The sequence below is a fragment of the Lissotriton helveticus genome, chromosome 12 (assembly GCF_964261635.1).
Source record: "Lissotriton helveticus chromosome 12, aLisHel1.1, whole genome shotgun sequence".
In the NCBI taxonomy this organism is placed as follows: Eukaryota; Metazoa; Chordata; class Amphibia; order Caudata; family Salamandridae; genus Lissotriton; species Lissotriton helveticus.
In genome coordinates, this window is record NC_136073.1 from 506,031,843 (window position 1) to 506,103,931 (window position 72,089).

The following is a 72,089-nucleotide window of genomic DNA, read 5'->3' on the forward strand; positions in this document are numbered from 1 at the left end:
GCGCTTCCCAGAGAGCGACCCGGTACGCGAACCGTTGAGCGCCCCGGTTCGCGAACCTTAAGCGTTCCGGGAGTCCACCATTTTGTGTTTCGGTCGAATTAAGATACAAGATGGAGGGCAAATAATGTTCAGAATGGGTAGAAGGGGGCACGGTAGAGTTATCTTGACCCCCTAGGTTTTCTGAGGGTGGCTGAGGAGGCTTATATGTGCGAAAAAAAAACATTTTAAAAAAAAAATTTGCGAGGTTAGCTCCCGGTTCGCGTACCGGGTAGCGCCCCAGGGAGCGTACTTTGTTGGAAATTAGTGAAAAATGTTAGAGTAAAATAATAATTGTGAGTGATCAGATGTAGGGTAGCTCCGAGAAGAGCTTTTGGGTTTATGGTACATTTAGGTACTTATAAGTAGGTACCAATGCACATTCTTAAATTCAGAGTGAAAACTCTGTTGCCCTCATCTGAGAAGTGAACTCCATCTCCTCTGTAGATATCTTGCATGTAGTAACGCAAGTTATTGTTGTACAGGGAGCCCATTCCATGGTCTCTCATGTAAGCTGAAACAGATTTGTTTACATGCTTCCTCGACTTCTCAATTTGTGGACAAAATTGGTTTGACCACCTCCATTTCTGTCTTTGGCATATATTTGAATATACCAAGGCAGTCTGAGGAAAAAGTGCCATTAATTGCTCAAAGGTGTCCTTTAAAAGCATTTCCAGACCTACACCAGTCAAAGTGCCCAAGTCATTACCTCCACAGTGCACAATTAACAGGTCAGGTTTGGGCAAATGCATAAAGGTTTTCACCAATGGTATCAATTGGTGACATTTTAATCCTCTGTGGCCAAACCACTTAATTTCCACATCTTGTAAATTGAGGTTAGGTAATTTCCTGTTTTCAACGTACCTTTGAGCCCAGTGAATATAACTATGTCCAACAATCCAGACAGAAAACATGGTGAGAGAAGGTTCTCCTGCAGTCAGATGAAGTGTGGCAATGAAATGGCAGTTGAAAAAATGAGAGTTTAAAATGAAAAAAACTGTGGAGTTTCTGTGTTCATGAAGCAGTAACAGTGATTGGTGGATTTTGATTGCTGAAAACAGAAAGTTAGGGTGCACGGATGTGTTCTTTGAAAGATGTATTTTGAATGGTCAATAAAAAATCATTAAATGAAAGAATGCACTGGATATGCAGGTGCACTGAGAGTTCAGAGTTCAATTGCAACAAAGTTGTGTGAACTTGCAAACACCAGAAGTCTTCCAAGAGGTGGTTGCCATGCAGAAAAGACAGAAAGGGCAGAGGGGGGAAGGGTTTTCATTTGAAAAAAAGTGAGGGAAGAGTTTTGATTGGGTGACATGAGAAATATGTGTGAAGAATTACAGCATTTCTGTGCTTTTGATAGCTGCAGACTCTGGAGTGCATACCTTTTGCTCTGCTGAAGACAAATTGGTGTGTTTCTGAGACTGTTTTCAAACTCAAAGTATTTGCTAAGGTGAGAAAATATTTCTTTAATTTAGATAGAGAATAGTGTGCTTTAAGGAGAAAATTATGAATTATGTGGCGCAAATTGCTTGTAAATATGCTCCCACCTGTGCATGGAAAATTTAGATTTTGAATGTTTGTGTTACATAGCCATGTTAAAAGTGACCCAACCATGCAGGAAAGGCAATCAAAAAACGCTTTTATGTGTCTTAAGGACATTTTAAGTAATTTTCCCATGTGCAGTGTTTTGAAATTATGATTTGAAAATCGTTTTTGAGGTAAAGGAATTGTTTTTAAATTTATGACAAGGACATAATGGTGTATGCTTCTTTATAAGGCAATTGACTGTCCCTGATGTTATTTTTCCCATTTTAATGTAAGACTTTTCTCTGTGGCGCAAATTGCTTGTAAATATGCTCCCACCTGTGCATGGTAAATTTAGATTTTAAATGTTTGTGTTACATAGCCATGTTAAAAGTGACCCAACCATGCTGGAAAGGCAATCAAAAAACGCTTTCATGTGTCTTAAGGACATTTTAAGTCATTTTCCCATGTGCAGTGTTTTGAAATTATGATTTGAAAATCGTTTTTGGGGAAAAGGAATTGTTTTTAAATTTATGACAAGGACATAATGGTGTATGCTTCTTTATAAGGCAATTGACTGTCCCTGATGTTATTTTTCCCATTTTAGTGTAAGACCTTTGTCTGTGGCGCAAATTGCTTGTAAATATGCTCCCACCTGTGCATGGCAAATTTAGATTTTGAATGTTTGTGTTACATAGCCATGTTAAAAGTGATACAAACATGCTGCAAAGGCAATCAAAAAACGCTTTTATGTGTCTTAAGGACATTTTAAGTAATTTTCCCATGTGCAGTGTTTTGAAATTATGATTTGAAAATCGTTTTTGAGGTAAAGGAATGTTGTTAAAATTTATGTGCGCCATATGCCCCCAAATTTCTTTTTCAGGGGTGCAGCAGGGTGTTATTGAGACACCCCTGCAGCTTTGGAAAAATTCCTAATTTGCGATGAGCAAATTGTTAATCGCAAATTGCACCTTCATTTATATGAGCCTCCTAGCCCATGGAAATGAATGGGTAATTTGCAATTAGCAATTTGCTCATCGCAAATTTGGAATGGTAAAGAATCGCTATTTATTCCTTAAAATTCGCTATTTTGGAAATGCAAAATAGTTATATGATACATATGGCGGTTGATGTCTAAGAAGATAAGAAGCTTAGGGATACATTTATGATGACTGGCGCAATGAAGTTGACATCACTTACTTCATTGGTAGAGCTTTACATGTATTATGTCCTCTGTATTCTTCATGAAGCGTAACTTTAATCTGCAATCCTGAGTAGGCCTCACCTTAAACAAACCTCTGGATAGGCCACATCTTATTGTCATCCTGAATTAATCATTTAAAATGCTAGGGACAGATTTATGATAGGTGTATGCCTCTTTTGCGCCACTTAGAAAACACTGTCCATGGGGAAATGACTTAAAATGTCCTTAAGACACATGAATGTGTTTTTTTAAAACGTTTGCAATTTTTTTGGGTCACTTTTAACATGGTTATGTGACTCAAACAGTCAAAATCTAAATTCGCCATGCTCAGGTGGGAGCATATTTACAAGGAATGTGCTCCATGGGGAAAGGTCTTATAATGTAATATGGGAAAAATGACATCAGAGACACTGAAATGCCTTATAGAGAAGCATACACCATTATGTCCTTGTCATAAATTTGCAAACCATTACTTTTCCCCAAAAACGATTTTCAAATCATAATTTCAAAACACTGCACATATGGAAATGACTTAAAATGTCCTTAATTCAAAATTTGCTATTCCTTATTTTGCGATTGCACTGAAGGATTTGCAAATTTTACGATTCCTTAAATGCAATGTATCAAACAAAAAATATGTAAAAAATGATATTAAGGATTTGGAAACTACCACCAACTTCTAGTTTGTGGTAATTTGCGAATTCTTTTCAAAAAGCATTTTTTTCTAAAAAACAAAAGGTCCCATATGACGCCCATACATGTCCTTAGGGCATGTATGTGTGCCATATGCCCCCAAATTTCTTTTTCAGGGGTGCAGCAGGGTGTTCTTGAGATACCCCTGCACGCTTGAAAAAATTCCTATTTTGTGATGAGCTAATTGCTAATCGCAAATTGCAACCTTCATTCCTATGAGCCTCCTAGCCCATGGAAATGAATGGGTAATTTGCAATTAGCAATTTGCTCATTGCAAATTAGGAATGGTAAAGAATTGCTATTTATTCCTTAAAATTTGCTATTTAGGAAATGCAAAATAGTTTGATGGTACATATGGTGGTTCATCTGTAACAAGATAAGAAGCTTAGGGATACATTTATGATGACTGGCGCAATAAAGTGGACATTACTTACTTCATTGGTACGCCTTTACATGTATTATCTCCTCTGTATTCTTCATCAAGCGTAACTTTAATCTGCAATCCTGAGTAGGCCTCAACTTAAACAAACCTTTGGATAGGCCACACCTTATTGTCATCCTGGATTAATCATTTAAAATGCTAGGGACAGATTTATGATAGGTGTATGCCTCTTTTCTGCCACTGTGCGTCACTTTTATGATGCAGCAGCGGTGGAAAAGATTTGCTATGAGGCGACAACATTACAAATTGATGCATTTAGGCAGATATGTCATGGTGTAAAAAAAACGTACCACATGAAACCGATGCAGCAGTGATGCAAAAGATGCACCATGTCGCAAGACAGGCCTCACTTGGGGCCATATGTATCAAGCTAATTAGCATTCGCAAAGATCAAAATTCTACGAATTTCGGCCTTTGCGAATGTTAATTAGACAAATGGTATGTATCAAACAAGTTTGATGCAAAATAAGGAGTAGCAAAATTTGCTATTCCTTATTTTGCAATTGCACTGAAGGATTTGCACATTTTTTTGAGACTACTTAAATGCAATGTATCAAACAAAAAATATGTAAAAAATGACATTAAGGATTTGTAAACTATTGTGGTAAATTGGTGGTAATTTGTGAATTCTTTTCAAAAAGCTTTTTTTTTAAAAAACAAAAGGTCACATATGACGCCAACACATGCCCTTAGGGCATGTATGTGTGCCATATTCCCCCAAATTTCTTTTTCAGGGGTGCAGCAGGGTGTTCTTGAGACACCCCTGCACCCTTGGAAAAATTCCTAATTTGTGATGAGCAAATTGCTAATCGCAAATTAAACCTTCATTCCTATGAGCCTCCTAGCCCCTGGAAATGAATGGGTAACTTGCAATTAGCAATTTGCTCATCGCAAATTAGGAATGGTAAAGAATCGCTATTTATTCCTTAAAATTCGCTATTTAGGAAATGCAAAATATTTTGATGATACATATGGCAGTTCATCTCTAACAAGATAAGAAGCTTAGAGATAGATTTATGATGACTGGCGCATCACCAGGGATGTGCCAGTCATCCTGCGCCGCTGTTCCGCCACCCATGGTGTGCTGCATTTACAATGCGGCGCACCATGGGGCAAAAACGGCACAGATGCGTGACGCATCTGTGCCGTTAAGGTGGCGCATTGCTGGAGTTGTATCGCAAGTGCGATGCAGCTCCAGCAACGCTCAAGGGTGCACCATCTCCACAATGTTGCGTCAAGACCTATGCCTGCTTAAAGCAGGCGCAGGGTTTTGACGCAGGTTTCTCCTATCTGATTGTAAATGCGGCACACCATGGGTGGCAGAGCAGTGGTGCACGTTAACTGGTGCATGCCTGGGGATGTGCCATTTAACATAAATCTGCCCCTTTACATTTAAGTATGTGCAGGGGACACAGAGTCGGTGAGGCTTATCCAAGGTTAAGAAGAGATGAGTCCTGTTCAGTGAAAAATTAGACATAGGCTTCACCTGCTCAGCATCGCTGGACATGGCTAAATAATAGCTGCAAAATTTTACTCTTGTTAAACAATTTTACTATTATAATCTCTGAGATTTGTCTCTTACTCTGCAACATCTCATTGTTGTTATCTTTCTTTAAAGATAAAGACAACCTCAACATGAGCGACAATCTGCAATCAGTTGATTTTGACCTCATCATTGAACTTGTAATTGAAACATCAGTGGATGTTGATCCCTTGGATGATTTAAATCCTGAGGATGAAGAAGAGCGTGATGAGGATGCAGATTTGTCGGAATTATATGAAATAGGATGGGAAGCTGACCTGCTTGAGCCTATGGAAATATAAACATTTATTTTTAAAATTTATAATTAATAAAAAGTAAAAAGGTAAACCGTTTAATTTAAAAATAAAGACACCTTCAAAAGCAGGTTATGTGTAGTGTCTTCAATAAAATATTAAAATATGCTCATAAAATTAGATCAGATTCACATATAAAATAGCATAGGTAACATAAATATAAATGTCATTTCTTTTCTGGTATTTCTGTATTGTAAATTTGCAAGGACTAAAAAATCTTCTATTTAAAATGTCAAGTAGTGTGTTAAGTTTTTGATCACTGTTATTGTTTTACTGTTTGGTAATAATGGTTAATAACATTTTTTATTATATTTTACCACAGATTCAACTGCAGATCATTTCAAGATTTCACCATGCCTACAATAGAAAGACAGAGAAAGGCTGCAAAACGTCAAAGACAGCAGGTGAAAAAAAATGAGCAGCAGTCCTCTAACAAAAAGATTTGTCAAGTCACGAAGAAAGCACCGGGTAAGAGCACAAAACAATTCATAAGAAATATGTGTAGTAAAAAAAATATTACTACAGAAAATGTTTCAGTCCATAAAACGAGAAGGAATTCAAATGGAAAGGAAAGGCCAATGAAAAATGTTACTGCTAGAGCAAGAGATAACTCTGTGCATGATAGTAGAAGGAAACAACAGTTTAGGGAGATTCGTAAACGAATGTTCCGCAACAGGATAATTGGCAATTTGTTAAAAAATATTAAGAAACGTCAACATAAACTGGTTTTTTATAAGAGAAAAAAAAAAGTTGAGAAAGTTATTGATCAGGCATTTGAAATTAAACGTAAGTTATTTATTTTGATAATCAATAGAATTAGGAAGCTAAACAAGGCAATTTATGATTTCAAAAGAAATAGTAGATGGAAGAGAATAGTTAATCGTAGTAATTTTTGTGAAGTTTTTTCTGGAGAATGGATGCATAGTTCAAGCTGTGAGGCATTTTTTAATGAGGAGAGTTATTTCCAGGATAATGATTTGGTGCATGCAGTTGACACCAGTGGTCGTGCTTATGAAGTGAAAGATGGTTGTCCAGTTGAAAAAGAAAAACTTGTGACAACAGAGGCAGAAGAGGTGTTAGGTAATGAGGTTTTAGGAAGACGTGCTAAGGGTCCTGTGTACACCTGGAAGTGTAGTAGTATTTGCAGTGTGCGACAGGATTCCATCAATTTGCTTTGTGATTTTGTACGGTCATTTAATAAGAAAAGTTTGAAGCAGAAAATAAGGTTGTTGCAAGAATTAGATCCTTGCAGAGTGAGAGAAGTGACAGGTTTGCATGGTCATTCACAGGCTTGTCTTTCCAGGAGAGTATGCCAGAGTGTTTTTCATCATTTCAGGATGCTAGCAGTGCATCATAATAAAGTGAGGAAATTAGTTAGAATGTTGTATTATGCTAAGAGTCCAGCAATTATGCTTAAAAAATTATGCGCTGCTCTTTTGCATGGTTCTGAAATAGATGTGAAGAATATATGTGAAGAAATTGAGTTTTGTTACTTTGGAAGTAAAGAGGAGAATGTTGAAATTGAGCAAGAAGAAGAGGGTCATGTGGAAGATAGTGTACAGGTTTCCAGTACAGATAATTTTCAGAGGGAAATTGCCACGTTTCAGGTGAAATCAAGTGAGAGGCCTAATTTCACTTGTGTGTGTTGTCGACGCACTTATTATAAGAATCAGACTAAGTTAGTGGATTTATATGCAAAAAGTGAAAGGGAAAATAATAGTGAATGGAAGGATTTTGCAACATACTTGATGGTAGAAAATTGTTTTGATTTGGGATTGGATCAACGTGTGTGTACTTATTGTTGTTGCAAATTAAATCAAAACCAGATGCCTGCTAGAGCAGTTCATATTAATCTGGAATTGGTTGAGACTCCTTCTGAATTGAAGGATTTAAATACTTATGAATCTATTTTGATTCAAAGTATCCATCCCTTTCAGGCTATTGTAAGAATGGAGCCAAAGACAGGGAAATTGCCTCCATCAGATTTACAGAGAGGATTAAAGGGAAGAGTTGTTTATTTGCCTCTAGATTTGAAGAAAAACATTAACACAATTGGAGTAGAAAAAGTGGAAGAGGAACCTCTGGTTATCTTAGTTAATGGGGTTCCGACAAAGAATAAGAAAATATGGCAAGATTTAGTAGATGTTAGGAAAGTTAAAAAGGCAACATTGTATTTGAAAAAAAATAATAAATACTATAAGAATGTATATGTTGCAGAAGAGGAAGTAAGTGAGGAAGAGGATAGCGATTTGTGTGCTGGTCAAATTGAGAAAGTAGAACCCTCTACTAGTGAAGAAATATATGAACATTATAGTGTTCATCCTTTGCATTCCAAGGAAGTCATGGGGAATGCTATTGAGTTGTTTCAAATGAAACAAGCCAAAGGGAGTCCCATTAGTGTTTGGGAGGAAAGTTTGGAAGCTCGGTGTTTCCCACAGCTTTTTCCAACAGGTCAGGGAGGAAGATATGATGAGCGACCTCATCAAATTCCTGCTTCTGAATACCGGACTTTGCGATTGTATGCAGGAGATGCTAGGTTTCGACAATGCATTCCTTATTTGTTTCATCTCCTGTTTGAAAGCGATCTGTCTGGACTGTCATATGCAGTGAACCACATCTTGAAAAGTGGTATACACATGCAAAACATCTCGGCAAGTGACTTTATGGATAAAGTCAATGTCCAAGACAGTATTTTGGATTCTCACCTGATTAATCTCATGGCGTGTCAGCGTGGTACTAATGAGTACTGGTACCGTCGTCATGGTGATTTAAAATGTATGCTGAGGAACTTAGGTACTCCCACATGGTTCCTCACTCTGAGCTGTGCCGAGTATGGCTGGGAAGACTTACTTGAATTTCTACGAGAGGCAAATGCTAACGTAGATAACATCGAATTCAAGACACCTGGAGAACTGTGCTCTTTGGATCCAGTCAATGTATGTAGGTACTTCAATCATAGATTTGAAGCTATGATGTCTTTCATCATGAATAAGAAGAATCCACCTCTTGGAGAGGTGTTGGATTTCTTCTGGAGAAAGGAGTACCAAGCAAGAGGTGCTCCTCATATACATATGTTGCTGTGGATCAAGGATGCACCTAAATTTGGAACGGATCCAGAAGACTCAGTGATGAGTTTCATCCAACAGTATTCTACGTGTGCTGTTCCAAACGCAAAGGAGAAGAAAAGCCTAAGAGAAAAAGTTCTGCGTTTCCAAAGCCATCGATGTGGAAAGTACTGCCGTCGTAAATTCCGAAACAAGGACAAGTTCTACACTAAATGTCGTTTCGGCTTTCCACGACCGGTGATTTCTAAAGGAAGAGTAAACAGTTTGATGTCTTCGCTGCGACACAATGTCATGAAGAAATCACCTAAAAACACTTACAATTTGAAGAGGAACCAAGAGTCCAAGTACATCAACGACTACAACCCGGTGATTTTGTCCATGTGTAATGCTAACATGGATATACAGTTTGTGGCTGATAACTGTATGGCTGTGGCTCGGTATGTGACGTCTTACATAACCAAAAAAGAGAAGACAGAATTGAAGGATATGTGGGAGGACATTTCCCATGAAAAGAGCCTCAGCAAGAAGTTGTACAGTTTCAGTCTGAAGATGTTGTCGCATCGAGAAATCGGAGCGTACGAATGTTCTGACCGGTTGTCTTCAGCAAGTCTCTATGCCAAGTCCAGGAGTATCGTTTGGGCGAGTCTTGGTCTTGCAGCAACGCGTAATCGAGTTCTCAAACCTGTGCGGGAAATTGAGTATTTGGCGGAAAAGGAGCCAAACAGTACCGACATTTTGAAGACAAACATGTTGGATACATATTATCCAAATCGAAGCAGTCACCTCGAGAATGTTTGTCTGTATGAGGTTCTGCAAAATTACATATTCAAGAGGAACATCAAAGAAGATACTGAGAAAGGAGTGTATGCTGTAATAGGAAGTGAGGGATGTCTGGTCAAGCAAAGAAAATGCCACTTGGTAAACCATCGAAAATTGAGTGGCGAATCTCCTGAAAAAAAGGAGTTTTTCTATTTAGCACTTTTGCAACTTTTCAAGCCTTGGCGTGCAGAAGAGGAACTGCTTGGAGATTTCCCTGTTACGAAGACTCTTTCAATGCCGCCAAGGAGACCATAGAATGTCCTGCTTTTCCCAAATATGTAGAAATGTTGAATGCGGAAATTGAGCAGGAAGCAACGATTGTAGCCGAGATTGCCAGAGACAGTTCTCAGGACAGTCAGAGTTCTGCTTCATTGAGTCAGGATCCACTAGGAGGACCTGTTATCGAAAATGAAGCTGCCACTGCTATGAATGAAGTGGAAAGAGCCATGGCACATGCTCAAGAGGATGCGGTTAACTTAGAAGAGTTGGAAAGACAACTCAACGTTGAGCAGAGGAAAATATATGACGAAGTTACCATGCAAATTGATCATGGATTAAGTCATGATAAGAAAGAGTGCTCATGTACGTCGTTGAAGCCTGTCCGACTGTACGTGAGTGGAGAAGCGGGAACTGGAAAAAGTTTCCTCATTAAAGCAATTTCATGCTATTTGCAGGAAAGGACAGAGTCATCGCTGTCTTGTGTTGTCACTGCTCCAACTGGACTGGCAGCACATAATATTAAAGGGATTACTTTACATCGTTTACTGATGCTGCCAGTGGAGCATGACAACAAATTACAATATCACAAGCTATCTGGAGATGCTTGTTTTGAAGTTTCAAGAATCTTGAGGAAAATGAAACTTCTTATCATTGACGAAGTAAGCATGGTTTCCAATGTCATGCTTGCCTTTGTGCATTTGAGGATGCAAGAAGTTCTCAAAACAGAGTATGATGTGTTATTTGGTGGCAAACACATCATTGTTTTCGGAGATCTTCTGCAGCTGACACCAGTGAAAGGGCAACCTGTGTTCAAAATGCTCACGCATGAAGATACCAGGAAGTGCCTAGGCAGCATTGGCCACGTCAATATATGGTTAAACTTCAATTATGCTGAACTGCATGAAAATATGCGTCAGGCGAAGGATGAAGTTTACAAGACTATTCTACAAGATGTTAGAATTGGAAAAGTGACCGAGCATGGGAAAGAAGCTTTACATGCACGATTACTGTCAAATTTATATCCAGAACAAGATGTTGTGCCTGAGAATATTTTTCAGAAAATTACTGAGAAGAAATCTGGAATATGTTTGATGCCAACTCTTGCAGAATGTGCCAAATTTAACAACAAAATGTTGCATTTAGAAAAGCAAGAGATTGTGAAACTGGAAGCTATTGATAGAGTAGAGCATATGGGATCAACAATTATTTTGTCTGAGAATCTGAAAACTAAATTGGATTCATTAGAGAAGAGTATATCTAAAACTGCAGGTTTTGAAAAGACTCTGAATGTGTGCTTGAACTGCCGTATAATTTTAAGAAGGAATTTACATGTTGAAAGAGGTCTGGTAAATGGATCAATGGGTAATGTTGTTGATTTTGTGAAATACAGAAATAGAGATGGAATTGAATTTTTAAAAATTAAATTTGATGGCATTGAGGAAGTACAGCTAATTGCTCGTTGTTCTGCTAGATTTTTGCTTGTAAAAGACTTATATGTTCGCCGTAAGCAGTTTCCTGTTTGCTTGGCATATGCGGTGACAATCCATAAATCGCAAGGTTTAAGTGTAGACAGTGCATTGGTGAATATTGGCAGTTCTGTGTTCAAGGAGGGTATGGCATATGTGGCATTGTCACGAGTTAGAACTTTATCGGGATTGTACTTGATTGAGTGTGATGTCACAAACATTTGTGCGGATCTAGATTGTGTTAAGGAATACAATAGGTTAAGAAGAGAGTATGCGCCACATTTGCCTCAGTATCCTTTGTTTGAGAAACGTGTGGTAGGCCGGAAACGAAGAAATGAGAACAATACTGGGGAGGTTGTAGCAAAAAGACAAAAAGTCAATGAACCTAAAATTACAAGCAGAAACAAAAAGGATTCTGTTGAAGATGTTGTTGGTTTTCAGTTTGAAAACAGTTCTGGTGTCAACTGCTATGCTAATGTAGTGGTTAATGTTTTGTTTTCTCTAAAAAATTTAAAAGAAGAGATTGTGGTCAATTCTGATCAAAGATTTTGCAGTTTGTTAAATTCTGTGTTAGAGAAATGTAGCACTGATAGAAGAAACATAGAAAGTGTGTCCGAAATTCGAAATCTGTTAGACAGATGTTCAGGCCAAACACAATTCTCTCAAAATATTCAGCAAGATTGTCAGGAGTTTTTAATGTATATGCTTGATGTATTGCATGCTGAAGGTGTAGATGTAGATCACCTGTTTGGGCTTTCTTATCAATGGCAGCATGACTGCGAGAACTGTATGGTATCAAGTACTACTAGTGTAGACTCAGAAAGATTTATATATTTAACTTTGCCAGACAGTAAATCAGTCTCCTTTAATAAGCTAGTAAAAGCAGCTGATCACAACATGGAGTGTAGCCAATGTAAATCTGAAATGATGTCCACATTATTTATACGAACATATGGCCAGTATGTCATTTTAATGTTCCAACGATGTAGGCCTGATGGAACAAAATTAACAACTTTAATAAAAAAATTTGTAGCTTCGCAGTTGTCAATATCAGGAAGGACTTTTGTAACTGCAGCAATTATATATCATGACGGCCCTTCAATAACATCAGGACATTACACAGCTTATTTAAAGTCTAGAAATGGCTGGTCATTCTGCAATGATTCTGTTTTAATTTTCAAAAAAAAATTGCCGTTTGACCTTAAAAACTCTTACCTGGTGTTTTTAAAACCAAAATTTTAGGGAAAGAATCTCGGGATGTGCTCTGTGGAATTTCAAGAAGTTCTAATGGCTCCTACACAATTTGGCCTTGAGGATAAGTGTAGTTCAGAGACATAACTTCTAACCATAGGACTGGACGTCATGAAGAAATATGTGCACTTTCAATGAGTTCAGAAAATCTGTTTCTTTTTATAAGCTAATTGAAGCAGCCAATCAAAACATGGAGTAGAGGGAATGTAAGTCTGCAATGCTGTCTACTGTTTTACATTGCTTTGTGATTAAAAGTGATGTAGAGAATTAAATAATTGTAGTAGTCATAGAGGTAGTGTAAGTCTGCTTCATAGTAAGCAGTATCAGTGTCATAGGAAATGTAGAACATGACTGAGCAAAAAGGGGAAGATATTACTATTCCAGGATTGTGAAAATTATCTTCAACATTTTAATTCTGAAAGTTGCGGAAATGCCAAATGACGGGATTGGCTTACAAGAAATCCAAGAGTTATAAATGACTCTGACCAGATTTGGCCTTGTGGAAAATTGTGGTAGAGAGCAAGAAGTCATTTATTGCATGTAACGTGTTTTTAAAAACGATGGAGATTTTCTTTCAGAAAGTGGCGGGCTGAAAGTAATAACAGCACAAAAGAGTGTAAGCTGTTCATAGGACATCCTTGGACGTCATGGAAAGTAAGTTAACTTTAAGGAGTTCTGAATTTTGATTTCTGATGTTGTATGGGTTTTTTAAACACAATCATTTTGATTGTGTTTTTTTTCCCCCGCTGTTACATGATGAATACCTTCAAGTCACTGTTTTTAGTGAAATTTGATACATTCTGAGAACAGCAAAAATAAACCATTTAACATGTATAATTAATGTTCTATTTTTTGTACTTATGATATACATTTAGAAATGTGAGGTAGATATGGAGAAACTGAGGCTTCTGTAAGTGTCAAAGTTAATGCTTACAGTGCTGCACTTCTGGGTACTGTTTTTTTTTTGAAAACTGAATAGGCCTCACCTTAAAGAAACCTCTTGAAAGGACACATCTTATTTGTATCCTGAAAGAATCATTTAAAATGTTAGACACAATTTTATGATGGCTTTACATCTTTTTTGCGCTGCTATTGCATCACTATTGTGAGACATCAGCAGTGCAAAAGATGCACCATGTTCCAAAATAGGCCTCACTTCATCAGCATCAAGATACTGTTTGTTTAAAATATATATCTTTAGGATTGTGTAGGGGACGTATAGCAGCAGAGGCTTCTGTAAATATCAAAGTTTTTGAAAAACTGTTTCTTCTTGAACCTTTTCCCTTGTCTTTTCAAATTTTTAAATACATGTTTTAATATTTTTGAAATGTTTCTTCTCTCTTTTACAGATTGAAAGTATGAAAAAATATTTGAAAAAGTTAACAAGAATTATAAGGTAAATGTTTTCTACTCTTTTAACTCGCAATCCACTGCTGATGATGTCATTGACTATGTCATGAATGATGTAATAAGTGGACATGACTTACTTCATTGGTAGGCCTTCACATGTATTAATGCATACACTGCTGCACTTCTGTGTACTGTTTCATATGCTGAACTACATCTGCACTATGAGATACCTAAGCAAAGGCAACACAGGTGATGTGATTTTGAAATGAGCAAAAGAAACTCCACGTTTTTCAATTACATTACTTGTGTTTTCTAAGTTTACGGATGACATTGTGCAGATGAACTTTAGGTCTGTCTATGGACACAGAAGAGGTCTGGCCGTTGTTCAAGAGTGAAGTGGACATGTTTTACTTCAATGGTAGGCCTTCACATGTATTATCTCCTCTGTATTCTCAAACAAGCATAAATTTGATATGCAACCCTAAGTAGGCCTCATCTTAAACAAAATTTTGGAGAGGACACACCTTATCGTCATACTGAATCAATCATTTAATCTATCACATTTAACATCTATTAGTTCTACTGCTTCATTTCTTTAATCCTTACTTTCCTGCGTTTGCTACTTCTCTCATTCCTTTCTCTATTACTTAATTATTCTACTCCTTCCAGTATTTTTCTCAGTCCCTCTCTTCTCATACTTCTTCATTATTATTCACTCATTCTGTCTCTATTAATGTTACTGTTTCTGAATGATCTCAAAAAATTTTTAAAACAAGAACTGTAAGTATAAGGATAGGAAACAGACATTTATGTTACAAGAAAGACAGCTATAGGAAGTGAACAAAAGATACTGTTACTTGCAATCCACTGCTGATGATGTCACTGACCATGTCAAGAATGATATAATATGTGACATGATCAGAAGTGGATTGCGGGTAACAGTATGTTTTCTTTACTCCCTGTAGCTGTCTTTCTTTTAACATAACTGTCTGTTTCCTTCCCTTATACTTACTGTTCTTTTTAAAAAAAAAATTTTTTGGTTCGCTCCTGGTTCGCGTACCGGAGTGCGAACTGGAAGCGAACTATAAGAAATAGAGATTGGCACAGTTTCAAAAATTCTACCAATTTTTTTATAATGGGAGGTAGTTCTGAAAAGAACTTTTTTTTTGGTTTTTGTTGTTTTAAATTTTTTTTATTATTTTTCTGAACATTTTTTTATATTTTTTTTGTTTTTTCTGAACATTTTGTAATTTTTTTGTTTTTTTGGGGGGGAGGGGGGAAACAAAAATGATTCATTGAGAAGGGCTCAACAGGAGCAACGAAAAAAAGAAGAATTTATTTTTTGGGGCGTTTCGGGCAATCATGATTTCTGATAGCTCTCATTATAAGAATAATGCTTCTTTCTCCGTTGCAAAGTGTTTGGCCGCACCACACGCACACTTGCCTTACTTCCCCCATCTCTATTTGAATGTTTGGGATCACCTCCCTCGCCTCTGGTCCCGATATTTCTTTCACAGCAGATGTTCTCACCATTGCCAGGGGATTTTGTTGTTCATCACGAAGCTGGGCAGCACTATAATTATTTGGGTGCCACCTACTCATATGCCTGTGCATCGTATAATTGCCGAAGCTGTACTTCTTGTCAGTGCCCCTTGACAGTCGATCTTTGCAAATACGGCAAAACACATATCTTGCATTAACTTTTTTTTGCCCTGCTGGAAATGTAAAAAATTGCCAGATGTAGTGTTCTTTTCTATTGTACCTCCTGGACTCCTCTGGCAAAAACTCAGGCTCTTCCTCCTCTTCCTCCTCTTCTTGATCTTCCTCAAACATTGGTTGAGCAGGTGGTACTTTCTTCCCTTGAGGAGGTGGGGGTGGTGGTGGGGGAACACTACCTGAAGCAACAATGGAAGCCATTTCTCTATAAAGTAAAAGGGTCTTTCTCTCACCAAGATGAAAGTCAGAGTGAGGAAAGAAGGAGGGGTTTTCATCATTTGAGAAAAACAAAAGTTCTCAACCAATGAAAAGTGTTATTTTTAGGTCAACTGACCTAGCCTTCCATTATTATGAAACCAAAAGTGAAATGAACCAATGAAAAGTTTTATTACCAAGTCACATGACCTCTCACGCTCATGTTACGCGCTGCGGAACGCTCCCCGGTTAGCTTACGGTTCGCTGCGCTTCGCGCCTCGGTCCGCGCCCCGGGACACTTCCGGGTGCGCTAACGCGATACGTCACAAGACGCATTACGCGGCAACGCGATACGTCGCGCTTTCGCGACGTGCCGCGGATCGCTTCCGGGTCGCTGCGCTTCGCGCCTCGGTCCGCGCCCCGGGGCACTTCCGGGTGCGCTAACGCGATACGTCACAAGACGCATTTCGCGGCAACGCGATACCGTCACTATGTTGATTTCTTACTGGTTCGCGGACCGGGTCGCGGCATCTATTTGAGCTAACGGAAAGCTTCCCGGTTCGCGGACCGGGAGCGAAACAAAAAAAATATTTAAAAAAAATTATTAATAAACATATAAAATATATTTTTATATTTAAAGAAGAATACATTTTACAGCTATAGATATTAGCTTTTAAAAAACCAATGAAATTTGTTGAAAAAACCATAGGTTATAGACCATATATAGTTAGGAATTTGCATTTACAAAACCTTGAAAATTCACTGAAAAAACCATAGGTTATACACCATATATAGTTAGGAATTAGCATTTATAAAACCTTATTTTACTCACACAAAACCAATGAAATTCCATATATAGTTAGTGGTACTAACTATATATCACGCACCCGCAATCCACTGCTGATCATGTCACATATGACATCATTCATGACATGGTCAGTGACATCACTGATGACATCACTGATGACATCTCAAATGACATCACTGATGACATCACTGATGACATCTCAAATGACATCACTGATGACATCACTGATGACAACATCCAGTGACTGTATTTTTCTGTAAAGTTAAAATATGTCTTACATATTTAAGAATGAGTGGATGTATAAGTGTCTGGATGAAGGATTTAGTAGGGGCATGACTGACTGTATGAGTGACTGATTAAATGTGTCTCACTGAGTGCATGGGTTAGTGACTAAACTGTCTTAATTTGTGCATCATTATGTCTGTTGTTCTGTAAACTGCTGCATGTGTTGATCAGTAGCTATATGATTAACTATATGGGTTATTGATTGGTTGCCCAAGCATTTTTATGGGAGACTGAGTGTGTGTGTGGATGGCTGGGAGGTGTATGACTCTGTGCATAGATGTGTGAGCAGTTGATTCACTAGATGTATGGGTTCAAAAGTGCATGTGGAAACAGCTGTATGGGCGGTTGACTGTGTGCATGAGTGTATTGGTGAGTGAATGGCTATCTCAGTGCTACATGTCAAAGTAAGTACATATGTAAAATACAGTACATGTGAGAGTTGACATATATAAATAACTGTGCATAAGAGCCAGTGAATGTGTGAGTGGCTGTATGGATCATTGTGAACTTGTATCCAGGATTGTATAAGTGAGTAAATATGTTTTAGTATATGTTTGAATAAGTAAGGTGTGTATAACTGTATAGTTGAGGAAATGGAGGTGTGATTGATTCTTTGCATGACTGACTATGTGTGTGAGTAACTCCATGGATGAGTGACAGTCTGTGAGTGTCTGTTTATACTGAGTGTATCTAAGGTTATATAAGAGTCTGAAGAGGTTCATCATAATATCACATGAATGATGTCATCAGTGATGTGATCAGTAATGTCAAATGAGATGTCATCAGTGATGTCATTTGAGATGTCATTTGAGATGTCATCAGTGATGTCATCAGTGATGTCATTAGTGATGTCATTTGAGATGACATCAGTGATGTCATCAGTGATGTCATCAGTGATGTCATTTGAGATGTCATCAGTGATGTCATCAGTGATGTCATTTGAGATGTCATCAGTGATGTCACTGACCATGTCATGAATGATGTCATATGTGACATGATCAGCAGTGGATTGCGGGTGCGTGATATATAGTTAGTACCACTAACTATATATGGAATTTCATTGGTTTTGTGTGAGTAAAATAAGGTTTTATAAATGCTAATTCCTAACTATATATGGTGTATAACCTATGGTTTTTTCAGTGAATTTTCAAGGTTTTGTAAATGCAAATTCCTAACTATATATGGTCTATAACATATGGTTTTTTCAATGAATATATATATATATACACATACATACATACATATATATAGTGTTGACCAAGCATTGAGCTGCACTCCCAACTGGCATTTAACAAATCCTTTATTACGTAGAGAGCATCGTCTGCCAAGCGAAACGCGTAACAGTCATAGCATCCTTGTTGGCCTGACGCGTTTCGAGGGTATGTGTCCTTTTTCTTCAGAGGCTAGATGCTTGGATATGTGTGAGTTTCACAGCCACACATTATTTCCTTATTCACGCTCCTAGATGGGCCGGTCACATTACACCTCAAAGCATTCTGGGAGATGTGGTTTGAAATCATGCCACTGATGGTTGTACTTACGCTGTCCTACGCGGCCCCCTTCCCGTTAAAAAATAAATAAAAATTGTGGGTCAGGCCCAAAAAAAAGAAAAAGAAGGGGGGCTACAAAGCCCCTCTTCTTAAAAACAACACAGCCCTTCTTCTTAAAAACAAAAAAAATACCTAAAAACGGGATGGGGAGGAGGCCACGCCCCCTCCCTGCACCACTCTGCAAACGCGCCCTCTGGCGCGTTTGCAGAGGGGGAAGTAATTCCGCTTGAATACTGGGGGTCCCTGGGGCCCAAGTAGCCCACCCAGAACCTCCAGTATACGCCAGGGGGCTGCGTTGCAGAGAGGTGTAAAAAGGGGCGTGGCCTCATTACACCTCTCTGCAACGCAGCCCCCTGGCACATACTGGAGGTTCCTGGTGGGCTAGTTGGCCCTCAGGTACCCCCAGTATTCAAGGGGATTTAGTTCCCCCGCTGGAAACGCGCCAGGGGGCTTTGTTGCAGAGAGGTGTAATGAGGCCATCCCCTTTTTACACCTCCCTGTCATGCAGCCCCCTGGCGCATACTGGAGATTCCTCGTGGGCTAGTTGGCCCCCCGGGACCCCTAGTATGCACGGGGACTTAATCCCCCAACTTAGAACGTTTTAAGGGACGCAATTGCACAGTGGTGAAGGTAGGGGGCGGGACTTGAGGTGATATGTGTGCAAACATGACCTGTGGCGCGTTTTAAGTTGGGGAATTATCCAACAATCCAGAGGTCCCCTAGGGGCCAACTAGCCCATCAGGTAACTCCTGTAAGTGCCACGGAGCTGCGTTGCAGAGTGTTGTAAAAAGGGGGCGTGACCTCTGAACACCTCTTTGCAACGCAACTCCCTGGCGCATACTCGAGATACCTGGTGGGCTAGTTGGCCCACAGGGGACCTCAGTATTGAAGAGGAATTGATTCTCCAACTTTAAACGCGCCACAGGGCGTGTTTGCACACATGTCACCTCAGGCGCACCTCCTTCCTTCAATATTGAGCAAAATATTCCTCTAAAATCAACCAAACTACGAATTCTGATTTACTCACCTGTTATCACAAGAGATGTCAGTGCTGCATCTTTGAGCCCAGTACGGACCCTGAAAAGTAAATCTAAGATTACTTACCAGTAACTTGTATTTCCTTCTAATGGAATCTATTGTGTGGTTTTCACCAGAAAAGTTTCTGTCTATTTTTGAAACGTACAAATATTCCTCCAAAATCAGTCGAACTACGAATTCTGATTTACTCACCTGTTATCAGGAGAGACCTCAGTGCTGCATCTTTCAGCCCACTACTGATCCTGAAAAGTAATTCTACCCATACTTACAGGAACTTGAATTTCCTTCCGTAGGCTAACATTGACTGGTTTCACTTGGAAATTCTTTTGTGTGTGGAGTTTTGGAACTTTAAAAAATTCCTCTAAAATCAGCCGAACTACGAATTCCGATGTACTCACCTGTTATCAGGAGAGACCTCAGTGCTGCATCTTTCAGCCCAGTACTGATCCTTAAAAGTAATTTTAACCGTACTTACCAGTAACTTGAATTTCCTTCCATAGGATATCATTGCCTGCTATATAAAATATATATAAATTAAAAATATATATATATATATTACAATTTCAATATTTAAAAAAAACATTGTTTTCAATTTATATTAAAAATATGTAATGTAAGTTAAAAAGTAAAATATCTAAAAATAAATACTATAAAACAATGTAGTAAATCAGTATAAATAAAAATAACAATTAATACATTTAAAAATTATCATTTACAAAACCTTTGAAATTCACTGAAACCATAGGGCTCAGCCACGTTATAGCTAGGAATTAGCATTTAAAAAACCTTAGAAATTCACTGAAAAAACCATAGGTTTCAGCCACGTTATAGTTAGGAATTAGCATTTAAAAAACCTTAGAAATTCACTGAAAAAACCATAAGTTTCACACATGTTACAGTTAGATCGACATTTCACTCATACAAAACCATTAACTATAAATGTCATGAGTGATGTCACTGACCAGGTCATTAGTAATGTAATATGTGACGTCATCAGCAGTGCATTGCGGGCGCGCAAGTTATAGTATGCTGAACTAACCATAACGGGGAAATTTCATTGGTTTTGCATGAGTGAAATGTCCAGCTAGCTATTACATGTGTGAAACGTATTTTTTTTTTCAGTGAATATATATATATATATACATACGATGGCGGTCGGAAATCCTCTGACCATCCAGTTGATTATCAATCAGCAGGTTAGAATTGAAACCAACCGGTAATTCCAGCTGGCTACCGATGGGCTCTAGGAGACGGTTGGCCGGTTGGAGGCCTGCCCGTAATCCCAAAGGGCGGTCTCTCGCTCTTGGGAATACAATGCATGGGGTCCTTATTGTTTCCATGCCAGCCTTTCTGACATGGAAACCCTGCCGGAAAGTGGGTTTGGGGGAGCCTAGCAGGGCCCCTTGCATGCGCGGCCTCCAGTCGGGGGCCCCCCTTTTAATCCGTGCACCCCATGGCAGGCACCTCAAAGGTTGCAGGGATTAACACCACCTACAATTTTCCCTATTGGAGCATGTACTACAGCCGGTTTACTGCTGCATAGCATGATTCCATAGGGAAATGTCAGAATGTGGCCGAACTGTGTTCGGTCGCACCCAAATCAGGCAGTAGGTCTCATGTACAAGTTGTGTTGGACGGAAGTCCTCTCGACATTGTAATCGGCCCCTAAATAGTAAAATAATAACATTCCAAAATAAACGCTAATCAGATGCAAGCAAATTATTGGATTTTGCAGGGATTAGGCTTACTATTCCCACTCGGAAGTATGACATTACAACGCATGCTTTTACATCGCATGCCTTTACAATGTGGTATTTACAACGAATACCTTTACAACGCATAATGATTTTAGGCGCTGGAAGTGAATTGTTTAATTTACTATTCCAACTCCAGTCCCCGTGGATAGTAGGGAAGGTGTTGGATAGTACATTAAACACATTCCCTATCCTAGAGCGCCCCCCAGCGCAATGCGTTGTAATGGTTTACGTTGTAAAAGTTGCGTTGTAAAGGCACTGTGTGGTAAAAGTTGCGTTGTAAAGGTTGTTTACCTTCCCACTCCAATCTAAGTATGAATAGCAAAAGTGTTAGACTTTGGAGGGGTTAGATTTACTGTTCCCACTACAATCTTAGCAAACATAGGGTAAATGTTGTACTCTTGAGGGGTTACATTTGTTACTTCCACAACTATTTGAAGAACAGTACGAAAAGTGTTTGACTTTGGATGTGTTATATGCATTAATCCCAATCCAAATGTAAGGAAAATACAGAAAAAGTGATTGACATAGGAGTGGTTACATTTATTCTTTCTACTGCAAGCTGAGCACCAATTGAGAAAGGGTTTGACTTTAGAGGGGTTTGAATTACTATTCCCATTGAAATCTAAGCAAAAGCGGGGAAAGTGTTGGACTTTGGAGGGGTTACATTTACTGTACACACTCCAATCACAGTCACAGTAGAGAAAGTGTTGTAATTTGAAGGGATTAGATAAAACATTACAATTTCTAAATGATTTATTTTTTTTAAATCTTCCTAATAGATCAATAAAATTAAATGCAAAAAACAAATTTCGTACTACAAACTTAATATAAAAAAATCAAAATAAATCTGTTCCTCAATACTACCCTATAATACCAGCAAACAAAACAACTAAAAAAGTTATCAAAAAAACATTAATAATATAAAGCTCATTATTAAGTAAAACAATTACAATTAAAATTCTTAATAAATATATACTCTTTTCTCAAATGTTGTTATTAAATACACTGATCAACAAATGAATAATTATTGCAAAACAAAAAAATAACAAATAATCAATGAAATAATTTGCATGATTTTCAATTAACTTTTTATTTAAAATAAAACAATCATTGCAAACACAAACCAATAATTTATTATTACAATAACTTCCCACCATAATTCCCTACAAACCAACAACCTTTATAAACTACACATTAACATTTACAGGCTATACTACAATAAACAAACAAATATTAATGTGAATAATGTATATATTTAATTAAAATTATGTATTTAATTAACATAAACATAATTATAAATATAAATCTATGTATTTTTTAAATACTTTGAACACATTAATCCACTCCAAACCCAACAACTCACTTCTGAATTACAAATTTGTATTTACATTCAAAAGCATTTAAATAAACATACACAAAAAATAACCTATACTAAATATTTAAAGTAAGAAATATATAATTAAATATGTTACATAATTCATTTCAATTTGTTTATTTAACTAACATTAAAGGCTGATTAAAAATAAAAAAACAGCATATTTTCATTAATGTCAGTCCTAATCCCCTACAAATTTACCAACTTGCTACTAAATTAAAAATTACTAATTCAATGTTATTTAAATACAGATTAAAAATGATAAACTGTACTAAAAAATAAGAGAAATCTATTATTTTAGTGACTCTAATTCCTAATTCTAATATATTTTCAATTAAGTAAAAAGAAATATTTTTATTCAGTATTTTAAAGTATACTATATTTTATACAACTATGTTTGAGAAAATTATAATAAATACCTAAAATCTACATCCCTTACATAAATATTATCTCATAATATTTTTGAGTGGATGATACTTTTGACATGATATTCAAATATAATGATTTTTCTTATTCCATATTTCAGCGAAATGCAGTGTGGCCATGTCTTGGTGAAGTAGTGTGTGCAGCCACGATGTATGTCTACACCCATGCACAGTTTTAAGTCCCTCAATGTGTGCACTTCTGTGTTGACACCATCTGCCCACTCTTGGGGTCCATCATCAATCAGCAATGACCAGCACTCCTTCCCAAGTTCAAACCTTAATTCATGGGTATTGTTGGTAAAAACATCATAATTGACATCATCAGGCGCTGATGCTTGGAGGTGTTTGTGTTCTACTTCTCCAGACATTGTTGGCCACTATTCTACTTTGTTAAAGAATACTTGTGGTTTTGAAACATTCACAATAGGAATGCTCATTGTTCACCGGTGATAATTATATTTTCTAGTGTCCCTCAGAAAAACAATGTCAAAACAAGCAGTGGGACACCCACTAGATCTGGCTTTAATGTGCCAATGCCTGTAACTGCAGGCGTTTGCAAATGCTGTTTACATATGTTGTCTACACAAATGCCGGCTATTCCATTACAACCTGAACTTTTTTCTTTCCCAGCCCTTGCCAAAATGGAGCGAAAAGGGTTTTAAATAATTGAATGTGCCACCGGCATGACGATGGAATGTGGCTTTCAGATATACAATAGTTTCTTCATGTTCCTAATGAAGTATTTCCTCAAAGGCACAATGAGACACCAAGGAGTCAGTAGCTCATATGAGTGGAACCAAAGACCTTTTATATATTATTTAAACAATTGGTAACAATACACCTTGCATACAGCTATGCTGGCAAGCTATAAAAAGGTGATGAAAATTAAAAGCGATTCAGCAAGGCACACATTTGACTTGCTTAATAGAATAATATGAAAGCCCTTGTTCTAGGACCGTGCTCCATAGATCCCCTCTTGCATTCAGGAGCTGGAATTTTGTTTTGAAGAACTTGAAAACCCACTAGACTCTTCTTCTCAAGCCATCCTATTGTCAGCAATACAAAGGGAAATTAAAAACATGGATGGATTTAAATAGGCAGCTCAGGAACTTATGAGAAGAATGTATTGCATGTCTTTTAGATAAGACAACAAAATAAAATTTAAGACAATGATAGCAGTAGACTTATCCTTGAGATCCCAGATAAGCTTGGTCCCTCCCTCCTATTTTTTCTAATTATGGAAATTTAGGAAAATTAAAAGATTCTTTAGCAGAGAGGCAAGCATTCAAATTATTATCACCCTGATTCTGTCAAAAATTGATTATGCTAAATCAATTTATCTGGGTCTTCAGTGAAACCAAAACTATCGATTACAACTGATACAAAAAACCAAGCTGACAGAATCATCTACCAACAACCTAAGCAATGGCATGTTAGACCTCTGATGAAGGAGATTCACTGGCTCCCGATGGAGCAGCACTCCATGTTTAAGATGGGCTGCATCATTTTTAAAGCTATTCACGGAATATGCACCAAGTACATATCCTCAAGGATTCATAGATACTCCCCGCAGTGCACTCTTATATCTGCACATTGGTGGTTCCCAGATTCAGACATAAATGGACAGGGAGGTCATGATTTTTCATTCAAGAACCCCAATTTGGGAATTCCTTGCCCATTACAATGAACCAAGAAACAAACTACATGTGCTTTTGAAAAAAGCTGAAAACATGGCTTTTCACTCAAGCATATAGTTAAACATGGACCCTCACAAATGGTGAATTCTTAACTCAGCACCAAGAGACCTGTTGGTGTACGTGCGCTACCTCTCTGAGGCTGTGTGGACATGTGAACTACTCATATGAATATCCTAGTAAGTCATGCAGAGTTTGTGTTGTTTGTCCTGCTATCTCAGGACACCCCTTTTGCTGTATGTGGCACTGTAACTGGGATGACATTCAACATACCATTGTATGGGTAGTGTCATAGGGAATAATGTAGCCAAGCAGATGATTTACATTTCTACATTTATTCAAAAGTAACCCACTATCTACCCTGTTCCTTTTGCAGATGTAGGCCTGTACAGTGTAAGCAGCATTATTAGAAAAGTGTCAACAAGCTTGTGTGAGTAAGGGGACAGTCATTAGTGACAGATATACATTGACAGTGTGTGTCAAGGAAAAGAAGCATCAGGTCAGGGTATCAACTCAATCACTTTGCCTCATAATATCTATGTAACAGTTATCAGGGCTACTAGTGATACAGGTAACTGTATTTGGGAACATCCATGCTGTCATGACTGTTGGAACTACCAAAATGGCCACCGCATGTAAATGCGCATGTGCCGGGGGAAGTCAGGCAAGTTGAAAGGCCAGCCCCCTGCATAGGAAGACGCTTCACATTCTGGTTTCGGTTTCCCACTTACCTGTGTCCGTCGCGTCTCCCGTTATGTGGCTTCTTGCTGTTTTCCCTCTCCTCCGTGCAAGTGCGTCTCTGCGCCGCCCCTCTATTGTGGACTCCTGGATTCCGTTCTCCATCGGGTGCCTCTGCTACTCTGTGGAGTTCCTGTGTGTGGTCCTTGCTGTTCGACGGTTGCCTCACTGCCTCTCTCCCCTTCCAAGGAGTTGCCGCGTTCAGCTCCTGACTTCCTTTGCGCCTCTTCTCTGCTGCGTGCCTACTGGTTCTCTTGGCGTCCTGGCATCCTGCTGCTCCCCACATCTCAGATTCCTCCTACACAAAAAGAAAAGAAAAGAAAAAAGACAAAGGACTTTATTACCGGGGACTGGTAACAGCGCTCTTGCACTGCCTTTATTTATTTTGTCTAAATTGTCAAACCGTGGTTACGTCATAGCGCATTGTTCTGCATTTTGGTTTTTCCCTCATGTTGTGTTAACCCACCTAGTTTCTAGAAGGAGCTTGGTATTTTGGGGGCAGTAATCTCCTTCAGAACGGAAATTAGAATTTCCTACAGAAAAAGGCAAAGAGAACCTGATATTCATTTCCTCACTCCTTCACCACATTATATAGATGGGCAAGTGAATTAATCTCGTGTAACAAACAAAAAGAAACCCTAAATTATTATTCTGTTACCTCAATATTAATTCTTTTATTTCTCTACAGGTTTATGATTCATATTACCCCAATAAAACTGCATAATTCCCATAGCAGAAGAAGGTCGACTTATGGTACAAAAGGTTTTTAAGAACAGATTGAAATGTTAATGGAGTTAGCTTTTTCCTAAAGAATGTTTTCTTTTTTTCCTACAGCTCTGAGTTACTGATATCAGCCTTTACGTTAACTTTGACGAAGTTCTCTGTTTGCCGATCAAGATGAAGGATATCTTCCTTTTTTCCTTGTTTTGTCTCCCTTCTTCCCCGTGTTACCTCTGTTGTCTTGACTGTGTCTAGCGTCATAGGTGAGAGGGAGAAGTTGCGGATCAGTCTTCAGTTCCATGACGTTCTTGTGGAAACACAGGTGAGGTCTTGACAATTGCAATGTGCAACAGTTCTCCTGCCACAGCCAGGCCTTGCTCTCTGCAGGTTGAGGCTACGTATCCCACATGGACTTCACATTTTCAAGAATTATCTACAAAAAGTTGAAACCTTTGCCCATTTCATATGTGAACATACATTTCTGTGGCACTCTGAAGGGGTACATATTCTGACAGACAACTTTTTTACAAAGTCTGATGTGGGCTGACTGATCAGTGGGACGGTAAATTTAGCTAACATCATCCTCAAATGCCAACAACAGTATACAGACATGGCTCATGGTGTAAAGCCTACACATAACAAAGCACATATACTATGATGTTATTTGAGAACTAAAATTAGATGCTATGAACTTGATCCCTGCATAGAGATATTCCTTTAATACAAGTATAAATCACCCTTATCACACATTGTAAAGGTAGCCTTTACTCCATAAAGTCCAGGGCCCCATAATCCATTATATATGTGCCCTATGTAGGGACCACACAATTTATGCAATCAACATAATGCTTACACTCTGACGCTCAGAAGCACACTGTAGCCTATGGAAATAGAAAGGAAGCAGTGAAGTGGAGTTAAATATGTATTTGACAAACTTACCTGTTCCTCTGGTGAGCCATAGAGCTCAGAATACAGGGGAACGACCTCGTCCACCAGGGCATCCCGCTCCTCTGGGAGGAGCCCTCTCCTCTGTAGCACATACAATGATTGCTCCCAGACGTGGCACACAGCAGCTAAATAGGGAGGAGGTGTTGATAGCAGCAATGTCATGAGGCAAGTGAGAAGTTTCTCCAACTGTCATATACTTGAACGCTATGTGTGCGGTCATCAACATCGGCTCACACAGCCATTGGTCAGTGACCTCCACTATCCCCAATGGTAGTCCATGGCTGTGACCACCGTGCATGCGACCACCTTCTGTGTGGTCGACTATCGGCGGCGGTGTATGCTCGACATGTTCTGTTAGTGAGATCAGTCAAATCAAATTATTCTTTATTTCGCATTTGGTTAAATGCATATAAGTACATGAATAAAACAATGTATATAATTAATATAGCATACCACAAAATACAGATGTGATTACAAACAAAACAGTCTACAAATACGAGCTAAATATTTTTCCAGATGAAGAAAACCATTAGGCAGAACTCCATGTACTGGGTTAATTAAGTTGATATACATGTAATTAAAATACATAAAGATAAAACCAGGGAGAAAAAAAAAATAATTTCCAAAAATACACCGTTAACTGGTTCATACATGCTAGATGTGACTGTACAAATCTGGCCATGGTTGGGAAACTCAACACGAGAGACAATAAGCATTTGTTTTGTTCATACATGCAAGTGCTGAATGTGCAAATCTATCTAACATTAAAAACTGAACGCAGAAAGCAGTTAGGATTATGATCCACCCCAGTTGCAACTTCATTCGGGTAAGAAAGAAGGTTCATTGATTGCCTTTCGGCTTCTTAACGCAGCTTGTAAGAAGGAGACCATAGTGAAACAAACTTAGTTTCTAAGTTCTGTAACATAGCAAGATCCCACATTGGGGAGAGATAGCTACATTTCTTCATCAGAGGGATACTATACTATTTCCTATCTTTTGAATAAAAAGTGCAAAAGAACAATATGTGCAAGGTTGATTGAGGTGATTTATTACTGCTCGGGCAAAGATGGAGTTGTGAGATTGAGAATGCATTCAATGGATACCTGTAGTGAAGGCGTATGAATCAGGAATAAGACGAAGTAGTAGGTTTAGAAGTTTATTCCAAGTATATGCCAAGATAAAACCCCACCAGGAGCAGCCTCTTTCTTGCTCAGCCCAATCCCAACCCAACATTATCGGTAAATAATTAAATCGAAATCTAGTTAAAATATACCGGTGCTGAGTATTCTCAACAAAAGAAAGGTACGGTGGAACCCCTTGCTGTAAGTGTGGGAGGATATAATAGGTTGAAAGAGAAGTTTTCCCCCTACATCTATCCCACCTATCGGAAGCAGTTTTCTTGGTAAAAAGTTCCTTTAGTCTTGATTTGGGGAAACCTTCACAGAGGATAGGAGTAACAAAAAGTTCCATTAGCCCCAGGGATGTCAACATATGTTTAACATAGGAAAGTCAAACGATTATGTGGTTATGATCTAAGGACAGAGTGTCTTTCAGAATCCATTGATTTTGTGCAACGCTGGTCCTTTTCCAAATTGACAACCACAAAAAGAGCGGGCCAGTTTAATACCATTGCTGATATAGGGCAGATCAACTTGCTTGTGAGCGACAAAGTTGGAACCGCTAGCAATCTCTTAACAAAGTTGTCTTCTATTACTTGGAGGGGTGCGATGTCCACTATCCCCCAAATTGCTGGCCCGGAAGTGGTAATGGATTTTGATTTAGTTAGATACATTTTATTCATTTCCAGCACAGGCTTACTGCCCAATTATTTCAAAAAGCTGAAAATTGCAGCTATGCTCTTGCTCATGCAAACTACCCTATTCTGCACCGTCGCCTTCCAGGATAGTTTTGAGTCAAAACACACCCCTAGATAGTTAAAGCTTGGAACTTGTTGTATTTTTTCCCCATCAAGATAAAAACATTGGTGTTTTTTATTGGCACCTCCCATATCTAAAATGAAGGTTTTATGTTTATTTAGCTTGAGGTCAAGATCGTACATAAAAACTGTATATTCGATAATAAGATTTTTGAGTGATATGGCGGTTCTTGCTAAAAGAATCGCGTAATCCGTGTATAGCAGAATAAGAAGAGGGTTGTTCTGTGCTTGAGGGGTGTCCTTGTATGTTTTGACTAGGGCTTCATACAAGTTATTTGTGTAGAGAGCAAATAGAAATGGGGGCAGAAAGCTGCCCTGTCTGACCCCCCTTTCAATTGTAAAAGGTTTGGTGCATTCCCCACATCGACCAAATCGGACCATAGCAGAGGCATCTAAGTAAGACTATCTAATAAAATTGATAATTGCAGCCTCCACTCTCATGGCCTCCATGATATCGCACAATTTCCTGTGTACCACACAGTTGAACGCCTTTGACAGATCCATAAAGACCCTGTATACCTGTCCTTTTTTACCAAGGAGTACTTCGAGGCTAATAATGACAAACTAAGACGTTGGTCGATAGTACCCCTACCCTGCCTGAATCCATACTGTACTTTTGTGAGATTTTACTTCTCCACCACCCAAATTTCCAAATTGTTTAATAATAACCTACCTATGAGTTTAGCGGTGCTATCTAGCAGGGAAATGGGGCGGTATCTGAGTAGAGTAGAGGCATCGCCTTTCTTGGAGATAGGTATAATTACTGAGGTTTTCCAGGAGGGCAGGGGACCTTTTAATGCTATTTAATTAAAAACTACAGTCAATAAAGGTGACCACAAGTGTCTATTAGTCAAAAAGATATCAGTTGGGCCCGCATTGGGTCCTCCTGCTTTATGAGATGATGACTGTGACAAAGCAGTCTCTGCGTCCTCAAGTTCAAATGAAAGAAAGATTGATGCCTTAAATAGGCAAATTGTCAGACATGGGGCTAAAGCCTGTCGGGTTCTGAAAAATATCCTGAAAGTAGCTCATTAATATCCAGAGACAGACCACCATCAACGTGAAGGGAGACTGAGTTAACCACATTCCAGAAAGTTTAACTATCTTTCAAGGCAGATGCTTTCTTTAATGTTTTTTAAGCTTCTCGTGTTATCACTTTCTGTCTTTCTGCCCTAGCTAGCTTATACAAATCTCTTAGTTTCCGAATATGTTCCTTATCTTTTGGTGAAACCTTTAGAGCTTTCTGAAGATTATGTGAGGCTACTGATCAATTCTTATCAAACCATCGGGCCGGGCTATATCTTTTGTGGGAGTGGAGCAGGTCAGTTGACTTTAAATGTTTAATTTAATGTTAGCTAACAAAAGCTTATATCACCATGTTGCTGTTTAGTTTTTAATCTAGGAAGCAATGGAAATCCTCATAGTTGGAAGCCAGAAGGTTTACAAGTAGCTTAGGCTCATCCACTTTATCCCACGTTAGGAAGAAGCCATTTTTGCCAGGTAAAGTAGGTTTAGGGGGGGGGGGTTACTAAAGCTTTTCTTGTCAGCGGCTCACATTAGAGCGCATGTAACCATAGCATGGTCTCTAAATTTGGTAAAAGAAACGTTTATCTTAGAAATATTGGTGTATAAAGGAGAGCACATAATTGTGTAATCAATCACAGAACATCGTTCTGCACGCTGAAAAGATGGAAGATATTTGGACAGTTACTTGGATTGATTTCATTTCGGGGCTCTAGTTGTCAAGTCATCAGTACATTATTCAGGACAGTGCCATGTTTAATATGAGTAAACTCAATAATTGGCTCACCCCTATGGTCTTCTATCCCACACAGCTTTGTCTCAGCTCTAGGGCAGGTACTGATGTTAAAGTCCCCCACCCACAAAATTTAAAGAGGGTTTGGATGTAATTCAACAAGATCATCAATGGACATCCCTATATTCACTGCTACTGATTCAGGGTTAGAAAAATTGTTATTATAATAATTTATTAACAAGAGGTCCCAGGTTTCATAACCAGTAATTGCTAGCATATAAAAGTGGGGAGAGGTTTTTATAAATGTTAATACTTTCTTTGCAAGAGTGTTAGTTAGCAGTGTCAAAAGGCCCCCCTTAGCTCTACCCCCTGTTGAAGGTACTGCAGGAGTACTAATTGAGCAATAACCATTAATAAAGATTGAATGTGTCTCCCAGGTTTCTTGGAAGCAGATGATCTGATAATCAGAGAGTGCATTAAACCACTCTTCATTATAGCGTTTATTGTTAAAGCCTGCGATGTTCAAGATAGGAAGCTATAAGTCAAAGTAGTCGCACGAAGGGTAGGGGCCTCTACTGTATCGTGATGTTGACTGACTGAGCAGGGTTCCCTAAACCTTACACTCGCCCTAGGGGTTGGGAGTTCGATCTGGCAGAGCCTCTGATTGTCGTTCTCTAGTCAATCACAGAAGTCAAAATTCGATAGGGGAGCAAATCTGTTAAAAGTTATGGGACCGTTGCTGGCATTCGACCCAGACCTACCCCAGTAGTCTTTACCAGATCTATCTTTGGTGCAATAACGTGTAAGCAACGGGGCAGTTTGTAAACATAACCAAGTGGTACAGGGAAAATCCAGGTGGGAACTATAGGTACTGTGTGGAAATGAGATAATAAATCAGCAACAATCTGCAAAATTATCAAAATTTAGAACAATGCAATCGGCCTCATATCATTTTGGAGATGGATCAACCAAGGATATTCTCCTGGCCATAATAAGATGGTTCCGGGATAAGTGTCCCAAGCTGTTATGAGCTGATGGCCATTGTGATGATTTGTCCAGAAGTTGGGTGGTATTCTCTTGTAATGTGGGCCTTAGAGTAGGAACATTTACCAAGATTAAAACTAAAGGGCAAGTGGCTGGGGGAAGATGAAGAGTTTGTGAGTGAGTAACACTCAAATGTTCTAGGGGAATAGTCTGAGGTTAGCTGATGGTAGAATTACTATTGGCTCTAGATGTCTGGGTGGTGCACCCCTCACGCCGTGGCAGTTGGGAACAAGAGTGATCTCCTGCGTTCGTATGGATAGCCCTTCATAACCTAATTTGGGAGGCATGCCATCTGTTGGGGGTGCAGCTTTTCTCATAGTGAGGCCCATTTCTTATGCCTAGGTTTGTCTTCATTATAGCCCCAAAATTAGCCCCCTGCTCATGACATACTATAGATGTGGGCATAGGGGCATTACTGTGGCGTTTGAAGGAGTGACTTGTTGTAGCATCATTTTTAGGTGTAAAACAAGCCTTGTCTAATATTTCCTGGATTTTAAAATCAAGCAAGTCCAACCATAGAAAAATAGGATGTAGTATTGAAGTAATCTTAGTAATTAGATCCTCTATATTGTAATTTTGCAATAAAGACCCTTTGAATGCAGTAGCAGGAGCTGTGGTTGACCGAGTGGGTATGGAGTCCCTGGGTTTCTTTGTTTTAACTAGTAATGGATCCTTTAAAGTCCCTCTTTTCCTTTTAGTAGCAGTGTTTTTTGCCGTGGTAGGCACGTTATTAATGAATTGTTGAGAAGAAACTGGATGATCAATAGAATTTACCTCGATATTTACTTGAGGTGTAACTTGCTCTTGGGAGCCCTGCATATCTTGGTCTACTATGTCATTAATAGGAATCATCTGCAAACCATTAGAAATAAAGCCCCCCTATCCGATGACAATCTTTTTTCCACCATGGCAATATCCTGTGTTACTGCGTTTGTTGCTTTAAGCAAAAAAGTATCAATGGTGGACATCCTAATCCCCACAGAGGGTGTAAAGGTTGCCTTTTTCTTCCCCATGACTAACCAGGAACGCCAACAGCATGCTTAAAATAGCTGAAACTGATGAGTGAAGGATAGAGGGGGGCCCAGCCCAGTCTCCTCCAGGCTCCGATGGGTGTCGACTGGCCCACCCTTGGCCCGGGCTTCACCTGCTCAAGTCCCACACAGCGGGAGAGAGCACAGACTTTGATGGCACTGGGAGCATTGGCTCTGCCTCCCAGGCCCGATGCAGGAAGTGGCAAGATGCTGTGGGACATGTCCCATCCCAGTTGTCCACGGTGAGGTCAGTCATCCGCCATGTTAGCGGTTGGGAACACTGTGTTGGTGACAGTTAACTGCATCATCACCACTGCAAATGAGGGTAAACATGTTAACATTTGAAATGCTCCAGTTCCATGTGATGTCCAGTACCAAACTTCATCAGTGTAGTGAATTACTGTGTCAAGGGCTGCACTCTGCAGGATCGATGTGACGTGATAAAGCTCCACCTCCGGACCTCCCAAACACCCTGAATACAAGATCACAGGGTGTTCAAGCGATACGGCGAGGGAAAAACCCCAAAAAGGGGAAAAAACCCGGGAAGGAAAGGGAGGGAGCAGCTGGGAAAAGGAAGCTGTGAAAAGAAAGACACACAAGTTAATATATTGCTCAAAACCCTACTCTCTTTCTTCTCTCGCTGAAAAAACAGACTAAAAACCACCTGCCTTTTGCTATCCTTTTGTAGCGTCCATCCAACAAGCGCTCCTCCTTCACTCCTTCCCTGAATAACATGAAAGTCAGCATTAATATTTGTGCACACAATGGAACTAAGGAGAGTACATCTGTAAAGGAAACAAACCTACCCCGGGGGGAATAACCACCCGCTGTAATCCAAATCCTAGATACTTGTAGAGCAGCAAAAATGGATTCCTTCATCCACTAATGCCGATAAATTCACAATAGCAATAGTAGTGTCAAAACATACCCCAAACACGGCAGAGCGTAGTTAACAGCACTACTGCCCTCCGCTTTGGTACCTGTAATCCAAACACGAGGAAGTTGTAACCCCAAACACGGCAGAGCGTAGTTAACAGCACTACTGCCCTCCGCTTTGGTACCTGTAATCCAAACACGAGGAAGTTGTAACCCCAAACACGGCAGAGCGTAGTTAACAGCACTACTGCCCTCCGCTTTGGTACCTGTAATCCAAACACGTTACCAGTACATTTCTAGAGCTTTGGTTCGTGACGGTAATGTGAAGGGAAGGAAGCCCCCTCAACACTCCGCCACTAGACGAGTCCAAATACCTGTCTAGCAAAACATCAGGTAAGTGAGAACACACACTTCCCCACCAGTCCCAATGTCCAGGGCGCAATATTCCAATGAGCAAGTCTAACTTGCTGAGAGCCAGGCTCGCAAACAAAGGCACCGGAGCGCTTGCCAAGCAAAGCGCGGTACTTTACCAGCAACGCCGATTCCAACCGGGAATCCAAATCAAAGTTCTTCCTCTAATCCGAACAGGTCACAGAGTCTCGATCCGCCAGCGCTTCTGCGGGAACAACAAGGAAGAATCAAGTACGCCCGCTCCCTGGTCTGGCCGCGCTATAACACCGCGCCGCAAAGGATCAAGGGACTTGTAGTTCTTAGCCATAGCATCATGGGGATTGTAGTCCGGCAGGCGCAAGTCAGTTCCTGATAGTACGCCCTCCTCCCAAGCGCCTCCTAGGGCCTGGTTTGGACGGACACCTCAAGTGGAAGGAACGAACAGCCCGTGGTGCGTGGACGTTGTTCCATGGTTCCCAGGAATCGTTCTCCGCAGAATACCCCTTCCAGGAGACCAGATACCAGAGCACTCCACGGCGCAACCTGGAATCACGTATGGAACGCACCTCGTACTCCACTCCATTTTCACCATCCACAGGTGGCGGCGCCACTCTGCACGCTGAATGAGCTCTTTTCAAAAGGTGCACGTGGAACACTGGGTGGATTCGTAAGGAGCCAGGTAACCTCAATCTATATGCCACGGGATACACTTGCCGAACAATCGGGTAAGGACCGATGTAACGGGGGTGGAACACGCTCCTCAGCTTAAATCGGATGTTCTTCGTGGAGAGCCATACTCTGTCTCCCACCTTAAATAAGGGACCCGGCCTTCTGTGTTTATCCGCCCACCTCTTGTACACCTCCTTAGCCTTTGCCAAATGCTTCTGGACACCTTGGTGCACCTTTCTCAACACCCGAACGTGTGCAGGACGGAGGGATGATTGGACACTTCTACAGGGACGTCTACTGGCATGGTGTGTGCATCGTAACCGTAGTTGGCCTTAAACGGAGACATCCCTGTGGAGCTATGCCAGGCGTTGTTGTAGGCCAACTCCGCCATCCACAACAAATTCACCCATGATTCGTGCGCCTCCCTGGAATAACACCTTAAGTATTTTTTCAAAGTTTGATTCAACCTTTTGGTTTGTCCATCCGTTTGTGGATGAAAGCTGGTCGAAAGAGCCGCTTCAATGCCCAATGCTTTACACCACATTTTCCAAAAACGGGCCACGAACTGGGGACCCCTATCAGACACTATCACCCGTGGAAGACCGTGTAACCGTTAGACCTGTGAGGCCAACAGCTGAGCCGTTTGTCCTGCAGTAGGGAGATTTTTACATGGGATAAAATGTCCCATTTTGGTCAGATTGTCCACCACCACCATGATTGCTGAAAACCCCTGATCCATTGGTAAGCCTGTGGTGAAATCCAGACTTATGTTCTGCCACGGACGAGCAGGCGATGGCATAGGCATCAACAAACCTTTTTGTTTGTTGTTGTCTCCTTTTGCTCTGGCACAGGTGTCGCACTTTTGTACCCACTGGGCCGCATCTGTGGCCAATGTTTCCCACCAAAAATGCCTTTTAAGGAGGTACACTGTTTTAGTCACACCAGGGTGCCCGGCCATGGGAGCCTCATGACACCACTCAAACGCCTTTCTCCGTAGCACCTTATTAGGCAGGAACAAACATTTCCCTTGCAGGGGGAGCCCTTGTTTCAACACCCTTCCCGGGGCAGCAGCAGTCCAAAGCCCCCAAGCTGCCGTCGATCTGCAGTTCCTGATTTCTTCCAGAAAGGTCTCGGCCCGAACCACACACAACACCTTGGCTGAGGGGATGATAGCATGCTGGGTTTCTGTCTGCTGTTCGTTTGGTACTTGTTGTCTTGACAGCGCGTCAGCCTTTCTGTTGTCTGTACCTGGTCTGAATGTCACCACGAAATTGTATTCCGCAAAGAAAAGCATCCATCGCATTTGTCTTTGCGTTAGGTGCCTAGCGGAGGTCATGTATTGCAGATTTTTATGATCAGTGTACACGGTCACAGCGTGACAAGCCCCCCATAGGTACTGCCTCCATTCCTGAAAAGCCCTCTTGATGGCTAGAAGTTCCTTCTCTGCAATGGTATAGTTGTATTCAGCGGAAGACAATTTTTTGGAGAGATAGGCAACCGGATGGAGTTGACCAGTAAGAGGATCTCGCTGAGACAGGACCGCTCCAATCGTTTCGTCTGAAGCGTCAGCCTCCACCACAAACGGATGTTCCAACACAGGGTGTGCCAACACCGGCGCTGAAGTGAAAGCCTTCTTTAATGTCCGGAAAGCCTCTTCCGCCTCTGCAGTCCACGTAAAGGGAGCCCCCTTTCTCAGCAGTCTGGTAATGGGGACGGCTGTCTGTGAGAAATGGACTATAAATCGGCGATAGTAATTGGCGAACCCCAGGAAGCTCTGTACTTCACGCACATTCACTGGGGCAGGCCAATCCCTCACCGCCTGCACTTTCCGGTCGGACATTTGTAGTCCCTTTGAACTGAGGTTAACCCCCAGAAACTCCACCTCGCTGACCCCGAACTCACACTTACTCAACTTGACATAGAGCCGGTTGTCTCTCAACTTATCCAGAACCATTTTGACTTGTTCTGTATGACTTTCCTCATTCTGAGAGTACACCAGTATATCATCTATGTATACTACTACAAAACGGTCCACGTAGTCCTTTAGCACATCATTAATAAAAAATTGAAATGCCGCGGGGGCGTTACACAAACCAAAAGGCATCACCAGGTACTCATATAACCCATATCGCGTCTTGAACGCGGTTTTCCACTCATCCCCCTCGCGGACTCTGACCAGGTGATAAGCCCCCCTTAGATCCAACCGGGTGTAAATCTTGGCTTCTCTCACCTGGTCGAGCAAAACAGGAATGAGAGGGAGAGGGTAACGATTCCGCACGGTGTTCCTGTTCAAGACGCGATAATCCACACAAGCCCGGAGATCGCCATTAGCTTTCGCTATAAAGAACAGAGGGGAGGCTGCAGGTGAACGGGATGGTCTAATGAACCCCAGCCGAAGATAGTGGTCTATGTATTCCCTCAAGTGAGCTGTTTCAGGTACGGATAGCGCGTAAACTCTACAAGAGGGTATCGTAGCCCCCTCCACCAAATCTATGCGACAATCGTAGTCTCTATGTGGTGGCAGGGTTTCCGCCTTGCTCTCGCTGAACACATCGCTATAGAGACTGTATTCTTTGGGTAGTTGCACATTCTTCTCCACCGCAGTGGCAGCGGAATATGATGAAGACAATACTGCGACGTGTGAGGAAGGGTAGGGCACCATATGTGCTCCACAGATCTCGGGCAAAAACCGGAACGTTTTTGACTTCCAGTCCACGGCCGGGTTGTGATGACACAACCAGGGCATACCAAGGATCACCTCATACTGGGGGGCAGCTATAATGTTTAGCGATAAGGTTTCGGAGTGTACGATTCCCTTTTGTCTTACTGACAGCCCTACCTCACAGGTTTTTTCTGTGATCTGTCCGGATTTCAACGGCTGTCCATCCACAGCCAGTACTTCCTCCGGATTGTCTCTGGGTACACGAGGTAAGGCCAGCCTAGACACCAAGCCATCATCGATGAAATTACCCGTGGCTCCGGAATCCAACATTACCAACACCTGATGGAACAGATGCTCACATTCCAAGGTCATGCCTATAACCAGATGGGATTCCGTCTCTCCTATTCCAATAGTAGAGAGAGAGGTGAGTTTCCACTCCTTCTCCTCGTCCACCACCTGCCTCTTATCCTTGGCCTGTTCGGTGTCAGCCCCTGTGGTAGACACCGCCACTTTCTTGAAACGACTACCAACAGTAGTCTTAGGCTTAGAAGGGCATTCACGGACGTAGTGTCCCTTTTTACCACAGTACATACATAACCCTTGGGTTCTCCGGACTTCCCTTTCTTCTTTGGACAACGGAGCTCTGAGCGCTCCTATCTCCATCGGCTCTGGGCTACTCTCCGATCCCCCTGACACCTTACGAGGGGAACGATCCACATACACTGACCCTCTCTCCCATCTTCTCCTGGAACCCCCTCTTTCAGTCAGTCTGCTGTCCAATCTCAAGGCCAGATTGATCATGTCTACACATGTCCTAGGCTGAGGATCCACCTGAGCTATGACGTCTTTCAGATCGTCCTTCAAACCCTGATAGAAAAGGGACATTCTTTTTTCTTCGGGCCACTCAGCCTCCGCTACCAACTTGTTGAACTTAGTCAAATAGGTAATCAACTCGCCCCTTCCCTGTCTCAACTCCAATAACTCCCTATCGGCGCTAAAATTAGTGGCCCTGCGGTCAAACACTTTCTCGGACTCTGTTCGAAAAGCCGACCAGTCAGACAAGATGGCATCGTTATTCTTTACTAAAGGCACCGCCCAGTTAGCGGCATCCCCTACCAAATAGGATATGGCGAAAGCCACTCGGGAATGATTGGTTGGGAACGAAGCCGGCTTACATGAAAAATGCATCAACACCTGGGTCAAAAATACTTGTATTTTCCCTGGATCCCCCGAGTACCTTTCAGGATTGGCTAAAGGAATGGGCGGAGGTACTGTTACCTGTATGGAAGATGCAGCAGATGAGGCATTAAACGGGTTCTTTGATAACTGTTCTACCTTGTCTCGCAGTGCTGCAGTTTCGGCTTTGGAAGAAGCCAACTCCTGCTGCACTAAAACCAATGCATGCAACACATCCTCCATGGACGCCATTTATCACACCACACCAACCGGGCAGAGTGAAATTCGTAGGTACTTGATTCTGTCAAGGGCTGCACTCTGCAGGATCGATGTGACGTGATAAAGCTCCACCTCCGGACCTCCCAAACACCCTGAATACAAGATCACAGGGTGTTCAAGCGATACGGCGAGGGAAAAAACCCAAAAAGGGGAAAAAACCCGGGAAGGAAAGGGAGGGAGCAGCTGGGAAAAGGAAGCTGTGAAAAGAAAGACACACAAGTTAATATATTGCTCAAAACCCTACTCTCTTTCTTCTCCCGCTGAAAAAACAGACTAAAAACCACCTGCCTCTTGCTATCCTTTTGTAGCGTCCATCCAACAAGCGCTCCTCCTTCACTCCTTCCCTGAATAACATGAAAGTCAGCATTAATATTTGTGCACACAATGGAACTAAGGAGAGTACATCTGTAAAGGAAACAAACCTACCCCGGGGGGAATAACCACCCGCTGTAATCCAAATCCTAGATACTTGTAGAGCAGCAAAAATGGATTCCTTCATCCACTAATGCCGATAAATTCACAATAGCAATAGTAGTGTCAAAACATACCCCAAACACGGCAGAGCGTAGTTAACAGCACTACTGCCCTCCGCTTTGGTACCTGTAATCCAAACACGAGGAAGTTGTAACCCCAAACACGGCAGAGCGTAGTTAACAGCACTACTGCCCTCCGCTTTGGTACCTGTAATCCAAACACGTTACCAGTACATTTCTAGAGCTTTGGTTCGTGACGGTAATGTGAAGGGAAGGAAGCCCCCTCAACACTCCGCCACTAGACGAGTCCAAATACCTGTCTAGCAAAACATCAGGTAAGTGAGAACACACACTTCCCCACCAGTCCCAATGTCCAGGGCGCAATATTCCAATGAGCAAGTCTAACTTGCTGAGAGCCAGGCTCGCAAACAAAGGCACCGGAGCGCTTGCCAAGCAAAGCGCGGTACTTTACCAGCAACGCCGATTCCAACCGGGAATCCAAATCAAAGTTCTTCCTCTAATCCGAACAGGTCACAGAGTCTCGATCCGCCAGCGCTTCTGCGGGAACAACAAGGAAGAATCAAGTACGCCCGCTCCCTGGTCTGGCCGCGCTATAACACCGCGCCGCAAAGGATCAAGGGACTTGTAGTTCTTAGCCATAGCATCATGGGGATTGTAGTCCGGCAGGCGCAAGTCAGTTCCTGACATACTGTGCTTATAGGTGAGGTGTGGGCGGTGCACTGTACACTGCGGTTGGCGATATGTCAAATGAAAAGTTATGCTACCCTCATTATTGTTAGAAATTTACCTTTTCTGAATTGATGATGTGCAGAGTTCTATAACAGACCTGTGATGGCGATCTTTGGGATAACTAGTGGATGTTTAAGGTTTGACATTGATGATGTAAAATGTGCAGTGCCTCATGAAGCATTCATGTTCAGACACATTAGTTTTGCCTTACTCCTAATATATGCTACTCTGTACACTGTGAAAAATAGTAATTCTTGTTTTAATCCTCACTTAGGTACCCTGGGAGAGAAGGGAGCCATCAGGATCCAGTGTACCGCCCATTTCCAGACCTACAGATCATGGAAGAGCAACATGCTATACGGAAATTCCATTTGAATCATCAAACTATCCTGGATTCATGTTATCATTTGGACCCTGACCTTCTACCTCACATCAATAATCCAACATCAATTCCACCACTTGTTAAACTCATGCCAGTTTCTTCATTTTTTGGCCACAGGCTCATTTCAATTCACTGTGGCTATTTCAGGGGGAATGTCACAACATATGTTAAGTCTGGTACTCACAGACATGCTAGAAGCACTTTTGAGACACTTAGGCGGCTACATCCGGTTCCCTAGAGATGAGGATTTAGCCACTGTGAAGGTAGATTTCTATGGATTTGGGCACATCCCACATGGCTCTATTGATAGCACCCATATTGCCTTAGTACCACCACACGACAGGGAGCAAGTCTACCGGAACAGGAAGCATTTCCATTCTATCAACGTACAAATTGCCTGCTTACCGGATTTTTATCTCAAAAATGTTTCTGCCCAGTTCCAAGGATTTGCACATGATGCCTTTGTACTGTGGAATAGTAACATACCCCAACTGATGTCACAACTACTACAGGAGTGGGCCTGGCTTGTAGGTAAGTGTGATCTGTTCTAACTGTGAGGGAAATGTCAGGAAGTATGATCTTAAAGTATGTACCTAAATTGTGCAATTCTGTCATTCTTCTATCTAGGAGACTCAGTGTATCCCAACTGGCTACGCTTGTTGGCAACAATGAGGAATCCTTCCACACCAGGGAAAGTCTGCTTCAATGAGGACCATGGAAGAACATGATGGCCAGTGGAGCAACCTTTTAAACTCCTGAAAGCCAGATTCAGATGTCTAGACAAGAGTGGAGGAGCCCTCCTCTAGTCACCGGAGAAGGTGTGTAAGATAACTGTGGCCTGCTGCATGCTCCACTACATTGTCCTGTGACAGAACATACCTTACAACGCAGAGGATGCAGGCCTTGAAGAGCCACCAGCTGTGGACCCTGAAATGCCAAATGATGATGATGATAGTGGTGAAGAGGAAGGAGCTGATCTGTGTCAGGATCTCCATCAGAACTACTTTTCCTGAGTATAAGTATGGTGTAGGATGTGTTGACTTTGACTATTATCGCAATTCTTGTAGTCATGTTATGAGGAGGATATTAATACTACATGCTTGCACTATAGGGGTATGGAAATATCTGGGAAAGGTGTTTGTATTGTAAGTGTAGTTTTTTTTCAGCTGGAAATGTTGTTTTGGACTATGTTCTCTAGAAGTTGACAATGTGATGTGTGCCACATGTATGTTTTCTTAGCTAATCTCTCTGTGTTGGTCTGTTTTAGGTACTTTCACCATGTCATCTTAATTTACACATTTTGGATTTGTGACATTAGCAGGTAGATGATTCTGTTCAGATTTACGAAATGGACATGGATTGGTCCTGGGAATGTCCGTCACAGACTTTGGGTGCACAAAGCCATTACCTAGACAGTTTGCAAAGTGATAGAATGGAAGTTACCTGGCTTCCATTGGACTTGTTCCTTGTGGTGCGTTTGTCATAATACTATATGTCTGCCATCATGTACTCCAACACAATGTTGTGCTGCCCCCAAAGCATGCTATCCTGCCTTCACTTTGGCTTATTCCTCATTGTCTATTAACTGGATGTAGCTGTTGCTGTGTCTCCTCGTTGTAGGCCAAAGTTCCTAAGGCACATCACTGACATTTGTTTGTGACGTTCCACCAGAGGCAAGCAACACTGATTGAAATGACCCTGTGGTCAGAACCTGTTGGACTGACATGTGTCTGATTATTTTTATTTTTGGTGTAGTATTCAATTTGTGAGGTACACAAAATTGCTCTGTCTGATTATGTAGACCTAATTTATTGTTGCCTAGTGTGTGGGATATTGCCAGATGTATCCCCTTCTTCGATGTTGGGAAAGTCTGCAAGTGATTATGTGAGTCATATCTTGTTAGCTGTGTGTTTGACCAATGCAGAAAGAACAAATGATGGACTGAATGCAGAACAATGACATACATTCACCCCAGTACAGAGATATGGGCCTAAATCCATCGTTTTTTTGCTCACCATGCCATTCCAGTTTGGACCAAGCCATATATGACCCTGCGCCCAATGGGAACACGCCAGCCCGAACTGCCAGGCCAGGTCATCCCTGGACTGGAAACGAGCATCCTAGGACCGGTATCGGGCTTTCAGCCCTCATCAGCTGGGATAGCTTGACTCCACTGGCATGGAGAGCACGGGACCCACATCTAGGCAAACCTGTCCCACTCCTGGTGACAAATGCAAAAAGAACAATTGATGAACAGAATGCAGAACAATGTCATACATTCACCCCAGTACAGAGATCTGGGCCTAAATCCATCGTTTCTTTGCTCACCATGCCATTCCAGTTTGGACTGCAATATGCCATGTGCAAATCAATCTTGACCCTGCGCCCCATGGGAACAGTCCAGCCTGAACTGCCAGGCCAGGTCCTCCCTGGACTGGAAACAAGCATCCTATGACCGGTTTTGGGCTGTGTGTTTGAGATCATGTCTGCCTATGACTTGCACAATAGAAAAACAATGTTCTCAGCCCAGCCACTTCAATGTATGTATGTACTGTTGTGTCTAGGGGTGGGCGGTATTTGCGTAGTCTCAAAACGCAAAGCTCAGTGAAATGGTAAAAAATCTCTACAAGCACGCAAAAGTTCTGTGAACACGTGGAATTGCTTGTTCCGCCCGTTCACATGGATTTTTCCTGTTTGCGAACGCTGTTTACGTGCCCGGGGAGAAATATCTCGCGAACAAGCATTTTCAAAGCGCGAACAAGCAAAAAAGTCCGTGAAGCTGCAGATCGCAGAATTTTTGGCAATTCCACGTTCTCCACGGAAAGCGAGATTACCCAGATTCCGCAAGCGGAATTGAATTTAACGGCCAGGCCTAGTTATGACATGGTACTGATCCTGAGTCGAACATTGTGTACAAACAACATATACATGCTTCCACAAGTCCCTACTTTTGACCTTGCAAAGTTCACCTAATAGTACATTTACATTGTTATACGAGAGGAATACAACAGGAGACAATGCTTTGGTGATGTGTACTTTCAATGAAGTGAACACGGATAGCATCAAGAAATGAACTCAAAATGCAACAGTACAAACAAAAAGTAAAGATTTCAGTCATGGTGGATGAAACCATTGTAGTGGCGTCCAAATGGTCAGAAGTCCAATGTCCAACATACTCACCCCATCAGATATGGAAATATGGGCAGGAATAGTCCAACAAAATGAATGTGTAGTGCACATGGGAGGTCATTAGCGTCAAGGTCTCTTGCTGGCTCTGGTGGTTGTCTTGCCATTCTGAGCTCCTGGGTTTTTGCAAGGATGTCCCTTCCCCTGACAAAGGGGAGATCTGGAGCTGCTGAGACAACGGAGCATGCAGGCATTTGGGTAGACGCAGGTGGGAATGCTCTGCAGAGGGTGGTGTTTATCTCCTGCAGCACCCCAACCAGGGAGGCTACCTCAGTGCGGATGTAGCGACCTTGGTTTGAACGGCAGCCACCTCAATGTGTATGGCAGCAACTTCCTGGTATGTGTCCCTCTGCAGCTCCTTCCTGTCTTTCGGCAAATACCTGGCCCATGACACTTTGGGAGTCCTGGTTGACTGGGTATCTGTGGCCTCAGTGGGCTCACTCTAGGAGCTCAAAGTTACCCCCTCAAAAGCCCTACCCCCACATTCCTGAACCATCAGCACGGACCTCACCCTCCCCACTGAGTCCTTGTTCCACCGTGACTGGGGTGGTGCTAGCTGTCTGAGAACTGGGAGCAAAGGCTTCGACTGACTGTGCTAGGTACACAGGTTGGGGGCAATGGTTGGCAGTAATGTTACAATACTGGTGGGAGGTGTTGTAGTGGGCAGAGTGAGCACCATGTTTGGCATCTGCCCAGGTTGACGAGATGGGCCATGGCTGTCATTCACGACCACCTCTTCAGGAGCATTGTAACCGCTAAGGGCTTCATCCTGGGGTAGAGAGGAACCTCCGTGCAGGTGCAGTAGTGGATTGACCTGTTGACAGATAGATAACATTGTAATGATGGTAGTGAGGTATCTACATCCACGTTGCTTGTGTCAAGGCAAATAGGGACCTAGATTTGAACCCAATAAATAGAGATTAGTATTGACATCTATTTGTGGGGAGCTGAAGTTGCCTACTGGACATTTGTTGACATTCAATAGATGTAGTAGATTTCATCAGCTCATTAGATGTGCAGATATGTGGCAGTTTGGCATTAGGGATATACATGACATCTCCAACACTCTGTTACAATCACAATGTAGTCACAACATTTGAATTTGTCCATTCCAAAGCCTAGCTGTGTCTAATACAGGCAAACACTCAACTTGTTTGTACATTTAGCTATGTTCATGATTTGAGAAGTGCAGAGTCAAGGGGTCACCTAGCACTGATAACAAGCAGAGTATCGTTCATGGCTGAAATATATTAAGGTTACACCGTTGGTTGTTATGGTGTCACTTATGACATCAATAGTTTCAGTTGATGGATCCAGGACACCATCAAGCAAAGTTTTCAGATGTATATTTGAGTGGAGCATTGTCTGTACATTGCACAATCCATGATGAATATAGCTTAATTGTGACATGGCAGGCAAGTGAGAAAGGGCAAAAGGACTGTAGCATCTTGGTTAGAGTTGGAGTGAGAGGGCCTCCTGGTTGTTGTAGGTACTTCAACCTCACTTTAGCAACACCTTGACAAATGGTATCCTACATGACTAGTATAGATCTGTTGTAACATGGCAGACAAGTGAGACTGGGGCAAAAGGATTCTAGCATCCTGGTCAGAGTTACAATCACAAGGCCACATGGTAGCTGTAGTCACTTCAATCTCACTTTAGCAGCACATGACAAATGGTAACCTGCATGACTAGTGTAGGTCAGTTGTAATATGGCAAATAAGTGAGAAGGAGCAAAATGAGTCTAGCATCTTGGTCAGAGTTACAAGGCCTCATGATAGTTGTAGTCACTTCAAGGACACTTTAGCAAACCCTGACCTATGGTAAGCTGTATGACAAGTGGGGATCAAGAGTGACATGGCAGACAAGTAAGAAGGGGAAAAGGGAATGTAGCATTTTTTTTTGTCCTCATCTTCACCAAGACTTTCACAGATTTAGCAAGCCAAATTACACTCTTTTATTCCAAATGGCCCCTTGGCTCACTGTTTCCGTCTAGGCCCCTTGGCCTTCCTCACGAATTTGAGGGTTGGTGTAATCATTGGACCAGAATAAAAAAAAAAAGAGAGCTCCTGGATCTTGGTTGGAACTATTGGGACTTTAATGAAGTAATCAGGTATCTATGCCGTGCCCATCTTGTGAAGTGCTGCCAGATGTTAGGGGGTCATCACTTCCGGTGTCTAGTTCTAATCTTGACATATTAACTGCCGCTCTAAGCCAAACTTCTTGATTGGGGGGAGTAGGAGATTTCCAAAGAATACATATCTCTCTTCTTGCTAGAATTATTAAGTACAACATGAGTGCTTTTTGACATTGAGAAAACGCTCCCAATGTTTGTTCATTTTAGCCAACTGGGAAGTTGAAATGTTACTACAAGACCCTAGCCCAAGGAAAAGAGAGATAGCTCTTTGGTACACACAAATCCAAGAAGCAGAGGAAGTCACTGCGCCACCTCTAGTATTAATATGGAATTCAATATCAGTTATCCAGAATATTGAAGAATTATTTGACACTTCACTAAAGATTCTATATAAATATGTGAAACCGGCCACACTGAAAAAAAATAATTGCTTTGTAATAAACAGACTATATTACACCCCAGAAAAAATATCGAAATTTGCCCCAGATCCGCCACCAAGCTGTCCTAGATGTGCCCAAATAAAGGCAAATGATTCGCATATCTTTTTTCAATGCCCAACCGTAGCCATTTACTGGAAGAATGTCGGGGACACGTCATCCATCTTTGACATCGGTTTGGAAGTAGATTTATCTCTAGTCTTTTTTGGAATGAATGAACAAGGAATGTAGCATCTTAGTTAGAGTTGACGTGGGGGGCCTCATGGTAGTTGTAGTCAGTTCAATCTCACTTTACCAACACTAAGCAAGCAGTTAGTGTACCATAGCTGTTGACAACATCTATTTGGGATGGGGCATACATTTACATTTGAACCCATATCATGGGTCCTGGATTGGTATTTTGATGGTAATACCCTTACCTTTACAAGCGTGTCTGCGCCTGTCCATGCCTGGACCACGCCGAGCACCAGAGACCCTGCTTCTTGCACATTCTACCACTACGACGGCTGCTCCCTCCTCGCCCTCAACCCTGGATGCCATGCCACCTACCATCTAGCATCACCCAAGAAGACCCATGGACCCTTTGCCTGCTGGAACTGCAACCAAATCTTCACCCACATCAACACTCCAGGTCCAAACCGGCTCAACTGCATCCTCCTCAACTTGTGGTCCCTCCACAAATACGCCATAGAAATCTGGGACCTCCTCAACACCACCTCCTCTGGCATTGCTTTCTTCACGGAAACCTGGACTAACCCCAGCTCCGGACTGGATTTCACCTTTGTCATCCCTAATGGCTACAAAATCACTGGCAAGGACAACCCCGACCACCCAGGAGGATGCAACACCCTTGTTTACAAGAGCACTGAATACGCACTCTAATGACCGAACAACAACCATGGAACACCTCCACTTCCAGATCCAGACCCACCCCTTCACCGCCCTCCACGGGACCCTCTTCTACAGGCAACTGGGCTCTCGACTGCCATTCACCGATGCCATCGTAGACCGCATCTCTCCCCAGACTCTCGCATCCACCGACCACATCCTACTCAGAGACCCCAACTTCCATATTGACAACCCCAGTGACCAGAACACCGCCTAACTTCTGGAGAACCTCGCCAACATCAGACTTAAGCAGCTAGACACTGCACTGATCCACACAAGCGCTCTACCCCATCTACTCTGCCAGCAAAAACAACAACTACAGCCACACCACTGAACTCTCTTGGACCGACCACCACTGTATGAATCTCACCTTCACCACGACCACCGTACACCACCATCCTCATCGCCTGTCACAGCTGTATCAAGGCCACTGAAGAACATTTTGTCAACTCCATCAGGACAATCACCCAACCTACACCAATGGACGCCAACACTACAGTATGCAACCTCCACCGATGGATCTCCAACTGGGCTGACACTCTGGCACCCCTCAAGAAAAGACCAGGTAAGCAGCACTCCACGAAAGCCAGCTACTTCGCCCACATCCTCCACAAGTTTAGACACCCCTGTAAATGACTCAAGAAGAGATGAGGGAACAACAAAACTCCGTAAACCCAGAATCCTTTAATCTGCCATCAACACTCATCATCTCCTCCTCAAACCACAAAGAAAGTGGCCCTCCAAAAGAGAATCGATGCCAACACAAGAAGTTTGCCAGGGCCAACAGCCAGATCACAGACAGACCACCGACATTCCTCCCTCCCAGGACCTCTGCAACAAACTCAGCACCTTGATCCACCATAAGATCAGGAAGGTCTACGACAGCTTCAACACCCTAGACCCGCCCACTATACCTTCCACCATCGCCCACTACCACACCACACCCAAAAGACCGTGCTCTGCTGGGCCCCGCTCACAACAAAGGATACACTCAAGACCATGAAGAGCATCCACTCAGGAACCACAATGGATCCTTGCCCCTACCACATCTTCTACAGAGTAGCTACCACCATCGCCCCCCAGGTTCACCACACCATCGACTGCTCCATTGAAACCACCACCTTCCCCGATGACTGGAAACACGCCGACATCAACCCCTAGACGAAGAAGCTGTTCTCAGACCTGATGGACCTCAAGAACTTCAGACTCATCTCCCTCCTCCCCTTCCTAGCCAAGGTCAGATAGAAGTCCATCAAACTCCAACTCTCCGACTTCATCGGAGTGAATCACATCCTGTACACCTCCCAATCCAAGTTCTGAAACAACCTCAGCACGGAGACCACACTCCTCGCCACCACTGACGACATCCACTTCCTCCTCGACTGGGGTGAGACTCACCCTTGGCGTAGTGTGCGTAGTGGGGCCACCTGCGAATCTCGCGTAGCCCCACTACGCGCTGCATGCCCCCCCCCCCCTTCGCACCTAATTTTATTAAATGGGCAGATAGAAATAAATAAAACTCACTTACCTTGTGCCTTTCTCGCGAGAAATGCGCATGCGCGGCCGCCCGCGCATGCGCATTGCTTAGCAGACGGCGGCGTGAACGAGCAGAGTGAGCCCCGGGACGCCGCTGACAAGGTAAGTGAGTTTTATTTATTTCTATCTGCTATTTAATACAATTTTTATGTTCGGGAGGGCAGGAGGGAGGCGGGGAGGGAGGCGGGTGACAGGCAACTTCGCTACGCCCAAGGAGTGGGCGTAGTGTTGCCTGCTTCACCTACTTTGCAAAGGGCGAAGTAGGCAACGCGTAGCGAAGTCCTTCACCCAGGGTTAGGTGAGACCACAGCCCTCATCCATCTCTGCTGCCTTCAACACCATCTTGCATTGCACCATAATCACGAGATTCCATGACGCCAGCATCCATGAAAAGGCACTGGACTGGATCCACTCCTTCCCCACCGGCCAGACTACCACTGTTCCTCTTTGAACACACAGAGTTCAGCTGTGGAGTGCCCCAGGGTGTAATGAAGACTGTTGCTACCTGGATGAAGGACAGCTGCCTCCAGCTCAACTCGCACAAGACCAAAGTACTAATCATGGGACCCACCCCTTCAGCCTAGGATGATACCAGGTGGCCAGCCACTCAGGGATCCCCCACCCCAACTGACAATGCACCCAACCGTGGCATCATAATGGATTCATTGCTAACAATGAACCGCCAAAACAACAGTTTCATCAGCCTGCTCCCACACACTCCATCTGCTTCAAAAGACATTAAGATGGATCCCCATAGTATCCAGAAAGACAGTCACTGACGCACCCATCACCAGCAGACTCAACTACGGCAATGCACTCTATGCCGGGGTCACCCACAAACAGCTCCAGACACTACAGAAAGTTCAAAATGCCACAGCCAGACTGGTACTCGACATCCCGCACCACAGACACATCATGCAACTCCTCCGACAACTCCACTGGCTCCCAGTCAACTAGAGAATCACCTTCAGGTTCCTCACTCATGTCTACAAAGCTCCACATGACAAAGGACCAGCATACCAGGACTACTGCCTTGCAATCGACGTACCGGCCAGACAGCTCTGCTCCACACAACTCACCCTACTCTTTGTCTCCAGGATCCACAAGACCAGAACCAGAAGAAGTTTGTTCTCCTACCTCGTCGCCAAGACCTGCAACACCCTGCACCTCCACCTCAGGCAATCTGCGTTGCTGACCCAATTCAAGAAGGACCTCAAGACCTGGCTCTTCAAATGATCCTCCACCCAGTGCGACCAGCAGCCTCCTACCTTAGTGCCTTTGGACCCTCACGGGTGAGTAGCCATGCTAAACATGCTCCTGATTGATTGTTTGATTGATTGAATGATTGATTGATAGATTGGCATTCAGCATGTCATTGAGTTGGATACATGTGCTCTTATATGCAGCAATACACATTGCCATAGACAAATCAACATCTTAGATACTTTGAGTATTGCATGTTAGGAAAGCAGATAGAGAACACATTAGCAAAAGCAGAGTTGAGAGCAAACAGGACATTGTGATATTGTGTCAGTTATTGAAGTCCACTTCCTTCTCTATTCCTGTCATGTCCTCAGTGTACAATGGCCAGGACCGCCCCCGCACAGGGAAAAAGTTGTAATGGTACCCTGGGAGGACCACCGCCAGACCTCTGAGACTCCAGGTGGTGGCTGTTGTACTTAGCCTGAGGTCGTTCCACCTCTTCCTAATGCAGCATGTGTGAGCAGGGAGGTACCTACAGCATTCAGTCTGTTGACTATCCTGTCCCACATTTCATTTTTCCTACTGAAAGGCGTCTGATGGACAATGGCTCCAGAAAGTGAGGCTGTACTCTAATGATTTCATCTACCATGAATGTCAACTCTTGCTCAGTAAAGCTTGTTTCTTCCCCAGGCTTAGAAAAAAATGAGAGTTAGTATTTGAATGAAAAACAAAAAGATGATAGAGGTAAAAAGGTGCAAAACATAATATTACATTTGGTGGAGAGTGCTAAATGGAAAGATGAAAACAAGGGGTGCCTTATCTAAAAATGCAGACAACACTGGTGCCTGTCCTGTGGACTGCAAAGGATGCTGGTCAGGGATGAGGTGTGTTTTTTAGTGTCATTTGCAGGTGTGTTCACTTGCCAAAGCACATAATTTGTGTAGTTTTTAGATACATCCATCGGTGACAGTTATGTTTTTTTTTGGCATGTACCACTGTGGTCAACCGCCGTTGGGTAATCGCCATTTGTTGACCACCACTGGGAGACAGCGCACATGACTGTGTAGTCATTAAATACTTGGCGGGTGAACTACGGAGCTGGCGGCATTGGTAGTTGCACCGACAACACAGCACACTTCCGCAGTCCCACCAGGTAGAGCGCCATGGCGAACTTGTAATCAGCTTTTTTGTGTAGGCTGGTAAAGTGAGACGTTCTGGAAGTGGTCATAAGTGTCACCACAGGGTTGGCGTCCCCTCAGTGCACAGTAATATATCCAATAAAAGGAGTAATGCAATTCAAGTAATTAAATCTGGTAGGCTATGTTAATTGAATTTATTCTTCTTCATAAATTCATTATTTCAAAAATTATTTCATGCTGGTTCCAAGAGAAACATGCATTTCCAATTAATAACAGACTCAATCCTCTGTTTATTTGCTCTCAATGCATTTCGGGCTCATAGTGGCCCTTCATCAGGGGAAAATTCAACATCTAAATAAATGACGCTTTAAAACGTCACTGTGCAAGTCACGCTCATGTGGCCTAATGATTTCTTGCCGTTAATGAACAACTTTATTATTGCTGTTTATCTATGGGCACTACTCTACGATTTATTACCTTCGTGAAGAGTGCAGAGCAAGCAATATTTAATCTTCAGTTTGAGTTGCAAGTTTTGTCATGACACTCGCTTTAGGGTTTGAAAGAGGCACATTTGGTGAAGGATTTCTCAGTAGTTAATATATTTACGCATGAAGCATAGATCATTTCTACTTTTAAGTTGTAACCCAGCTCTTTGCACTAAGGGGACGCCGACCTTGGGGTGACGCTTACGACTTATTGCTTTGACGCTCATGGATCAGTGAGCGGTACCCAATTTGCACGCAAAACTCTGGTGATTTTGATTAACTTCAGCTTCTCCTCACTATAAAAACTGGTGTGCATGCACCATCATTTCTAGTACCTTCTTGAATTGGCCCATCAGTATGAGTAAAATACTACAAAAATGAAAATGAAAGGCAAATCTTTTTAATGTGAGTATATTTCTGTTTACCTGATGGGTGTTTGGACAAAATATCAGATGAAAAATATTGTGATGTTATAAAATCATGTCAAGAATATTGGCATGTTGTTTGTTAATATCATTGTAAAAAATATCAATTTAGAAAATATTGTTGTATGTAATATCGTTTGGAAGTGTTATTTTGAATGCAATTTATTTTCATATCTTTGATAATCTATGTTTAATATTTTTTTAATTTGTGTTTTCAGGGATATGATTTATTTTCTGTTATTTTAATGCCTAAAAATAATGGATGTATCTATTATTTAACAGCTGGATATTGTGCTTTTAGGGGATAAGCATGGGAGATTGTAAAAAAACGATAATTTTATTTTAGTGTAATGTTTAATATTTTAATGCTAATCAAAATAATATTTATTAAATTAAAAATATGGAATTATACAATTTAACATAAATAATAACATGTTAATAATGAGAAAAAAAATGTATCAAACATGTATTTAAGATTTTAAAATAAATATATCACTTTTTTATAAATCATGGAGTAGTAAATGTTACCCCTCTAATGTCCAAAAATGTCCCCTAATGTGTTTAGAAGTGGTTGGTTTAGTGTCCAACACTTTCTTAAAAAATGATTTACACTGGAGTGTGATCCCTTAATTTTATAATTTTAGTGTAAAATACTTTCCTTTAATAGAATGGTATTTAATTAGTATTGTTGGTGTTTAGAAATATAATAAAATAATAGTTGTGTGTTTTTAATAAATAATATTATTTATTACATATTTTTAAACAGTGAAGATATGCAAATAATTTCTCTAAATTCATTAATGGTTTTAATGTTTATTTAATGTATATTTTTACATTTTAAAACATATACATTTAAACTTAATAATAAACTGTTATATATCCATAAATAATATATTTTAAATAACATTTTATTATTACATAAAAAATGAAAATCATATATAAATAGTATTGTATTTTGTACAATTTCCCTGTTTTTTCCATTTTCTAACATCTTTTTTAGGATGTTTCATATACATATTTCGAACATCATTTTAGCCTAAGCTTTTTTAGAATGTATAAAATAATTTTATAGATTTTATGCTAATATTTTATTCATATTTTACATTTTCTAAAAATGTTTACAAAACTTTTTGACATGTATGACATCTGTTGCATATGTTTTCATTTTTTAATTATTTCACATTCATTTCTATGTGGAGATATTCTGTGTTTTGTTTAATTTAGCAGGCATTTTCTTTCGAGCTACCTTCTATTTTGCAGTCTATTTGAGCAATTTTTAGTCTATTTTCCTTGATCCAGGTTGCGGTAAAATGCTGATGTCCACCAGAACAGGTAAGTTCTTTTAACGTTTTCTTTATAGTTTTGAGGGTTGGAGGATGTAGGCAGGATGTCTAGAGGCTAGATGCTTCTATACATTTATAGAATGTAGAGGTTGGGTTCTTACTAGTGTAGATTGGAATCATTGTGCTTCCTATGCCAGGAGCAGTCCTAGACATTCCTCCATGGTATTTGGAATTTTGGTTGGCATCTGTGTCTACAGCAATGCAGTCTGCCAACCAAAGTGTCTTGGAAATAATCCATTTTGGGCTCAGTTGGTCTTCGTTTTGTTGGAAGAACCGGCTTTCTGTTATTAAATTGTAGTGGCTAACCATCATTTTGTTTATTTCAAAGGCTAATTGGCTGTGTTTAGCATATTCTACACTTGGTGCAGTGTAGGAGGGATGGGCGGAAATACTGTTTAGGAGACACATCAGATTTCTGTATTTTGGGTTTTGTTGATAAGATGTATACACACAACGGGGTATAGATGGGCATTCCACAGGGATGGGATTATTGCATGGCTAGGTGGTTGTAATCCTCCAGGAATGGTAGTAGGTAGTAATATTGCCATTTCTTTTCTCTGCAAATTCCAGGAGGTGGTTGCCACAACCAGTTCCCTCAGGAAAACATGAATAGATGTGATAAGTATTTATAGCCCACTGAAAGGTTTTATCTCTCCTTCACCAAAGCACCCATGATATACCCTAAATACTTTGTGACCTATTCTCAATGCAAGGAAGGTGATCACTCTCTGAGACGTGGTTTATAATGGAGTGACAGGTAACTAGTCTTCCTAGGTCTTGTGGGATCACCATATGATTGTGCCCCTCTGATTCACCCATAAAAGCCCTAACATATGGCTTGAAAATGTTTGGGAATTATATATATTGACCCTAAAGGCAGTGACAGGCACCCAGGATACTGAGCACTTAAACAGTGACTTGAGATATTAGCGGCATACATGAGGGTTAAAAAATGTGAGACTAGTGTGGCACACAGTGGACATAACAGAATTAAAGTTGCCCAAAAGAAAACCACAGTCCCAACATGCCTTTACCAGCTCCCACAATCTCCAAATTGACACCCTTCCAGGGTTACTCAATACACTGCCACAACTCTCCTGATTTGTGGATGACAGTTGCAAGTCCTTTGGCGGTGTCTACCAATCCTCGCACCAGGTCTGCAGGGGGTCCTTGGTTGAGTAGGCTTCCCTGGAGATTTCTCCTGTCACTCCTGCGATGACGTTTGTGGTCTCCTGGTCATCAGGTCCCTCTTCTCCTTTTGTAAGATCCTGGCATGCTCCTTTACAATCTATAGTCTCCTCAGCATAGCTTTCGGGATCCTGTGCACTGTCTACCTGGTCTGTTTTATTTTGAGGATCTATGGTGATTTCCATAGGTAAGGGAGGGAGCAGGTTGGGGTTTTCCACATGCAGAATATTGGAGGTGTCTCCATATTCTTTGATTGAAGTGGTAGTAACTGCCTTGTATGGCTATTGGGGGTAAAGCTATAAAATGGTTTAAAGCATGCTTGTTTAAAGTCTACGATTATTTTTTGTGGGTAGTAGATATTTTTTTCCGGATGAGTCTGTTGAACACTTCATCTGTGGTTGATGCTGCTGTAGTTTGTTCAGCTACTCAGGTCACCTTCCTTAATGAGATAGCCCTCATTTCAGTGTGATGGCTCCTTTTTATTTTCCCAGATCCTCCAAACATAGGGTAGAGCAAAGTCTACTGGTGTTTCAGTGTCTGCCTCTAATGTCTCTGCAGGAATATTGTCAGGTACTTCTGTCTTCCCTGTCTTCCCTTTTCTCAGATGTTTAATGGCTTGTCATAGTCCTTCATTGGATGCTCTGCTGCAGTTTATTGGCAAGTCCTTGTCAGCTGGCTGTATGTCTGGTGAGGACTGTGACATGGACTCGTTCAGCATTTCTTCCAAATGCTTCACTCATCTTCATTGTTGGCTTCATTATCCATAATTGTCTTCCCATGTTTGTCTGTAACAGGTTTTTCTAGTTTGCTGTGTCTGCAGAAGAGTTTCCTTGTCATTTTGCAGAGTTCTTTCTTGTCTCCATGGCTTGCTGCTTCCAGGGCTTCTGTAGTAAGACAATCAATGAACGTTTACTTGTCTGCCCTTAAGCTTCTCTTTACATACTTGTTGGGTGTGATGTATTCATCTTGAACTTTTGCTTTTCTTCTCTTACTTGGCTGGACTTAACTGCAGCATTCCTTTCCTTTCTCTCTTGAATTTTGCAGAGAGTCTCTGTGGAGATCCATCCTGTATGCTCGTGAGGTTGATGTCACTGTTTCTTTGATCTTCTCTCACTGACTGATCCTAAACAGAATGAAGGAATACGTTGATGCTCAGTTGCAAGAGCAACAAGCTGGCTTCCACAAAGACAGATTCTGCATGGACCATTTTGCAATACTACACATCATCATTGAGAAGTCGATGAAATGGAACTCCCCCATCTATGTCAACTTCATCAACTATGAGAATGCATTCAACAGTGTGTACTGAGAGACACTTTGAAAACTTCTCTCCACTGTAGTGCGCCAGGTAAATGTACAAGACTCATCAGGACTCTTATAAGGGAATGACTTGCAAGATGGTCCATGGAGGACAACTCACTGAGGCTTTCCAGTTGAGGACCGAAGTCTGACAGGATTTTTTGCTCTTCCCTTTACTCTTCCTGCTGGCATTAGACTGGATCATAAAGATATCCACAGCAAGGAGAAGAAATGGGATCCAGAAGTCAGCTACGTGATCTGAAATTTCCAGATGATCTGGCCCTATTCTCCCATTACTCTTGCAGATACAAGAGATGACCAACAATGTGGCAGTCACTCGAGCACAACATGGCCTCGCCATCCACAGGGAAGGCCCAAGATCCTTAAAACTAACACCGCTAGCACAACTGCAGTCACTCTTGTAGACATTGCACTGGAAGATGGTAAGGCCTTCACCTACCTGGGGAGTTCCATAGACAAGCAGGGCGGCATAGACTCCGACATTGAGGCAAGAATTGGCTAAGCAAGGGCTGCCTTCATTTAGCTAAAAAAGATCTGGAGCTCAAAGTACCTAACACTGCAAACCAAGATCTGACTTTTTAAGTAAAATCGATGTTTCTGTATGGAGCAGACACTTGGAGGACAACATTGGCCACGCCCAACAAAGTTCTGACCTTCATCTACACCTGTCTGTAGAAATTCCTCCAAGTCCACTGGCCAAATACAATCAGCAACAGCAACCTATGGATGCAGACTTTCCTACTCCCTGTTCATGAATTAATCATGAAATGACCCTTGGGGCTAAGCAGGTCAACCCCTCCTCAAGCCCGCATCAAACATCACCAGGCAAGCAATGACCTGGAACCTTCAAAGGAAGGAGGACACGAATCACCTGGCGCTGAGGCCACCAATCTGACTGCAAGGAGAATGGTTATACCTGGAGTCAGCATGAAAGTAAAGCCCAAGTCAGAGATTGCTAGAGAGTCCTGGTTGATGACCTATACCCCAGGAGGGGTAGAAGACATAATTAAGTAAGTGAATAATTAATGAGGAATTTTTCGAATGTATAAAGTGGTGTAAGTGTTTGTAATAAGTGCTGTTTTGTTTTGTTGATAGTAGAACATATATAATAGGGCTATTTTTTTTGTTGATATTCACCATGTATTGTGCATATCTGAATGAATGGTATTTTGAAGGTCCCATTCATCATACAGATGTGACGAGGTACCTTGCTATAAAACAAATTAGGATTACTGTATCATAGTTGTCATATAATAGGAAATGTTCCTCATTATGTTTCATTTTTAAATTGTCAGGTGTTTCTATGTCTTGGTATCTTCCAGGGGCAGGAGGAGTATCACTTTTGGTAGTTTGTCTGTGATGTGTTTAAGGACTTTAGGAAGTATATCTTTTAGTATCTTGGTTGTGGGTTTCTGGGAGCAATTGCTTGCTACTCTTATATCTTGCAATACCTCTATTCTTTCAAGCTCTGGTAAATTTCAGAGGTGGTTGTGTTGCCACATATTAATTACAACAGCATCTTTTGTAGTGTCTCATCCATAGCATGCATTTAAATAATATTTGGCACATTTCCAATTCACATTTTCTGTTGATGTACTTTCTTGGTTGTAGGGGTAGCCCATGTGACTTAGTAACTGCTTTCCTTTCTGGGATGTTATATATTTAGTTATCTGTCATTGCATCTGAAAGTACTGTAAGTAGTGTAAGCAGTGTAATAGTGTACGGAAATATTTTTTTTCCAAATGTATATGTTTGTTAATTACATATAAATTATGGAACTGCTTCTATTATTTATACTTACATGTATGTTCTTTTTAGATGTTTCACACTGTTTTGCAGCTTTTTCGTTGAGGGTGTTGTAATGTAGAGCAACTCAAGTATGTCTTCTGGCCTTGGGACATAGCAACTTTCCTTAAAATGATTTCCTGTAAATGACAATTCACAACTATTTAATTTACATTTAATGAGGTCCTTAATCAGCATTCTATGTACACTAAGGGGTCCATTACGATGGCGGGTGGACAAAGTCTGCCCGCCACCGTGGGGGAGCCAGTGACCGACCGCCGAAGTCAAGGCGGTCCCGCCATGTAAAAAAGGATGCGTCCGCCACACTGGTGGGCGCATCCTGGCCCCTTTACATTGCGGCTGGATCTACTGGCTGCAGACCCACTAGCAGTGTAAATGAACTATCCACAGCATTCCCATGCACTACATGGCATGCACAACATGGTGGCAATGCCACAATGGAAAGGCTCATTACCGCACTCATCATAATATGGATGGCGGTGTCTCACAGACACCGCCCCCACATTGTGATCTTTTTCCACCCAGTCATCAATTCGACCGGTGGAAAACCGGCAGACGGTATTTCCGTCTGCTTGGGTCCCCAGCCATACTAATATGGCGGGGGGAAATGGGTGGTGGGCGGAGGGAAATGCAGGGCAGGTCGCCACTGCCATGAGGGTGGTGGCGATCCGCCCGACATCATAATCAGCCCCTAAGTTCAGATCCAACTTACTCTAATAAGTTAATACCATAGGATGAGACTAGACCAAAACATTAAGGGGTCCATTAGGATGGCGGGCGGACTTTGCCCGCCCACCATCCCCGTGCAAAACGGGACCACCCGCCATAGGAGCGGCGATCCCGGCTTGGTCATTAGGATGCGCCCGCCACACTGGCGGGCGCATCCTGTATTTTTACCATTGCGGCGGGTGGCGCTCCGCAATGGTAAAAATGCATGTTGTGCATTTCAAAGCACAACATGACAGGCACTGCCTGCCACGTTGCACTATGAAATGCGGGGGGTACCATAGGTACCCCACATGTGCACCCCCTACCCCCCAGAGTCCCAGGGGGCCCGTAATGGGCCCCCAGAGGGAATCTCCGCATACCGCCACGGATAGGCATGTCTGCAAGCCCATCATGATATGGCTGGCGGTGTCTAATGGACACCGCCACCATATTAAACATTTTCCGCCCGGTCGCAAGGCGACTGGGGTGGAAAAGCGGCGGACGGTGTTTACGTCTGCCGCGGTCCCCCCCGCCATGGTAATATGACGGGGAAATATGGGTGGCGGCCGGGCATGGTTGTCGGGCGGATCGCCACTGCCACCATAGCGGTGGCGATCCGCCCGACATCGTAATGGGCCCCTTAGTTTCTTGAGTAGGATAATTTTGTGGGAGTGGATGATGAAGGTATCTAAGTGGAAGGGTACTTAAACATCACACAATAAATAGTGAAACGAACCAAGGCTTCTAACCTGGGTGAGAGGAACATAAAGAAGTCTATTGAATTTGTCACAATTTTTTTGAGTTTATGGGTTTTAATAAAATGGAATTACAAAATATTATAAAAAGCTGGGTAGTATCAGGGATAGTTTGAGGATAAATTAGTACCGCAACCACTAAGAGTCTGATTTCTGACTGTGGGATTTGACAGGTATCCACATCTATTTCCTTCCCTACTTTTTCTTATTTTTGTTTGAATACGTGCAGGATAATATTTGAGAGATCTGGTATTTATTAATAGAACCTAGATTGCACTAAGTAAAGTGCAACAGAGGACCATGTAAATAGGCACCAGGGGTTTGATCCCTGGACTCTGGGGTTAAATCCTTATAATTATAATTTCTCTATTAAAGTTCCCTTAAAAACGTTTTTCTGATTATTTTTTGGAATTAATTATACACTTATCTGAGTTAATAAGAGACACGATTCATTCTCTCAACAAGTCCATTCGTTTGAGGATGTCCCACAGAGCTCTTCAAGTGCTTAACACCAGACTCAGACAGAAAAGTGTGCATTTCAGAACTAACAAACTGTACACGATTGTCCGATACTATTGACTCTGGAAACCACTCCCTCAAAAATATTTCTTTAAGAAAAAGAACTGCAGAATTAGCAGTGGGATTGGCACAACATTTAACTTCAGGCCACTTGCTATGAAAATCCATTAGCACAAAAGCAAAACGTAAATTATTAGGAAGAAAATTAAAAGGGCCCACTAGATCTATACCAACCTTCAACCAAGGCTTAGATGGAAAAGGAATGGGCTGTAAAGGAGGTGTTACAACTTTCAACCCCTTTTCAGTACTGGAACAGACACTACACTCTTTAACTTTTTCCTCAACATCACAATCCATCGACGGCCCCCAATAATGTGACCTCAAACGTTTTTTGGTCATGGTTATACCAAGGTGACCTTCATGTGCACGATCTATTAACCTCAAACGAAGCTGCATAGGAGGAACACATCTCTCATCTCTCATTACAATACCATCTTCAATAGACAGATCACCAGAAACTTTCCAAAAAGGTTGAATGGCAAAAGGGACACACTTTTCCCTAGGCCAACCAGAAACAATATACTCTTTGACTTTCACAAGAGTAGAATCAGCATCCATGGCATCCAGCCATTCCTTCTCACTACCACACACTTTCTCAGCCACATCTAAAGCCGCAATAAAACAATCTTACATATCCTCTTCCAAATCTAAACACTCATCGTCTGCCAAAGGAAGTCTTGAAAGCATATCAGCAGTTAAATTTTCTTTGCCAGGAATGTGTTTTATAACAAAATCAGACTGAAGCAACTTAGTTGTGAGTCGAGCAATGCGAGAAGTAGCATATTTGACCCTATCACCATTCAAAATGTAAACTAAAGCCTTGTGATCAGTTTGAATCATAAACTTCCTTCCCCAGATGTAGCTATGAAACTTCTCGCAACCCAATAGCAAGCCAAAAGCTCTTTTTCAATCACTGAGTAATTTGTTTTAGGGTCTCTTAATACCCTTTAAGCAAAACTAATGGTAACATCCTTACCATCCACCCTTTAAGTAAGTACAGCACCCAGTCCATAATTGCTCGCATCAACAGTGACCGTGCAACTCACATTAGGATCCTATGCTCTTAAAGTTTTTGCATTAGTCATTTTTGCTTTGACTAAATCAAATGTCTGTTGACAAAAGTCATCCCAAATAAACGCCACACTAGATCTAAACATATTAGAAAGAGCCTTCATTTTGCTTGCGTAGTCGGGAATGAAATGAGAATAAAATTCACAAAGGCCCAAAAATGAGCGCAACTCATCTTTGTTCTTGGGTACAGGACAATCTACTACAGCCTTGATCAACCCCGGTCTGGGAGCAACTCCATCACCTGAAACCAGATGCCCTAAAAATTCAACCTCCCTTTTCCAAAACTCACACTTATTTTTTTTTACAATGATGCCTTTCTCTTCAAACTTAGTAAGAACAGACTTAAGTATGAGATCATGTTGTTCCAAAAACTTACTGAAAATCAGTACGTCATCCTGAAAGATCACCACACCCTTAACATCCTTAAGAACATTCTGCATAACTCTTTGGAAAACTGAGGCCGCCGAAGCGAGACCAAAAGGCATCCTACAGAACTGGAAGGATCCAAAAGGAGAATTAAAAGCAGTGTAGTGTCCAGACTCAGCATCCAAAACAACCTGGTGATACGCAGAGGCCAAATCAATCTTAGAAAACCACTGCGCCTCTCTCAACTCCTCTAAAAGATCACCAATCTTAGGGAGTGGGTGGGCATCCGCCCAGATCTCTTTATTAAGACTTCTAAGGTCACAACACAAACGAATCTCACCATTTTTCTTATGGGCTACCACCAATGGACTAAGCCACAAACTGGACTCAATAGGCTCAATTATGCCATTCTTTTCCAACCTCTCAAGTTCCTCTTTAAGATCAGCTCTTAAACTAAAAGGCACTGATCTTAATTTGTGTTTGATAGGCACAGCATTGTTCTTAACCTGAATTCTATGCTTAAAATATGAAATCTCACCAAGCGAATCCGAAAAAACATTAGGAAATTCTTTCTCCAGACACAGTGGATCAAGCATATCTCGAACCACAAGTACCTGTTCTTTTGCACCAGGCCTCAACTCCATCCCAAACAAACCCTGATGGAACCAACCCAAAATGTTCAAACCACGGACAGCAACATAAATTTTCCCATGAATCCTTCTTCCCTTAAATTCCAGAATATCTTCAATGAACCCCTCTAGATTTATTTTACGCCCTTCGTAGGAAACAGGGGATCTATCAGGAGGGAATACTTTCCTATCTTTCCATGACTGCTTGAATAAATCAAAAGTAATCATTGTTATCCTGGCACCAGAGTCCACCAGCAAATTTAAAGATACATTCCCAACCAAAATATCTACGTAGGGATCAACACATTCTGAAGGGTCACCAGATACCACACCATCATCAGTTACAGTAACAATCATGTCCTTAAAATCTTTAACAATGTTACTCTCTAACACATGCTCCGACACCTGTTCTTCACCAATGACACAATTAACATTCTCAAATGTACTCACACTTGCTTGACACACCTTTGCTAAGTGACCAAATTTGCCACATTTGTAACATTTAGAATTTTTGCCCGGACAGAAACTGTTCTCCTTTGTATGTGGAGGATAACCACACCTATGACAAATGTTTTTCTTGAAAAAACTTCTCTCATTCAACCTTTCCTTCTTAGAATTGTTAGTTTTAGAAGCCGAAGAAACAACAGCATTCTCACTTTCTTTACTTATATTCAATGTGCTTAATTCCTTTATCAAAGTTTTTGCAAGCTCAATACTCTTAGCTACCTTTATAACCTCCTCTAAGGTGGGATTACCCAAAGTGAGAAGTTTTTGTTGAATTTGTTTATCACTGCAGTGAGCTATAAATTGGTCTCTTACCAATTGATCACAAAACTCTCCAAACTGACATTCTACACACAACTTACGTAAAGCACTCAAATAAGTATCAACATCCTCACTCTGAATCTGTGTCCTTTTAAAAATTTGTGTCGCAGGAAAACCAAACTAGGCTGAACATCAAACTTAATAGCAAGTTTCTTCATAGTTTCTTGGTACTCATCAAGTACTTCACCCTCCGCAAGAACTAAATCTGGTAAATGTTTGTACACCTCCCTTCCTTAAAATCCCAAGCAATTTAACAGCAAAAAATGTTTTCTCTCAGCTCTATATCTAGACGCACCAATCACACCTATGTAGGTCTCAAAAGCATCAAACCACTGCCTCCATTGGATTGGTGGTGAACCTGGACTTTCCAGAAAAGGAGGTGGTTGATTAACAGATTGCATTGTAGAAGACATAAAATAATTAAAGAAAATGACCCAAAATCTTCAAATGCTGGATGTTAAGTTAATATAACAAGATCCACCAAAAGTCATGAATCAAAAACATGTCAAATAGTATTTTGTTTCAAAGAAAACAGTACACATGGAGCTTGAGGAAACCAGACAAGAAAGCGCTTGGTAATATGTGGTAATGACTTTGAAAACGATAAGATGAACAGTAAACCCCCCCAAAAAAAAAAACCCTCACGATCAACTTAAATGCAAAATTAAACTCGCATAAACAGTTGTCTGACACAGCGTAGCTCGTGAACCTCTTTGTGATGAACTGTCCCAGTAAAGATCAAATCGAAGTACTGTGCAATTTGATTCTTAACGCTATGGATTAGTTTTACAGCGTTAAAGAATCTCAAAACAGTTACCACATAATGTGCACGATGCTTCAATCCTCACACAATGTCCGCGATGCTTGCGTTCCAGACACAAAGAGTAAACAAAACGATGCGCAGGGATCAGACTCCAACGTCTCACTCCAGGATTTGCAGAGCTTGCGTAGCACGTCAGACACGCCGAAGCTCCGATGACGTGGAGTACAATCGCCATCTCCCGTGCACGTTCTAAGACGTCATCAGATTGAAGAGACGTTAAGGGAGTGAAGATCAATTAACACTGGAGGTCCCTTTCAACGGTCGCTGCAGATCGAGATCAGACTACACAGGAAATTTTAATGGCAGCTGCACATCCCGACAGTAGCTGGACATCCCGACAAAACAGTTCTTCGAATGGAACAAGGAGTAATCTGAATAAACTCCGAGGTAAGCCAGCACAGTCAAATAATTTTGCAAACAGCAAATAACTCCAATGAACAATAACCAACCCCTCGACCTCCTCACCTTTGGTAAAATCACACACTGCCGCTGGGGAAAATAAATCTCCCTTTATGTACTACAACCGCTGGGGTCTCAGGGGTGGTTGAAAGAGTGATGCAAAGAAGAGAAGAGATCGCTTGTCAAAATTTTCAAATATGAAAAGCAAGTCCCATTAAAAATTTTGCAGCAGTGGCTTGTATTCTTCAGTCCTCGTCGCCAAAAATATGTTGTGGGTTGTAAATAAATCCAGAAAGGAACTAAACTTTAACTTTCAAGTTTAATCTTAAAGCAATGAGCCACCGCACCACTCTATAGCTCAGAGTGGCTCCAACTGTAATAAAATGGAATTGGCACTTGATAACATCACGACAACCTAAAGGTTCTGTTACAGGACAATATCAAGCATAGGTAAATACAACAAAAGAGATTAATATGTATACATAGTGTATCCAGGCTGTGATGTACTGTGATATTCTAAATGCCAGACAAATTGATAGAATCAAGATAGCACAAGAGGAGAGTGCAACCGAGGAACATGTCAATAAGTACTGTTGGTTCGATCCATGAGCATCGGGGTTATAGTCTTATTTACTTCAAACTTGTTTTAACTTCTCTTAAAAATTTTTATATGATTTTGAGAAATTCATTATAAATTTATAAGAATCAATATGAACAGGGAGAAAAAGACATAGATTGTGGCTTGGGCATAGACTACTTGTAACAAACTAATAGCTAGGCCAATTTAAAAAAGTGTGCGGGCCGTAACCAGGTGGGTCCACTTAACTAATGGAGTGGACTATATATCACGTGTGATGTCTGACACCACTGTGCTACTGATCTGTGAAAGAGGGAGAAGGTTACTGGTAAAAGAAGCAGCGAGTTAATTAGTCTGGTATCGTTGCATGTTGACGGGATACTGTTTATGTTTGTTTTAGAGCATGGGCAGTGCAAGTCATGATGGCAAAGAAAGTTTTCATGTTATTGCTGTATCTAGGGTTTATGAGAGGCATGGGGAAGGATCCTGCAATATAATCATTCATGCATCATTTTTAGGTTCGGCTTTGGTTGTTCTCAGTCAGTTCTTACCGCACTGTTTGCATTGGTAAACACAAGTTTAATAGGATTACAGCATGTCACATAGCGATAATTTGGACTAGTAAAGTATCTTTGTTATACTGATCCCTATGGGTTAAGTTAGGCTACATGTTAGAGGAAAGACGCAGTGAGAGAATCTGCATCTGCTGATTTAAGGTCCGGCTTGAATAGTTCTTCTAGAATTACAGCATAACTTGCAGTGGTGATTTGATTTGTGGTTCAATTATGGCATTCTAAGGAAGGGGAAACAAAATTTGGGATGGTAATGTGCCATTGTGAAATTAAATGGAAGGGTGATTATATTTGGTTTTACATTTCCATTCATATCTGTATGATGTCTTTTGCTAGTAAATCTGAATTCTTAGGATGTTTTGTGCCCTAAGGTAAAAGATGTTAGTTTGAATACTCCTGATTTCATCATCATCATCATAAAAACTCTATTTTGGCCTATTTGGCCATAAAAGCACAGGTAGAAATACAATATATGAGGTACATTTCATAAAAAGTAAACCATTGCTCGGCGTAAGGCACCAAATAGCACATTGTTAATATAGAATTGCAAACATATTACATAGCATAATCGCCTCACCCCCTCGCCAGCCTCAACATGCCAAAGAATAACCCATAAGTAAATGAGCCATAAAATACTTGGGCAGCAAAAGACCTTTACATTAGTCAGACAATTGGGTTCAATAAGGTGCGTGTACATGGCCAATAAGATGGCCTTTACAGAGAACCAACATCACTCAACTATAAATAAAGTACAATAACATGCTTGTGCAAAACTTGGGCAATGTAATGGCATTAGTTAAATGCACAAGCCATACCTAGACAGGAAAGGGACCATTACAATAATCCTAAATTGTTCTACTATTCCATGTGCCTGGCTTAAAAATGCCAAAAAGTAGCCTATGGATATTTGTATCAGTAAAGTGCATATGCATTCTTTGGCAGCATCTTAGTTTTTACTTTGTTCCTGAACCGCACTCTTTAAAGTGCATGTGCAAAACATAGATGACACGAAGGCTGTTACAACTACTCAAAACCAACATTTTTAATGCTGTCATGGTGGCCCTCACCGAGCAGCGTTCAACAGTAACTATAGTAGAGAAGTATAAAAGCAACAGTTTATACAACACATAATGGTTAAAAAGAAGGTCATTAAAGAGTCATCAAGTGAGTTCATTTAGTTTGAAATACAGATAAACAGGGCCCTCATTACATCATATGTAATAATGGACCTGCCCAGTATATGGGTTCAACTTTAGGATGGCCCTGCAGCTATATGTAGTGCTAGAGGCACACTTGTGGTCTGACACCATGTGATGACCTTTGACTACCATCATTTTAGTTGACTTTGGTGTGTTATTTTATCCTAGCATGAATGTATGACGTCCTGCATATGCCTTGTTTCTCTTCTCGTAGTTTTGAAGTGGGAGCTGTCAGAAGTAGAACAGCTTGCCAAGAACAGAACATGTGGGGTATGCATTTGAAAGCATGAGAGAGAGAGAGAGAGAGAGGTGTGGAATGTACTTTTAGGTCTCAAAGTGCAGTGTTATGAGCAGTGGTGCACAAATGTGCACTGTGTTGTACATTGAGAGATGAAGTATGTGATGCTATAGACAGTGGTTCACAAATGTGCATTGTGTTGTACATTGGCAAGTGTTAGCAATTTCTTACTATTGGCTTTGTCACGGCCTCGTGTCATCCTGAATTCTGTTGTACATTGGCAAGTATTATTAAGTTCTTACTATTGGCTATGACATTGCCTCATGTCATCATGAATTTTGACTCTGCCTTGCTTGAGCGTTTCTGCATGCACAGACAGGCTTGTAAGTTGTTTGGGTTAATCACATTCAAGGATTGTTTTATGAGAGATTTTTTAATGTACCCTGGAAGGATTTTGTAAGCTTCGTCAAGATAAAGGCTGTGAGAAGTAAAGGGAACGTGGGAACTCCGGTCTGACGTACTTTTTGGTGTGTGGCATGTCCTGGTAGTGAATTACAGCCTACTTTGTTTCTCACTATTGCAAGACTACCTGATCTCAAAAGGCCAGGCTGGGCAGTTTGATCATTACATCCTATGGTCCTAACTGACTATGGGAACATGGTAGAAATTCGAGTTTAGTATGTCTGAACTCAGAATGAGAAAATACATCTTTTAGTGAAGTTGGTTTTAGCATTCTGTGTCTGAAAATGCCACTTTTAGAAAGCTGGCATTTTCTGACCTAACCATCCAGTCTGCCTCTGCGAGCGTGTGTATTTGCTGTCTGGTTTGTGAGTGACAGGCCTGGGTGAAGACAGGATGATTCAGCCAGGCTGAATAGGCACATCTACACCTAGATGGGTGGGAATAGTAGCGCCTAGGTCTGTATAGGGCTGAGATCACCGTCCACAATGCTGGCACCACCTCCTGTGGTTCGTCTGAGGACCCTGGCCTACACTGATAAAGAAAGAAGGTGCACCCTGGAAGAATGCACCCTGAACTGGTTGACACTAGGTCCAGGCCCCTCTGCCTTTCTCTACTTGTGCTGAGTATCTCCAAGGGCCTGAAACGGAGCTGGCCTCCTTTTAAGAAGTCTCAGGGACTGCAAAGACTTCACCAACCTCTGGGTACAGCCTCTGGAACCGTTGTTTCAGTTGCCACAGAGGAGAGGGAACCGCGACCGACACTGTCATCCAACTCTGACACTGGCCTTGGGTCCTGAAGACACCACAATGAAGCACCGTCTCGCCCTGCACTGCCGCCTCGATCTCACTGACTCCGTCCTAGACGATCGCCACTGAGTCGTTGCTCGCACCGCATCGAGGGGCACCGCATCCTGCTTTGTCACGCTTCACTTCGCTGGCCTGGGCTCACCAACACGTTTACTGCTGGCTCGATACCCGTGACCACCTCATAACGTACAGCTGTCCGGCTCGGCCCACACTGATTCCTGCCAACCGCTGTCGCTGCATTGCAATTTGCCAGCACTGCATCGAGCACCGTCTCGCCCTCCACCTCCCGCCTTGGTCTCACCAATGCCGTCTGGACGATCGTCACCCAGCCGCTGCCCACACCGCATCGAGGGACACCGCACCGTGCACCGCTTCCACTTTGCACCGAAACTGCGACTGACGCCACGCCTGGCTCTGTTACCTGCATTGCAACTTGCCAGCATCGCATCGAGCACCGTCACGCCCTGCACCGCCCGCCTTGGTCTCACCAACGCCATCTGAACGATCGGCACCGAGCCGCTGCTCGCACCGCATCAAGGGAAACTGCACGTGCACCACTGCCACTTTGTATTGCAACCGCGACGGATGCCAAGACCGACTCGCACCGCCGTGTGAGTCGCCCTAAGAAAGGTATTGTGAACGAGTCTGTCCCGCTGTCGCTGGCCCATACCGACGCGGTCAGCTGGAACTGTGAGTCTCTGTTGTTTTCAGCATCGCGGTAGACTCGGACCGAGTTACCGACTCGTACGAACTGTGTTTTCAACGTAATTTTACCATTTAAAAGACATCTGGTGAAGCAACTATTTTTAATGTACTGTATTGTGGATTTTTATCGTATTTGGTCTTGTTTGAGTATATAAAAATATTGGATATTTTTCTTAACTCGTATGGTGTCCGTTTGTAGTGCTTACACTGTATTACTGTTGGCTATGTGCAAATACTTTACACACTGCCTCTGAGATAAGCCTGACTGCTCATGCCAAGCTACCAAGGGGGGTGAACAGGGGTTATTTTAGGCAGTGTAACTCCCTTATCCTGACTAGAGTCGTGGTTTCTGCCTGGCTTTGGTGTAAACCTTAGCCAACCAGAAATCCCATTTCTAACAAATAGCCTAAAAACCCCACTACAGTGGCTGGACCCTAAATTTCTGCATACCTGAAGCAGCCATCGAATCGTTGCCCTCATATATCCTTGACAAAAAAATAGCGTTATTACAGGCTGGGCAGCCCAAATTGGATGAACCTGCCCACTTATTTGTGAAAGGATGCAACAGGAGCACCCCGTGTCTGAATGGCAAATATAGATTCTTAGCCAGTAGAGTCTGAATGTCGTCCATGACGGCATCTATCCTATATTGTTCTTTTACGTCCAGGAACCTAGGGTCAATTGGCCGGATGTGGGCCTCCTGTGCACCTGCAAAAGTTTAAGTTATCTATAGCTCTCAATCAGGGCCTTCCTAGCACTCACCGTGCAACTTTCCTCTTCATTATTCCATAGGTTCCTCCCTACCCATGGCCACACGGGTTTTCTGATATATGCCAACCATGATAATTTGTCCGGACCATGTAGGCTTAAAACTCTCAGCTGATCCCTGTTTTCAGCCAATTCAGAATGGCTCCACAGATGTTGCCAAAATAAAAGGGGTCTAAGAGCAGCTTTGTCTGCAATAGATCTAATCCCAAGATCCATACGGAAATGTGTTAATAGGGTGCTAGGGGGAAGACCCACTAATTGCATAACATAGGAATTCTCAGTGCTCAATAAGGAGCCAGATGGACAATGAGCCTACATTTCAGCACCATACAGGGGAGCACCCCTGCCTTGTGTTTTGTAGATTTCCACTGCCGGGCCAACAAATCTGTGGGTATAACTCCTATATACCTTTATCATACCCCCCATTGTCTGAGCCAACTTTAGACTTGTTTGCTTGATTTGTGCACCCCAGTCCATTTTCTTAGTGAGTGTAATCCCAAGGTACTCAAAGATGGACACCCTCTCTAATAGTCTTCCATCTAGCTGGGGTTTTGAGTGGGTACTATTGCTTGCATTAAATATCATATACTTAGTTTTCTGGAGTTAAATCTCCAGACCCCAGTTTCTACAGAAAACACTAAAAATGTCAAGGACCCTCTGGATTCCCATGGGTGTTTTTGAAAGCAGGAGGGTGCCATCAGCGAACATCATACCTGGTATTGTTCGATTCGCTAATCTGGGAGCATCAATGCCCAGCCCTGCAATCAATGACTCGACAAAGCCGTTGATAAAGGGCAAAAGAGGATCGGGTCAGGACACAGACTTAGCCTGCACCTCTTTCTACCAGTAGGGGGGCTGTGAGTTCGCAATTTTTGCCATACCTAGTTGCCCACATGTAAGCTTTTTAACCGATGGCAAAGGTATCCTGGGACTCCCATGACCAGTAAAATTGCCCATAGTGTATCCCTCGGTACCAGGTTGAATGCAGATTTTAGGTCCACATATATTAAGTAGAGGCTGCCACCCTCTATGCACACTGATTTCCAATATATTAGTTGTAGCCTAAAAATGTGATCAGTTGTAAAGATCTTAGCTCTAAACCTGGCTTGGAGGGGCCGGAGAACATAATGTTCATCCATTCAACTCTGGAATATCCCCAAAAGTACACGTGCAAATATTTTCTGGCGTATGTCAAGAAGACTGATGGGGCGATAGTTGACAGGAAAAAGCGGTGAACCCTTTGTAAAGATTGGTATAATTTTGGCCCCCGCCCAAGAAGTGGGGATTGCCATGCCCTGCAATATGGCACTGAACAAATACCACAAATAGGGGGCCCAGATGGTTGGTTCAGAACAAAAGCGGTCCCCGGGGATCTTGTCTAACCCTGGAGCCTCAGTGCCCCAATTATCTCTTTAAGGGACATCTAAAGAAGTTGACTCAGGGGGATAAGCATGTCAGCTATTAGCCCGTCCTTGTCCTCCACCCTTGAGTATAGGGCTTCAAAATGTAACTTTCACGCGTCCTCCCCAATATTAGGTTCTATGGTCAGTTTGCCCTCTTGGGAACCCGAATTGACCACGTTCCAAAAAGACCTCATGTCATGATTATTTAGGGCAAATCTGAGGGTATCCCATTTTTGGCAGCCAGAACTACTTTGTGAGCTGCCCTTTTTTCCCTGACCAATGGCCTGCCGTTTGCTTTGATGACAGCAATGAGATCTGACTTGGCTATGCCACAACTGTCACTGTTCCATGGGTGGAGAGATTTTTTTGTTCCACCTAGACCTTTTAATTAGGTGAAAGATATTGGCCATAGTCCAAAGTAAGTCTCAATGGTTAGTAAAGATTTTAGAGAGGGTTGCAGGGCTGCCATCATTCAAGGTAAGTTGATTCGCTACCATAAAAAATGGAATAACTAATTGGCAATGGGAGGCCAGCTTTTTTTGGGATTGGGAAAATTCCCACCAGCGAACTCTCCTTCAACAATCAAACAAGGCTAAATTGCCTCTAAAATAAGCGCATATGGTCACTATCATACCGTGCATGATTTTGAAATCTAACATCCTATGCCAGGTTTTTGTGTCTACCAGAATGTAATCAAAGATAGATGCGTGCCCCGGTTTATTGAAGGTGTAATTCCCCCGGGTGTCAGAAAGTGTACGATCATTACACGCTCCTAATGAGAGGTTCAAAGTGAGGCTATACATCTGCAACACCAGTGGAGCCATGTCCGTGTTGCCAGAATATTGGGCTCTGGGATGGCCCGAAATAGGTCTTCATCACTGGGGTCGCCTGTAGTCAGGCGAGTGAATGGTTCAAACTGGTAGCTGAAATCCTCATTAATGATCACCCAAAAGTTATTGACGATTGATGGGAGAAAGGCGGCAGTTGGTCCATAGTCATACTGGCCGTGAATGGACATTGATCAGGGCAATTCTGGCATTTGTGGGGAAGGTCAGAAAGATACAGAGGATGTTGAGGGATGAAGTCTATATCTGTTTCACATCACAACCCAGGTGTATGCCAACCCAGGTACACAGACCCCCTGAAGGCTTTTCCCTGCCCCCATGAGTAGCTGTAATGCAGAATGCCGCATAACCCAATCTATGTGTGTCCACCCTAAGCCATGTTTCCTGGAACATGCAGATCTTGTGTTGTTCAATAAATAGTCCCCATTCTGGATTAGCTAGTTTAGAGGGAGTCCAGTTATGCTCTAGGATAGAAACTGCAACCTGGATGGGCCCATACGATTAACTGGATTGATGGGCTGAGTGCAATAATTCGCTATATGACCCTGGTGAAATTGGTTGATTGCCTCCAGCTCCTCCAGCCTTGTGCCATTGCTGGTGTCATGATGGCCAGCAGGGTTAGGTAGGGGATTTTCAGCTACCCACTGTTGGTGATTATTTCCCTGAATGCTCTGTGGCGGTGCTCAGG